The sequence below is a fragment of the Onychomys torridus genome, unplaced genomic scaffold, assembly GCF_903995425.1.
Source record: "Onychomys torridus unplaced genomic scaffold, mOncTor1.1, whole genome shotgun sequence".
Classification (NCBI taxonomy): Eukaryota; Metazoa; Chordata; class Mammalia; order Rodentia; family Cricetidae; genus Onychomys; species Onychomys torridus.
The window spans coordinates 37,501-101,334 of NW_023413658.1; the positions used below are offsets into that span (position 1 = coordinate 37,501).

The following is a 63,834-nucleotide window of genomic DNA, read 5'->3' on the forward strand; positions in this document are numbered from 1 at the left end:
GGGTGAGGCCACAGCTCCACTCATCTACTTAGATATGCATATCTGTTGCCTTCCAGTTAAGCATTACCTTCTTGTTAGAGTTGGGGAAAACCTTCATTGCTGATTTGAATTCTGTCCTTTTCAGGTTTCTGAGGGGGGGGGAACAAAACAACTTTTTTTGTTTGTATCATATTTTAACTTATTTTTTTGAGACAGTGCCTATCTGTGCTCTTGAAAAATTTTCCTACTGCATAGCCCAGGGCTTCTTTCTGAGCACTGCCATAAAAGTAGTGAGCTACTCCAAATTATTTTAAATATGCTGTAGCTGCTGTGATTACATAGCACAAACAGGGAGACAAACACAAAAATGCTGCTTTCTCAAAGATCAAAGGGGACTTCTCTGGTGGGGAATGGGGGGTGGGGTGCTTTATATAGATGGGTGTTGAGTCTCTTGTGTAAGGAATGCTGGATACACTGTGCATTTTTAAAAAATTGTAGTTGGTTGTGAGACACTGTGTGGTTGCTGGGAATTGAACTCAAGGAAGACCTCTGGAAAAGCAGCCAGTGTTCTCAAGCTACCTACCCAGCAACTTACTGGATCTCTGAGTTAAAAAAAAAAGTGTCCTGAAAGGCATGGATTTCCTGGAGCCTGGGGCTTACCCTTCCCCTCATAAATCAGTTCCCCAGCACTGCTGTCTGTTGTTTGTTTCATCCCAAGTGAATTATATTTGTGTGTGTTGTGTGTGTCTGTCTGTTTGTCTGTCTAGATACAGGAGTACAATAAGTTCCTAAGTTGAGTTCTGTCATCATGAAAGAAAAAGCTGGGGGTGGGGGGGCTGGAGAGATGGCTCAGAGGTTATGAGCACGGACTGTTCTTCCAGAGGTCCTGAGTACAATTCCCAGCATCCACATGGTGGCACACAACCATCTGTAGTGAGATCTGGCACCCTCTTCCGTATACATAATAAATAAATAATTCTTTAAAAAAAAAGACAGGACACCGAGCGCACATGAAATGAACAGAGAATCATATTTACCCATGGTTTGTAAAAGTCTAATAAAGAAAAGATCCAACCCTCAGTGGTGGGAGTGAGGCTGATCCCCATCTTTCCAGCTCTCTAGGGTCTCTGGACCTTCTCTTTCTTTCTCTCTTTTCTCTCTCTCTGTCTCTCTCTTTCGTTCTTTCTTGTTTTAGTGTGTGTGTGTGTGTGTGTGTGTGTGTGTGTGTGTGTGTGTGTGTGTGTGTGTATGTCTATCTGCACACAGGAGTATAAGTTCCTAAGTTGAGTTCTGTCATCATGAAAGAAGGAGACAGGCACCGAGGGCACATAAAATGAGAAGAGAATCATATTTAGCCATGGTTTGCAAGAATCTTTTATTAGCTCAAATACTGCTGGAATAATCAAGAGAAAGTCCAGTCCTCAGGGGTGGGTGGAAGTGAGGCTGATCTCCATGTTTTCAGCTGCTTAGGGTCTCTGGACCTTCTGTTTGGTTGTGTTTTGTTTTGTTTTATGTATGGTGTCATTGTTTTTCCCGGTCTGTAAATACACATTTCTTGCCTGCTGGTGAGGTGGAGGTGAATGCCTTTCATCCCAGAATTCAGGAAGCAGAGGGGCTTTGTGAACTTCTCTTTTTCTTTCTTTCTTTCTTTCTTTCTTTCTTTCTTTCTTTCTTTCTTTCTTTCTTTCTTTCTTTTTCTTTTAAGTTCTGGACCTCTAGAGGCCTGGAAAACATGGAGAACAAAAAGAAAATAAAAAGACCTTGCAAAGTTTGTCACATGATGGCTTCCATCTTGGTGAGGTCACTGGGAAAAATGGCTGCCATCCTCTTGAATGCTTCCATGTTGGTGAGGTCAACATGCTAATCTAATGGCAGTTCTTCAAAAGTTTAGAACTGTGACCAATCCACCAGCCCCAAGCAGGCATACAGGCTCACATTCACATGCATGAGCATATCCATAGATGCATGAATACATATTGAAATTAAACTAAATGTACAATAAAGTTAACGGGAGAAGAAATTAAAAACAGACAGAGAGAAAAATGTTGCTCCTGGAGTTTTATTTTATTTTTTTGATGTCTTGATTGATTTTTTGAGACAGGGTTTTTCTGTATAACAGTCTTGGCTGTCCTGGAACTCGCTTTGTAGTCCAGGCTAGCCTCAGAGTCACACAGATCCACTTGCATCTGCCCTCAAAGTGCTGGGATTAAAGGTGAGCATAATACTCACCTGGCTATAAATCTTTTTTTTTAATTGAAGAATCAAACAAATCAGAGGGTAGTGACCTGTCATTCCCCACCACACCCTACCCCACCCCAACACACATACCTTGTGTGCACACACAGGCATACCCAGGGACACATAAATACATTTTTGAGATTAAACTAAACGTACAATAAAATAACAGAATAAATAAGAAATTAAACATGCCTTTGATCCCAGCACTCAGGAGGAAGAACCAGGTGGATCTCTGTGAGTGCAAGGTCAGCATGGTCTACAGACTGAGTTCCAGGATAGCCTCCAAAGCTACACAAAGAAACCCTGTCTTGAAAAAAAGCAAAGGAGTTGGGGATTTAGCTCAGTGGTAGTGTGCTTGCCTAGTGAATGCAAGGCCTTGCGATTGGTACTCAGCTCCCAGGAGGAGGGGTGGGGGCATGTACAGGACAGTATGTTCTACGTATTCAGTAATACAATATCAAATAAAACTTAAAAAAATGTGACATGCAGTGGTGGCACACGCCTGTAATCCCAGCACTGGGGAGGCAGAGGCAGTTGGATCTCTGTGAGTTCAAGGCCAGCCTGGTCTTCAAAGCTAGCTCCATGACAGCCTCCAAAGCTGTTTCTACAAAGAGAAACCCTGTCTCGAAAAATATATATATAAAATATAAAAGAGCCCTAGGATGGGTGATGGTATTGGTGTATCCTTTAATGACAGTTTCAGGAGCCAGAGGCAGATGAATCTCTGTTCCAGGCCAGCCTGGTCTACAGAGTGAGTTTTAGGACAGACTCTAAGGCTACACAAAGAAACCCTGCCTCGAAAAACCAAATTTAAATGAATAAATGAATGAATAAATAAGTAAATGAGTAAAATAAAAAAAGAAGAGGCCTGAATGGCATGGAGTTTCCTGGAGCCCTGGGCTAACCCCTTCCCTTATAAATCTGATCCCCAGCACTGCTGTCTGTTGCTTGTTCCTGTGATCCCAACTGAATTAGATGTCTGTGTGTGTGTGTGTGTGTGTGTGTGTGTGTGTGTTGCTGTTGTTGTTGTTGTTGTTGCTTCCCTGTCTTGTAAATATACATTTCTTGCCTGCTGGTGAGGTGGAGGTAAATGCCTTTAATCCAAGCACTCAGGAGGCAGAGGGGCTTTATGACTTTTTTCTTTTCTTTTCTTTTCTTTTCTTTTCTTTTCTTTTCTTTTCTTTTCTTTTCTTTCTTTCTTTCTTTCTTTCTCTCTCTCTCTCTCTCTCTCTCTCTCTCTCTCTCTCTCTCTCTCTCTCTCTCTCTCTCTCTCTCTCTCTCTCTCTCTTTCTTTCTTTTTCTTTTAAGTACTGGCCATCTAGAGGCTAGGAATCACAGAACAAAAAGGACCTTGCAAAGGTCACGTGGTAGCTTTCATCTTGGTGAGGTCACCGGCCAAGATGGCTGCCATCCTCGTGAAAGCATCTATGTTGGTGAGGTCAACAACCATGCTGTAGGCTGAGGGCAGTTTCTGAAAAGTTTAGAACTGTGCCCCTTCCCCCACACACATAGAAATGCACACATGGGTTCAGTGCATGTGCACACACAGGCACATCCAGAGACACGTAAACAAATTTTGAAATTAAGCTCAATGTACAATAAAGTAAGAGAAGAAGAAATTAAAAACAGATGGAGAGAAAAACGTTCCCAGAGTTACAGAGATAAAAGGAAGCTTGGTGTGGTTGGGGCATGCCTTGAATCCCATCATTCAGGAGAAAGAGGCAGTTCGACATCTGTGAAATGGAGGCAGGCCTGATCCATATAGTGATTTGCCAGGCTATGTATGTAGAAAAGCCCCTGTCCCTGTCGTTGAATAGAAAATAAAGAAAACTTGGAGGAATCAAACAAACAAAGGAAGGCAGTGCTGGGGCCCTGGCTCATGGGGGAGAAGGCAGCCCTGGCCTAGGTGCCCAAAGCCCTGGGCTCCATCCTCTGAACTGCAGAAATTTACCACGCTGGTCCATGTCTGTAACCCTAGCACCTAGGCGCTGTAAGTAAGCAGATGGGCTGGGGAGAGGCTGCTTCTATGCTGCTCTCCGGAGTAGTCCTTGGCTGGCCATTTTCAGCTTGCTGAGGGAAGGAACTCCATTCTCATGTGTCTTTAGCCTATTCGATTTTACTTCCCTTTTTCATTTGGTTTTATTTTATCTGGTAGCCAGGCAGCCGTATGGGTTGTTTTCCAGTTCCAGGGGTCCTGATCCCCTCATACGGACACACATATATCCATGCAGGCAAAACCAGCAATGCTCATGAAAATAAAATAATCTAAAAGAAACATGAACATAATTGACACTCAAGAGCAGGAAAGAGGAGGACAGGCCCCCAGCCCTTAAGCATTTGAAAATGAACCCCATGTTGGGCATGAGGAAAAAAATCCAGTCTGGAAGCCTCATAACATCCCCAGCCCTGCTTGCTTGCTTGCTTGCTTTTGTTCGTTTTTTTGTTTGTTTGTTTGTTTGTTTTGTTGGTTAGTTTTTCAAGACAGGGTCTGTTTGTGTCATCCTGGCTGTCCTGGAGCTAGCTCTGTAGACCAGGCTGGCTTTCAAATCACAGAGATCAAGCTTTCCTCCAAATCAGAGTATCAGCCTGCCTCTGTCTCCCAAGTGCTAGGATTTAAATCCAACAGCACCACTGCGCAATTAAGTTTTGCTTTTCTTTCTTCCTCTCTGCTTACCTCCCTGCCTCCCTGCCTCCCTGCCTCTCTCCTTCCTTCACACCGAGTTTGGATGCCACCATCCCCTAGTTGTGCCATCCACATACTCCAAGGAGTAATGGATCCATCAGTCAGTCACACTCTTTCACGTGAAACACTCTCTGTTCTGGAGAGTGATTCGCCTGTTTACATAGCTTCCTATCACACTTTCACTTTCATACCCTGAATACCTTGGAGTTGCCTGGAGCCCAGGGCCTACCTCTTCCCTCATTTATATCTATTTATTTAATTTTAACCTTTTTTTCTAGTTGTTGCTGTTTTTTGAGAGACAGGATATATCTGTGTCATGCTGCCTCTCCTAGAACTCTCTCTCTCTCACTCTGTGTGTGTGTGTGTGTGTGTGTGTGTGTGTGTGTGTGTGTGTATGTATGTCTATCTGCACACAGGAGTATAAGTTCCTAAGCTGAGTTCTGTCATCATGAAAGAAGGAGACAGGACACCAAGGACACATAAAATGAGCAGAGAATCATATTTAGCCATGGTTTGCAAGAGTCTAAAAAAGAAAAATTCCAAGCCTCAGTGGGGAGAGACAGGCTGATCCGCATCTCTCCTTATGGAAAGGGTTCTAAATACTTTTAGAATAACTTGCTTTTTAAAAAATGGAACAGTTGTTTCTCAAATAACAGTTGTGTTTATTTTTAAACACAGAAGTAACACTGTGACCCATGTTATTGTGTTAGGATTCTAGTATCTCGTTTTGTAGTATTCCTAGTATTTATGTCATTTTAATAAATTTTTTCTAATTTCTCTTTTTCACTTTTATTCAAAATAGGTTTTCCTCACACAATATATTCTGTTTATGTTTTTCCCTTTATCTACTACTCTCAATTCCTTCCTACCTCTCCTCCCTTCCAAATATACTCCCTCTATGTTGGTCAGTAGAAAACAGTCTTTGGAGCGCCTCTGGCCCAAGCCCTGGGGGAAACGGAGACAAGGAGATGACATCACACTGGCGCCCTGGCCCTGTGCCAGCAGCATACCAGCAGCAGAGCTGAGTGCTGCCCTCCTCCTGCTGCTAGAGGAGGCAACACTGCCAATAGCCTAAGGGCCGCATATGGGAGAGTAGCAGGGCTGAAGTGGGCTACCCAGGCACCGAGAGGTGGGAGGAGCCAGAAGAGGACCAGACATGCTCTGCCTGGAATGCCCGTGGCCCGGGAGCACGGAGAATACGAGCCGTGTTGTGCAGCTGTCCATCTCCTGGCTTGGAGCCCCCAGAGCTGCCTGCATCACCGCCAGCCCCCAGCTGTGGGCGCCCTGCCGCTGGCTGCGCTAGGGACCCAAGGCAGCAGACCACAAGGGGTAGTGGTGGCTCAGGAGTAGCCTGGCCGCCAACTGGGGTGTGGCGCAGCCTGCAGCTTCAGGCTCTGGTGCCCCTGTGTGGGTTGTCGGCGCGAGGCCCCACCATGGCTGGCAAGGACAGTGGCAACCCAAAGAAGGTGAGACTGTGGTGGGACTCCACCCTGCACGCCAGGAAGCTGCAGAGCAACCTGCACCAGCCCATGCTCAGCTGTCTGGTTGCCTGAGGAGGAGATTTGCCTGAGGAGGAGATTCACTCTAGTCCCCCGACGCCCCCAGCTGGTGCTGCCGGCCAGCTTCAGGGACATTGAGGTGCTGAACCTGGGGAACAATGGCCTGGAAGATGTGCCTGAAGGTCTCGGGTTGGCTCTGGGCAGCCTTCACATCTTGGTCTTGCCCAGGAACCGCTTTGTCCAGCTGCACCCTGTAGAGGCAGAGCTAGGCCATCACCTTACAGAGCTGGGTGAGCCACAACCTGCTGACAGTCCTGGGTGCAGAGGTGGTGAGCGCCCTAAGGGAGCTGTGCAAGCTCAACTTGAGCCACAACCAGCTGCCCAGCACTGCCTGCCTAGTTGGGTGCCCTGGGACACCTGGAGGAGCTGGATGTCAGCTGTAACCAGCTAGAGCATCTGCCAGATCCCTTCTCCTGCCTCAATGGCCTTCGCACCCTCGATGTGGACAACAACCAACTCACAGCCTTTCCCAGGCAGCTGCTGCAGCTGGCTGCCCTGGAGGAGCTGGAAGTATCCAGCAACCGGCTGGGAGGCCTACCTGAGGATATCAGTGCCCTGAGTGCACTCAACATTCTCTGGCTTAGTGGGAGCAAGCTCAGCACTCTGCCCAGCGGCTTCTGTGAGCTGGCCAGTTTGGAGAGCCTCATGTTAGATAACAATGGGCTACAGGCTCTGCCCCCCCACCCTCTGAGTTCAGCCGCCTGCAAAGGCTCAAAATGCTCAACCTCTCTTCCAAACTCTTTGAGGAGTTTCCTGATGCACTGCTGCCCCTGGCTGGTCTGGAGGAGCTCTACCTTAATTGGAACCAGCTCACCTCAGTGTCTCTCTGATTGCCTGCCTGGGCCAGCTTCTCACCCTGTGGTTGGATAATAACTGCATCTGCTGCTTGCCAGACTCCATTGTGGAGCTGATGGGCCTGGAGGAGCTGGTCCTTCAGGGCAACCAGATCGCTGTTCTGCCCAACAACTTGGGCCAGCTTGGGAAGGCTTGTGGAAAATCAAGGACAACACACTGATTCAGCCCCCTTACCAAGTCTGCATGAAGGGGATCCCCTACATCACAGCCTACCAGAAGGAATTGCCTCATTCCCAGCCAGCTGTGCAGCCCTGCCTCAAGCTGCTCCTGATGGGCAAGACCCTGCTCCGACACTGCCTCACTGAGGACAAAGTGGAAGGAGACCAAGGAGGAGGGGACAAGGAGAAGAACTACTTGCTTTTCCCTCCCCTTGGGAGCAAGGGCATTGAGGTGACAAGCTGGACTGTGGATGCTTCCCGGGGCCTGTGGTTCATTGTGTATGACTTGGCTGGTGATGAAAGCTATGAGGTGATCTTGTCGCGCCTGCCTCGACCTGCAAGGATGACGCAACACCGGAGCTCTTCTTTAAGCAGTTTATTCAGGACCTTGTTACAAGCGATGTCTTTGCCTGGGAGAGCTTCTCCCAGCCCTTAAGTAGGCATGGGCTGCCAACCCTGAGCAGCCACATGGGCCCTGTCCATTGGTCCATGCAAACGCAAACAATACTCAATTCCAGCCACAACCAAATAAGGATTTGTTTACCACTTCAAGCACTCGCCGTTGGGAGGGCGGAGAGCAGAATCCAGTGCCATCTTCAAGGTGCGGCTGCACCCAGCTCTCTACAGTTTCCCCTTTTTGTTTTGCAAAGCTACAGTAAAGAGTAGAGGTCTGACCTCTGTCAAAACTGGACATGTACTAGTGTCTGTCCAGGAGTCATCCACCCAGAGGACACCTGTACTTTTTACAGAGGAGGGAGTTGGGGCATCAACCCACATGCTATCAGACATGCTCTTCTCAAAATTATATTTACCAATCTTGAGTGCAGTGCACAAGCTTCACATCTTGTGCTTAATACTCTTTAAGGTTCAACAACCAGGCTTGGGGAGACTGCCCTGCCTCATTGGCTGTAAAGGCTTGGATGATCATGGCTGCATGCGACGCTGTGAAAACCTTATGCGACAGATACACCACAGGCATACCAAGGAGATGAGCTCCAATAAACCTGCTAGGGCTCCTAGTCCTGCCCACTCCTTCAGATGATTCATGGCTGCAGAAATCCAGGATGAAAGTCCCTCTGCAAGTCCAGGATCCACTCGGGTGGAATTAACAGCAACAATGGCTAAGCAAAGCTCATCCACCATAGCATCAAATTGTCTGCTCCAATTACCTGTAAGGTATCTAGAAAGCTGTTTAGACATATTTGCAGCATATGTAAAATTTTGATAGGCCACACTGGTGATGCATAATCCTGGATATCGCCATTGACACCCCAATTGAGCTACTTGCCACAAAGTATCAACTTGTTCATGTACTAAATCTATTCTTTGGTTCACTATCATCAGGCCTCCTTTTAACTGGCCATTTATGCCTCTTTGCAGCTCCAGGGCTGTAGCTACATTACCGGGAAGATTATTCAAGGTTTGTGCAGTCTGCACTGTATGGGTCATTGCTACAGCAGCAGTGGCAGCGCCGGTGGTGGCAAGGGCTATAGCTCCAATAATAGCCGCCATAATGCCAAAATCTCTTTTATTTCTAAATATGCTCATGGCTGTGCATGCCTCTACAGGTACTGGAATCCACCTAGGTATACTCACCACCATGGCTTGATAAAGTAAAGAAGCATTCCAGCATTGTGCATAAAAGCATGTCTTATTATCACAATTTTCTAAGCTACCATTACTAACAATAAACATGAAAGGATCATGTACACAAATGGGAGTAGGCTTATATGATACATTTTGCCATGGTATTACTCCCTCATCCTCACATCCAGCATTGGTAGTGGACACACCCCTTGTTGGGTTAGCAGGGGAGGTAGTTACACGATAATACTCTTGACAAGGTTTGTAGGAATCCCAGGATGCAAAAGGTTTTGAAGTAGACCACTTAAATTCACTTACACCTTGTTGTCCTACCCCTATCATGACCATGGGCTCCAGATTCATACAACTGCCATTAATCCCACAGAGGAGCTAATTGTCAAACTGATTGGCTGGGCTATACAAGAATGGATCCTGGTTAGTATAATTGCATCCCGCAGTAGTTTGATTGGCAAAAGTACTAATGGTTGGTGAAAAGGTAAAGAACTTTCCGGCATTGGCCCAAACAGACCCTTGGCTCTGGCATCCTGTCCATGGCCAGGCTCCACCCCAATTATTTCCCCAACAATAAGGGGCCCACTTGGGCTGCATAGGTGGTGCTTCATTTGAGTGATTCATAGGCCACCATCCCCGGACCCAGGATGCACTAGTATTTAAACAAGGGCCACTAGTAGAGTCGGGGAGGTCAAACAAAGCAGCAGTTTGATTATATAATGGGATGCATTTTGGCTCTTCAGATCTATTATACAACAGTTGAAAACATAAGGACTCTGATAACTGGAATGATCTATTTTCCCCAATGGGTGCTATCTCCTTTTCCAAGGGAAGGTAGAGTAAATCTAAGGTATAAATAACCGTGGGAACAAGCGAGAGTCATGTTGCACTGGTATTGGTCTTGGAAGTGCAGAAAGGATTCCCCATCTCTGCTCCAACGTTCCCATCGATATCAGGCTGAGGACCGTCAGCATGGCCCTGAGCTTTTTGCACTAGATGCTCAGGTACCCAAATTGGATCCCATCGATCCCGTGGGAAAACACAAACAGAACCTCGTGCCCATGTCAGCACAGGATCAGGACCATGCCAGATACCCGTCAAGGTATCCTTCCACTTCACCATTCCCTTTAAGGGGCTGTGCAGACACTTACGCCTGTCTGCAGCTGAGTAATTTGAAGCATCCAAATTAAAAAAATTTAAGGTAAGAAGCACAATAGAAAGTTTATCCTTCAGGGTACGGCCATAGTCTATTCCCCCTTTTTGTTTTTGAAGCAATTCCTTTAGGGAGCGATGAGCGCGCTCCACAATGCCTTGGCCCTGAGGATTATAGGGAAGGCCATGTATCAGCTGTACATTCATTTGGCGACAGAAGGAAGCAAACTTCTGTCCAGTATATGCAGGACCATTGTCAGTTTTTAGTTGTTGAGGTTTACCCCAGGCAGCCCAAGCTTCTAAGCAGTGGGCAATGACATGAGAGGCTTTTTTTCCTGCCATAGGGTTGGCATGTATGATACCTGAACAAGTGTCCACAGAGGCATGGACATATTTGACACGTCCAAACTCAGAAATATGAGTAACATCCATCTGCCATATTTTTAGGGGAGCAAACCATGAGGATTAACCCCCAGACCAGGGGGATGATGGAAAACAACACATTGGGGACCATCCAGAACTACCTTGTGCGCATCAGCAAGTGAGATGGAAAATCATTGCTGTAATGTCCTTGCATTCACATGGTATTCTTTATGGAAAGCACATGCGCGCTGAATTGTAGAGGCCACAAACATGCATTCCCTAGTGCACAAATCCACTTTAGTATTGCCTTCAGCCAAGGGCCCAGGTAATCCTGTATGTGCACGTATGTGTTGTACAAAGAATGGGCTTGTACGTTGCCATATTAACCCTTGCAATTGTTGGAATAAAGAGCCTACTGAGCTGGAAGGGTTGGTCAGCCCTGCACAATCAAGGCTTTTTAGAGCATTAACAACATAACTTGAATCTGAGAGTAAATTAAATGGAAAGGAGCAGGCCTTAAAGACTTCAATGACAATTAAGAGTTCCACCTGCTGAGGCACTCCAGGGGAGAATTGACGCTTAACAGGCTCATCTGAATTTATCATGTAAGCACCACAACCAGTTTTGGAACCATCTGTAATAATAACACTGGCCCCAGCAATAGGCTGTGAAGCAGTTATTTTAGGAAAAATTACTGGGTGCTCTTAAAAAAAAATTTAATAGTGGATGTTTGGGATAATGGCAGTCTACACTTCCTTGATAGGAGCAGCATAATATTGCCCACTCATCCATGGTGGCACATAACACTTTTACTTGATTAGAATTGTATGGTACAATTAATGTCTTAGGGGAAGTCTCAAAATGTAGCAAACACTGATGAATGCCCTGCTGTGGAAGTAATGCTACAGCAGTGGGATAATACTCCATAGACTTTGCGGGAGAAATTCGGGGATGAACCCACAATAAAGGTCCCTTTTGCCATAAAATTCCAGTAGGCTGCAAGAATGTAGGTAAAATGCATAAGCTAATTTCATAAACATCCTGTACTCGTTGGAGAAAAGCCTGATGTAACCTACCCTCTAATTTTCTCAAGACTTCCCTAGCCTTAGGCATTAAATGTCTTGGCAAATCAAGAGCTGAATCTCTATTCAGCATTCCATACAACAGCTTTAACTCAAAATTGGCCATTTGCAATCTGCCCCTAATCCAATTTATATCTCCCAATAATTTCTGAAAATCATTTAATGTACAAAGATGATCCTTTCTTATCTCTAATTTCTGTGGCATGACCTGATGACTACCTATTTTGGACCCCAAATAATTTATAATTTTGCTTTGCTGTACCTTCTCCAGAGCAATACATAATCTCTTTTCCTTCAATACCTCAACGAAAAAGCTATAGGCTGACTATAACAGGCATTCCTCTTTAGCTGCTAAAAGTATATCATCCATATAATGAAGGCACTTTAGTTTTGGGAATTGTTGTCTCAAAAGTTCCAAGGCAGTTGCTACATACAATTGACATATAGTAGGACTGTTGGCCATGCCCTGTGGCAAGACAACCCATTAATAACTTTTATCAGGTTCTTCATGATTTATGGATGGCAGTGTAAAGGCAGACCTCTTGCTATCTTTGCTATGCAATGGTATTGAGAAGAAACAATCCTTAATATCCACCACTATAATTGGCCAATCCTCTGGTAAGGCTGACAATAATGGGAACCCACGTTGGACTGGACCCATAATCTTCATTTGCCCATTTATTGTCCTAAGGTTATGTAGTAACCTCTATTTTTTTTATTTCTTTTTTATAACAAATATGGGAGTATTCCAGGGAGATAGGGAAGGTTTGATGTGTTCCTCTTTTAGCTGTTCTTGTATTAGTTGCTTTGTTGTAAGTAACTTTTTGGAGGAGAGTGGCCATTGAGGAACCCACATTGGTTCCTCTGTTTTTTAAGATATGGGAATACCTTCTTCAGTGGCCCCTAAGAAAAATCCAGTCCTTGTCTGGTTTGTCTTGGTTGTGCTTGTATTGGAGGTTTTTGTTGTTGTTGTTGTTTTTGTTTTTTGTTTTGTTTTGTTTTGTTTGTTTTGTTTTTGTAAAAATTTTCCTAACCCAAAATTAGGATGATAGCCCATATTCTTTATTATACCTTGGGATTTTTTGGAATACTCATTACTTAATTTTAGTCCCATAGACTGCATTAAATCCCTTTCTCAAAGGGAAATTGGGAGTTTTAGGACATATGGCTGTATAACACCAGAATGTCCCTCTTCATCATTTCAATTTAATAAATTTGTGTTGACATTTGGAGCATTAGCGTAACCTAATCCCTATAACGTTTGAGAGGAGACTTGCATTGGCCATCCTCGAGGCCAATCTTTACTAGCAATAATACTCCGATCTGCTTCAGTGTCCAAGAGTCCCTTAATTTTGGTGCCATTAACAGTCAATTGTAAGTTTGGTCTCTGATCCAAATCTAAAGATAAAAATGTTAAGTCTGTTCCTGAGGATCTAAACCCCTTGTTTTTTCCTTTCCCTATCATGTGCTGGGTGAGTTTCATGTAAACTAGGTAACAGGACAAGTTGTGCAATCCTATCTCCTGGGGAAATGGCAGTAATACCTTTTGGTGACTCAACCATGATCTTGACTATTCCAGTATAATCCGAATCAATAATCCCAGGATGGACCCGTAAGCCCCTCAGTGTTGTAGACGATCTACCAATGAGTAATCCTACCATACCACGGTTAAGTGGACCTTTGAAATCCGACTCTACTATCTGCACCCCCATTTGGGGAGTCAATACGAGTCGGGTGGTGGCACGGAGGTACAATCCTGCTGAACCTGCAGTAGCTCGCCACGGTGTTTGGGATTTCTGAAGGTCGGCCACTGCTCCTGGTTTCTGTTCTGTTCCTGACTCTCCACTGCCCCATATATTTGTGGGCCCTGAGGCCCGGGGCCCCGCTGTCCGTTTTTTTGGAAGACCACTATTCTGTATGGGCTGTCCAACAGATGCACATAGCTAACTCGTTAGCCCAATGCTTTCCCCTTTTGCATTTTGGACATATTCCAGGGATAGGGCATTGGCTGTTCCCTGTTCTTTGGTTACTTCCTCCTTGGGGAGCAGTTACATTTCACATGACCCATATTGCCACATCGAAAAGAGGCAACATTGGCTCCATTTTTCTTTTAGTTGAGTTGCAGAACCACAGCCACAAGGCCAGCATTGGTTAAGTGCCCTCCATGCTCCCTACATACCTTAACCAGACCTGTAAACCCTTAGATTTATACGGTGTAATGGCTGTTCTACATTCTTTCGTACATTGCTCATAAACCAGCTGCTTTATTAGAGGTATAGCTGCATCAGGGTCACCAAAGATTCTTCCCGCGGCTTCTACTAAACAAGCCACAAAATCAGAGAATGGTTCCATAGGCCCCTGGATGATCTTTGTGAGGTTGCCATTCACCTCTCCTCTATTGGGAAGTGCTTTTCATGCTCTTGTGGCAATGACGTTTATCTGATCATAAACTTGAACTGGGTACCCATTCTGCTGATTAGCAAATCTGCCTTGCCCTAACAACATGTCTAAGTCCCAAGCTGCCTGTCCTCCTCCTGCGGCTCTGTTTGCAGCTGCCTGCTCACTAGTAAATTCTATTAAAAATGCCTTTCAATCTAAATATTGCCCTAAACTGAGACAGGCCATTGCTAGGTTCATCCAGTCCGCTGGTGTCATAGTGAACCTGTGTAAAGCTTCCAACTGAGCCACTGTGAAGGAGGCTGTGATACCATAGGTTCAGACAGATTCTGCCAATGATTTAATGACCTTAAAATCCAAAGGCTCATGGTACCTGTTACCTTGAGGATTCTGGAACACAGGGAATGCCACCTGTATCTCTGTCATGACTTTCCTCCACACATCAGGGTTAAAGTATGCCCCTGCATTCGATGGCACAGGGAACATGCCAGGATATGATGGAGGAGCGGAAGGAGGGACATGAGACTCAGATTCCTGTTCCTTTTCCTTTTCACCCCAACTCTTCTCTCGGTCTTTACGTCTCTTTCTTATTTTGGTACTTCGTAAAGACTCGCATAATGATTCCATGTCCTCATCCTCAAGGACAGAATCAGAGAGACTGGAGGACTCTAAGTCCTCAAAATCTTCCAAATCTGAAAGCCTAGGTTATAAGCTGTTCTGTCCATTTTGTTTGTGTTTCTCACCTTTACCGGCCCTTTTAGAGGTGGCCTTCTTGGAGGCTGCCTTCTCCGACCTCTTTTCCTGGAGTATCTCTAGAGCTGCCTGTCCATTTTCCACAGCATCATTGCATCTCTGATCTTCCAGGAAACCTCTAACCAATTTCCACACTGGTCTTACCCCATTCTTAAGCGTTCCCTGTTCTGCAGCAAAGTCTAAGTCTTGTCCTAGCTTCTCCCATGACGCCACCGTGAGATTACCAGACACTGTGAACCAGGGAGCAACAATGTCACACTCTTCCAGAAACCTTTCTAAGGTGCTTTTCTTAATCTTTAATTTCTTGGAAAGAAGGAGCTCATTAAGAGCCAGAAAAATTGGGTGCCAAGAGGAAGCACCCATCTTAGTATATCCTTTCTTCCTCAATTTTAGAGGTTTCTCGGAGCCTTTACAAAACAGCCCCAGCCTTCTGGTTTCACTTTATTACTTTGTTTCCTGATTACCCGTCTGCTGTGGTCGCAGCTCTACTATCCCACTCCCACTCTATTTACAGGTGAGAGCAAAACCCCGCTTTTGTCACGGATCCCCAATTTACCTAAGGACTTACCCCCTGAATGCAGAAATTCTGAGACCCACAGAGAGACGAGGAGGTTCCCCATACGGGACACCACTTGTCACACCTGCCTCGACCAGCAAGAATGACACAACACCGGAGCTCTTCTTTAAGCAGTTTATTCAGGACCTTGTTACAAGCGATGTCTCTCCCCAGGCAAGCCTTTCCCAGTCCATAAGTAGGCATGGGCTGCCAACCCTGAGCAGCCACGTGGACTGCACTCTACCAGGCCCCATGCAGCCTACTATGCTGTTTCAGACAAGAAGAAAGGCCCATTTTCCTTCTTTTTTTTTTTGAAAGGCCCATTTTCAATACCTGCTTAACCACAGGCTGCAGATATTCTCTCCCGTGTTGCACATTAGCTGCAGGGAACCCCACCAATTGCAATGCCTCTTTGATAAGCTACTCTCTGGAGCTGATCACTGGGAAATCTTCCCCAACTTACACAGAGTCCTGTCTCCATCCTGGCAGGTGCTGGAGGAAGTCCACTTACAGCCACATCAGGCACAGTGACTGTGGCTGAGCTGGTGGGACTCGGCTTGCCTGGGTCTGCAGGCAGGTCTGACAGAGGCCAGGCTGCAGAGCACCCTTTCCTACCTGCATGAGAGCAGCAAGCTGCCCTACTTTGAGGATAGCCCCGCCCTCAAAGAACATGTCTTCCACAACCTCACCTGCCTCCTTGATAACCTCAATGTCTTTTTCCAGAGAGATGCTTCTTTGCTACTGCATAAACTGCTCATAGGGACCAGTGGAGAGGGCAAAAGGGAGTGGGAAATCTTCCTCACTCCAGCAGTACCCACCCTGGTTCAGGACTCACTCCAGGCCACTCAGCTTCTTCATTTGGTGGAAGGCTTTCTGCTGCATGGTCTCTTGCCTGCCCATGTCATCCAGTTGCTGCTAAAGCCCCATGTCCAGGCCCAGCAGGACTTGCAGCTCCTTCTGGAATTGTTGGAGAAAGTGGGACTCTGTTACTGCCGCAATAAACCCAAAGGCAAGCCATTGAATGGCTCCACAGCTTGGTACAAGTTCCCATGCTATGTGCGGAATGACGTGCCCCATGCAGAGGCCTGGATTAATGGGACCAACCTGGCTGGGCAGTCCTTTGTGGACAAACAGTTGCAGATTGAATATAGTTTTCCCTTTACCTTTCCAACTGGATTGTTTGCACGCTACAGTGTCCAGATCAACAGCCATGTGGTGCCATGTGGTGCACAGGTCGAATGGGAAATTTCAGATCTTTGCGTATAGAGGGAAAGTTCCTGTAGTGGTGAGATACAGACCAGTCAAGGTGGTCCTGCAGCCAGATACCCTGTCCATTGCTAGCCATGGATCGTTACCAAATATATGGACCACATGGCAAGCTATGACCCCTTCCAAGTATCTCCATACTTTCTTGGACAATTAAGTGGAAAGGATGGTGCTCCTTTCCATCTGCTACCATTTTTGCAGTACCCAACCTGTGACTTTAGGAGCACCAAGTTTTAAGGGAAGAATGTTGGTGGAAAGCACAGAAACCAGTGACATCTGTGGCTGTGGAATTTCCATGGAGTCAACAGAGCATGGGAACTGACTGGGACATCTTTTGCCCCTGGTGAGTTTGCCATGTTCCCTAGTGACTTTGGGGCCCAGATTTCAGTTCTGTTCAATGTGAAGGAGGGATTGACTGATGTCCACTGCTGTTCCGTCATGAGTGTAAAATATGTATATATTAACCATTATTTTTATAATATGCAAATACATTTGAATTTATACAGTTTGACCCTTCTAACATTAGTTAACACTGGGTGCAATATTCTTCATGAGAAATGGCCAAAATGGGGCTGTGTCTTCTTTACTGTTAGACCTTTTGTTCTTTCCTCATACCTTAGAGCTAACCTGCCTTCTCAACTGAAAAGGAAATGGAGATCTAACGTCTTCCTGTTAGTCCATGGATGGATTTAGTGTTGGTTTCTAGAACTCTCTGATAATCACTGGGAACATGCAGCCCATTGAGACAGAGACCCTCCTGACCCTCCTATCTTTTCATTACACCCCTTTCATGTTAGTCACCAGACATCATGGTAGAATGTTTAGTTCTCTCTCCCTACACATAACCACTGCTGAGGCAGAGGGAGGCCTTCCCCGGGCCAAATGAGGTGATGAATTGGTGAAAACCTAAGTCTTGGGACAACTTGAGATAATCTGAGGTCAGTTCTCAACCTTGTAGTTATTCTGTTATGCACCTTTTCCTAGAACAGTGGGCATGGTTTAGCAGAACCCCATGTGAACTTCCACATCTGCCCATGGACCTGCAGGTAGGAGCATGCTTTCACAGAACTCCATGCTTCATGGGCTGTTGATTCATTCAGAGCCTCTTGGAAGACATCTGCTGTGAAGATCTAGTAAAACCCTTGTTTTGAAATCTCCAGGAGGTAAACACTTAAAAATCAACCCTGAAAATCCACTCTCCAGTGTCCTCCTAGTTGGAGCCAAACAGCATATGCTAACATAGTAACACATTCTCTGAAGAACATAAAGGATTCTGTTTACCTCTGCCTCCTCCATGTGTTGACAGGAAGCATGTAAAACTAACAGTTCCCCACAAGAAAAGTGCGACAGCTGGTCCTACTCTTTCACTTGTTTATAAAGTATCGACTCTTGGAATGCCACCAAAAATGCAGTCACCAGGAATATTTAAGAGAAATGTAAGCAGGCAGCTGCACCATGACAAATTATCCATCAATTTTTGTAGAATGTTTTCCGTTGACTTCCCTGCCTCCCCCACCCCTCCAGCCTGTTCCACGAATGCGATTTCTTAGAAATCAGAATGGAATTGGAATCCTCTCTTTTTGTATTTTGAATACTTAACTATGACAAGTCCAGTTGGAGATTTCCTTTTACAAAACAGTCACAGGGTGGATCCGAATCTGATCTTTCTTTTGTAACAGTTTTCTTGTATGCGTATGTGTGTGCAAGTATAAACTGAAGGGTTAATGACCTCTTGCTTTTTGGACCACTGAATTGTTTGGGGAATAGGGTTTTTTTGTAGATGTTTTTGTTTTTTGTTGTTAATTGGCACCAGTGTCAATTCTGACACTGTCAATCAAGAAACTTTGACTAGTCTTATAATGTATGTATGACTTTGGTCTTACTCCCCATAGAGCCATGTTAAATAAAAATAAGGATCCTTGGGGAGCACACCCTGCAAATGGTTGCTATTTTCATAAACACAGATGCCCATGTTCTGAATATCTGCTACGTCTTGACAAGTGATGTTTTGTATTGTCATCTGAACCCTAGAGAAACAGTGTAGATGAGGGAGCCTTGGTCGTCATGTGTGTTGTGGTCAGGGTCGACATGCTCAGAGGGTCATGGGCATGTAAAAAGCTCCAGCAAAGGATGAGAATTTGTCTCAGTGTGGAGGGAAGCTTGGAGATGCAAAAGACACTCCGCTCAAGAGGAGTTTCAGTGTCTGTGTAGGAAATTCTGTTTCCTGTTTCAACACCTGGGAAGACTCAGTGGCCAGCAGCTGAGGGGCCGTCCACTAAGCACAAGCAGCATTGTTCTACCCAAGGAGCCCCTTGCCTGTCAGATGCTCTCCAAGTTTGTTATGGTTTCTATTCCTGCAACTATAGTGGTATCCAAACCACTTCCTGGGATTGTAAAAGTGATGCCAGAATAAATGATTTCCCCTTCCAAGGAAAGAAAAAAAAAAGACAGTGCTCATATTTGACATGTGTACTGGAATCTTTTGACTGAATGAAGAGGAAAGGCTTAATGTGATTCCAGTGGAGTTTGTGTTTTCCATGCTGCAGTCGGTGAATTGTAATTGTGGTTTCCAAGTTCATTGTCCTAACTGGGAAGAAATTTTTAAAAAAGCAATAAAAATACAATAAAAAAGAAAACAGTGTTTCTATAGGATAACAATAAAAGTAAATATTTTTATGTATTTAAGTTGACAGAGTCTGCAATTAAAGACTATTCTAAATCAGTCTCACCTGAAAGAAACTAAAACATGGGGCTAGTATCCTTTTTTAAAATAAAAAAGCATTGGGGATTTAGCTCAGTGATAGAGCCCTTGCCTAACAAGTGCAAGGCCTTTGGTTTGGTCCTCAGTTCTGAGAAAAAAGACAAAATAATAAAATAATAACATTTTTTTTATCTCTCAATTATATGCACACATCTGTGCATGTGTATTAGAATGTGCATTTGAGTACAGTTGTCAATAGAAGCCAGAAGAGGCATCAGATTTCCTGGAGTTACTGTTCCAAACTTTTGTGAGCCAATTGATATGGGTGCTGGGAACCAAATTTGGGTCATCTGGAAGAGCAGTCTATGCTCTTAGGCACTGAGCCATCTTTCCAGCCTTTTTTAACCTTTCTGGGATAAATTCTCCACTGTATGAAATGTTTCTATACTAATTCTACAATGCAGAAAATCATCATCAGAAAAAACAAGAAATTCACTTTGCTGCTTTTTTGTTACTAACCCACTCAATAGGAAACACTGGGTTCAAATGGGCAGTTACTTACTGGATATAAACCAAATTTTTGAAACATTTCTGAGTTCATCAGTAAGAATGATTCCTCCATCATGTTTACAGTAGAACCATTGCCAGATAAAACTCCTTTCCCACAGGATTCTTCTCTATTTTATCAGGGCCTGTTACTCCAGAAGAGTGGCTCACTCTCACTTTAGTCATAAAATCCATGTAGCTAATGACAGCGGTCTCACTGATCTACATTGGATATGCAGTCACAACTGTCATGGACTATGTTTGATATCTACATAAACAAAGGTTATGTTTACATTCTGCAAGTTGAAATTCTATATGTGTTTGCTTGTTCAGTGTTTAATGCAACAGATATTTCCAGATTTAACTCTGTTCTATGCTTAGGAGGCTAGGGCTGAGGTCAGTTAATGTGATCAACAGAGATCAGATAAAATGCTGTGTATCAGGGCCATGTTAGTCAATGACCTCTGAAGCACTACACCCCGTGATGTATTTTTATGAGTTTTCTATAGCAAAGCAACTGAGAAGAGAGAATTAGAAACACAAAGGCAAACTTTTGTCTTGTTTCATCACTGTTTTCCAAAAGCAGAAGTGACATCTCAAACAATGGTTCACAGAAAATGATTTCACTCAAGTCCTGTATGCCTTGAAGTGACAATATAATGCAAATCGATGCATAGGATGGTCCCCTCACCTGTTATATATGCAGCTATGTGAGATACCAGTTTTTTTGACCATTGAAACTTGTGTATAACTATGATAAGCACGCCAGAAGAGGGCACCAGATCTCATTTTAGATGTTTGTGTGGCACCATGTGGTTTCTTAGAAGTGAACTCAGGACCTCTGGAAGAACAGTCAGTGCTCTTAACCTCTGATCTATTTCATCAGCCGCCCCCATCTCTTTTTATCAAGATATAATTTGAATTCAAAAACCGTTTCAGGGATAAACAGAGACGATATGACTACTCAAATTTGTACAATAGAATATTACTATGGATTTCTATCTAAATTATGATATATATCCCTAAACCCTAGTGCACTAGAACTAAATGTACTAGATGACTTTCTGTTACTCACTATTTTGAAAATTGAAAGTATATTAGTAGTCTACCAATCTGGCCACTGGGACCTTGGTTATGCCACATCACATCAAACAGCATCATGTCAGGTACACGAATGGCAGACTACAAACCTCATAAGGTTTCCCTTTCCTATCTACACAAACAAAACACCAGTGTAATTAAGTATTGAGTTGTTGTGACATGTACATTCCTATTCAGACCCCCAAACACTGACTCTAATAACTAATGGGTTTTTGTATTTATACCATATAGACATTCAAAATTGTTGCCATGAAGTATTTTTATGAATTATAACTTAATTCACTGCAAATTTCCTTTAAATGTAAGATATCTTTACATTATAACATATTGTTGGCCCCCTTTCTACCACTATACTAACAATCTTTACAGGTAGGCAATTTTTTTTTTGGTCTAATGACTCTGTTTGTCAAAGAATTCACAAGCACGCCAATTAGATATATGAAAGCAGGAGATTCCAAATAATAATTACAGGAACAGTGTAGCCAGCCTCTTCCAGAATTGCACCATTTGCCTACCATCATCAAATCCCACAGTGAAGTTGTGTGTGATGGGAAATTGAAACCCTTTCTCCATTGCTCTCAGTCTCAGATGTTCAGAGTCAGTTAAAGGAGAATATTTGATTACCCACATTTGTCACATATGAGTCAAAAGTGAATACTCGGGGATTTTATAAGACATCACCATTCACTTTATGAAATATGAAGGATGAAAAATATCAGATTTTTCTTATAGACTGCAATTTTCTATATTTTCTAGGAATTGATGGAATGTGATAGATTATTTTATAAACCAGGGAAGATATTTTCCATTAATACTTTTCAGACTGTTGCTTAACCAAACTTAGATCTTAGAACCAGCTTAATGCTTATCATCTTCCTCAAATGGTAGTTGTGTTCTATACCCATCAGCTTACCAATGGACCATGACCTATTTCTTTATCTGCATCAACTCTCCCTCAAAGAAAAATATCTTGTACTCTTACCATGATCGTTTTGATGGATTATTTCAGCTGGATCTGGTCACAATTGATGATGAAGAAAGTATTAGATTCTACTAGAGATAAGAAAAGATGCAAATTAACAGAGCTTCTTTAGCCTTTGTGAATGTGATTCTAAGATTCACATTTGTATGGTTATACAATAAATGTATCATTATCTGGCTATGACATCATCAGCAAAAGTTGTTATCGTATATGGTTACATTAATTCTCTTCTAGCTTTGAAGTTTCTAATTTTGAAAAATGTAAACACACAGAATATCTGTAAACACACAATGTGATGTTAGTACAAATACTAGAAATGTCATCTCTGACCCTGTCTGGGGGACTTTCTCATTTTCACACAACCGTAGTAAAATGTGTGGATTTAAAACTTTTACTCGTACTATGAAGCCTTGCAAATCCCATAACATATGTCCTTTGGAATACTGGGATGGCTGAATTTTAATAGTTTAGTCTCTAATTCTTCCTATAATACACTGAGAAACTGTACATCCAACAACTCTTTGGAATGGTTAAGTGGTCACATTTTTTATATGGCCGTGAGTTATGTGAGTGACAATATGTACACTGTTGAAAAGTGCTGTGGCCACTCCTTCCATGAGATGCTTCTCCAGCAATTTGATACCCCAGCGGAGCAAATGAAGCAAAGATAACAAATTGTGGAACACAACAACTGCTTGTGGAAGGTAAAGTGTCCTGCAACAGCTGCTCCTTACTTTCATCCTTTATAGCCTTGAATGACTGTACAGTGTTCAATGGGAAAAAGTACAAAATGTTCTCCAGAGTACAGGATTACTACATCTTTTCGCTACCTAGGCAGTAAATATAGGTGTGGATATACACTAAACACAAAATAATTAGGCTAGACACAAAGTTTGTGAATTGATAAAAATGATTATTTTTGGTGGGGCAGCTAGGAGAACTCAATGTTATGCCCAATCCCTTAAAAGGTTTGGAAATAAATAATTTCCTCCTGAAATGTTGTCATTATTCTTAGAAGCCCATCAAAACCTTGTCTGCATTACAGGTAGTTTGCACATGTGCTCTGAGTAATTCTTCAAATTACATTATTCTTATAGCCTCACATGTATAGTTAATAAATTAGAAAACACAGAAGCAGGTTTTGAGGGTGTCTCACAAGCATACACTTATGATTATATTTAGTAAATACTAATTTGTGAGTTTCTCCCATTACAAGCAGGTTTTTTATACCTATAACTCCTTTTTTCATTATTAATAATTTTTTAATTCATTTTACATACATTCCAACCACAGATACCCTTCTCTTCCCTCCTCTTGCCCCCTCCAACCTTTCCCCCTCAACCCACCCACATCACCTCCTCCGAAATGGTAGGGACCCCCTGGGAAGTCAGCAAAGCCTGATAAATTCATTAGAGGCAGGTCCAAGCCCCTCCCCCTGCATCAAGGCTGCATTAGGTGTCCTACCATAGGTAGTGGGCTCCAAAAAGCCAGCTCATGCACCAGGGATGGATCCTTATCCTACTGACAGGGTCTTATGCAGACCAAGTTACACAACTGTCTGGCTTATGCAGAGGGCCTAGTCCAGTCCCATGGAGGCTCCACAGCTGTGGAGTTTCCACTATCTTTGTTTGGTTGTCTCTGTAGGTTTCCCCATCATGATCTTGACCCTCCTTGCTCATAGAATCCCTCTTCCCTCTCTCCATATGGACTCCTGGAACTCTGCCTGGTGCTTGGCTGTGGATCTCAGCATCTGCTTCCATTAGTGTAGCTGCATTTTTTTAACCATCAACACATTTTCAATTTTAGGGAGATAATAAAAATGGTCATTTCTCATATCAATTCTCTTTTGTAAATTGTGCATTCCTTTTCATAAATGTTGTTTCTCTTTCAGGTGTAGCAAATCCTGAATGACATACAGTTTACTAACCCCATTGAATATCCTCTGAATATAGATCATAAATAAAATATAGATGCAGAATATCAGATATTCCATAGTTTTAATTTTACACAAAACCCTTTGCTGAGGGCTGGAGAGATGGCTCAGGGGTTAAGAACACTGGCTTCTCTTCCAGAAGTCCTGAGTTCAATTCCCAGCACCTATATGCTGGCTCACAACCATCTTTAATGAGATCTGGCGGCCTCTTCTGGCCTGCAGGGATACATGTAAACAAAACACTGTATTCCTAATAAATAAATCTTTTAAAACAACCAACCAAACAAAAAACCCTTTGCTGAAAGTGAAAATAGAACAATTTCTCCATATTTTCAGCAGTTTGCACAGCTGTATTTATCTGAAGACTTGCTAGAGAGACCCACAGGGAATATCCAGGACAGTTGTACCCAAAAGTAATGATTTACATAGACATATAAAACCAAAATCTAATGGTGCAGTGTGTTTCTCATGAGGCCTTGTAAAGTTAAATATGTTGCTTTTAAATTCTTTAAGTATCTCCAATTGTTCCTAAGATTTTTCTATTTAGCAAGCAAGGTGTTATTCTTTTTAGAAATATTTATGTATGTAACTTGCCAATGTATTCAATGGAAAATGACCGTTTGATACAATTGTAATTGTAGAAAAGTATCAGTGGCAAACGTGCTAAATAGAATAGTATTGAAAACAGCATTGATCAACTTTCTTGCAAATACAGATGTCATTCTCTTCAGACCCTGAAGTGTTGGCATTGTGTCCTGAAGTCCTGGTTTCAGGAAATCTCCTCAGGAGGGAGGGAAAGTCTGAATGCTGCTTTCATTGCCCCCATACTCCAGAGAATGAGACTTCTCATGGAACGTGTGAGTGGAAGTCTCAGAAGACAGTCCTCCCACTGATTACCCTGCTTCACATGGTCTCAGGTTCAAGGGGCTGGTAGAGAAATTAAGCTATTAAATATTTTATGTCTTGATTTATTCATGAAATCCGGGTGAGCAATACTTTTATCTCTGGAAATGAAGTATCATCATCCCTAAACTCTATTTTATTTACCCATAAGAACACTAATCTGGAACCCATAATATGTACTTGGAGGACCTAGCGCAGACCCATGCAGGCCCTGTCTGTGCTGCTTCCGTCTCTAAGAGTCCATAAAAGCTGTACTCATGTTTATTTAGAGGGCCTTGTTTCCTTGGTGTCCATTAATCCCTCAGGCTCATAAACTATTTTCCAACTCCTCTTCCATGGTATTCTGAAGTCTGAGGGCATGGATTTCATGGAGACATCCCATTTTTAGGGCTCAGAGTTCCAAGTGCTCTCACTCTGTGCACTGTCTGTCTGTGGGTCTTTGTATTTGTTCCTATCTGCTGCAGGAGAAAACTTCTCTGATCATTACTGACCAAGGAATTATTATATGAGTACATCAAAATTTCATGAGGAGTCATTTTTTCAATATGTTTCTTTCTTATTTTTCTTTTAGACCAGTATTACTTCGTTTCCAATAAGTTCCTAGGCTATTGGTTGGTGGAGGGAAGTTTATGATCACTACATACAAGTAAAGAGAAGAGTGTTGTTGTGCCTTTTTGTGGCCAAAGGTAGTCATGTGATTGTCCTGCATAAATGAAAATGTGAATACTAGATGTTGGAGTGCCACCTTGTGGAAGTGAGAATCTAGTGCACCTGAGTAGTGTCTTCTCTCATAGTTTTTGGTCTGCAATCACGTTTTCTCTCTCTCTCTCAAAAAAAAAAACCCAACCTTAGTAATAACGGAAAGTTATGCTTTTTCTTCAGTGAGATCCATGATCACCCCTCTACCTGGCAAAAGTCCAAAGGTCTTTCAGACCAATGAAAATGCTAGGGAATCCAGGTTACTGAATGTCATTGGATAATCCAGGCCAGTGTCTTCTGTCTAGTGCAATGGGACACTCTTCTCCCAATAACCAGGTAAAATTCATATTCTAGAAGCCGTGTCAGGTGTGCTAGAAATCTAGTCATTATCCTGAATCCCACAAACAAATGGTATGTTTTATAATGCGCTAATAGGAACTTGATTGTTTGTGGTTGTAGGACACCAAGAAGAAACTGCCTTCCGTTGTGGTTCCCACTGTTAGCTTGCAAACTCCAGGAGGATGGCAGAGGTAGGCAGATATCAAGGAGTGGAATATCTCGGTCCACATAAATATGCTAAATACACACGAAAGAAAACCTGTTCCAAAATATGATTTTCTGGTTATTGGAAACCAAGTCGAACTTGCCATTGCAGATATACTGTGTGTCCCTTCTGCACACAGAGTGTAAGATCAAACTTTATCATGCCAAGAGAACATTCATGACAAACTCAGAAACCCGAGCAACCAGGCAGATAATAACAGAAGTGATTAAAACGTGATTTTAGAAATGTAGCCATGTGCTGAGCAGTGTGCTTTCCTTCCTTCCTTCCTTCCTTCCTTCCTTCCTTCCTTCCTTCCTTCCTTCCTTCCTTCCTTCCTTCCTTCCTTCCTTCCTTCTTCTTAAGATTTGCTTATTTATTATGGATTCAGATCATGAGAGGACCCTCCAGAGAGCCAGAGTGCTTAAGAGGCATGAGCGAGCTAGCCAGCGGGTGAGCCATTTGTGTTGTTTCCTTGACGGTTGTCGGGCGACACCTAGCGGTGGCTGTTTTCTGCAGTGCTCCTGGTCCCAGGTTGCTGACAAGGAAGGCTATTTGCCTGCTGTGAGCCATGCAGAGTGAGGATAGTCCTGGCAGGCAGGCACGTGCGGAGGTGGTGTCGTGTTTGGGAACCATCTCTGTGTAGGAGGTTGCACCAGAGGACTTACGAAAGTAGTGTTGTGGGGGTGGGGGATCTTGAGCAGGTTGACCAGAAGGATCAAGTCCTTCATGAACCATGGATAGTTTTTGGGTCCACACAGGCCTTTTTCTGCACTAGCCTTGGTCCCCAGAAGCGGGACTCGGTGCCACTAGGCCAAGAGCAGGCCGCTGTCCAGTCCTCCCTGCCAGCCCTGCCCGGGCCCTGTGGTGTCTCTTAGCTTCCCACACCCTTTCTGCAGGAGCCCTGCCTAGGTCCCTGGTGCCGAGTCTTCGAATCAAGAAGCCAAGAGCAGGCGGCTGTCCCGCCCTCCCCTCCCTCATTGCAGGGCGCTGTGGTGTCTTGTAGCTTCCATCTCCCTATCTGCAGGAGCACTGCCAGTGTCCTCAGCGGCAGGTCTCAGCGTCTGGTGTCCCGTACTCCCCACCTGTCCTGCCCGTGCCCCGTGATGTCTCTTAGCTCCCCACACCCTTTCTGCAGGAACCCTGTCTGGGTCCCCGGCATCAGGTCTCGGCATCCCAAGGAAGAGAGAAGGAGGCAGTCCAGTCCTCCCCACTGGCTCTGCTCTGTCCCCGTGGTGTCTCGGAGCTTCCCACCCCCTTTCTGAAGGAGCCCAGCCTAGGGCCCTGGCTGCAGGTCTCTGCATCCCAAAGCCAAGAGCAGGTGGCTGTCCCGCCCTCCCCGCTGGCACTGCAGGGCCCCCTTGTGTCTCTTAGCTTCCCACCCCCTTTCTGCAGGAGCCCTGCCTGGGTCCCCAGCGGCGGACCCAGAGTCAAGAAGCCGAGAGCAGTAGGCTGTCCCGGGCTACCTGCCGGCCCTGCCCGTGCCCTGAGGTGCCTGGGAGCTTCCTCCACTACCCTTTCTGCAGGAGACCTGCCTGGGTTCACCACGGCGGGCCTCAGCCTCCCGACTTTCCTGCCCAATGGTCCCAGTTTGCTTTGTAGAGTTTTTTTTTTCCTTTGCTTGCCTTTCTCCATGTCCTCTCATATCCCGGGCGCCTGATCTTGAGGTCCTTGGACAGTGCGGTTTGTGCAGGCGCTTCCAAATTTTTCCCCCACTGCCTTTTCTTTCCAAGAGCAGGGGTCGACTAGGACTCCCTTTGGTGCCCGTGCCCCTTACTTCTCAGACCCTGCTCTGGGGTCTGAGTTCCAGGACATGGGTTGACCAGATGTCCCTACTGGACTTGGATTTTTTTTTTTTTATCTAGGTTGACAACTTGGCCTTTTCAATTTTGTTACCGTACTTGGGAGGCTCTATTAAGATATAATTGTGTAGTGATTGTTTATTTTATTTTATCTCATTTTATGATTTTTTTAAAAGGAGGTCAACCAGTTGGATTTTCCTATCATTTTATATATTATAGTATGTTTATATTATTCCTACGCAGTATCTTTTAATTTAATTATCTATTATTTTACTATTAATTATCATGAATAATTTATTATTTTTATTATTTTTAAAATTTTTTATACAGGTTTTCTCTGTCCTGGAACACCATCTGTAGCCCAGGCTGGCTTCGAACTCACAGAGATCCGCCTGCCTCTGCCTCCCGAGTGGTGGAATTAAAAGCCTGTATCACCACCGCCCAGCATGGACCAGATTTGTGTGTGTGTGTGGAGCTGAGAATCGAACCCAGGGCCTTGTGCTTCCTAGGCAAGCGCTCTACCACTGAGCTAAATCCCCAACCACCCGATTTTTTTTATCTTATCTTATGTTAGCTAGCCCTGTCCTGGAAACATAACAAGCAAAGAACAGGCTGGCCTCCAACTCACTCACTCACTCACTCACTCACTCACTCACTCACTCGTTCTGGGATTGAAGGTGAGTGTCAACACACCCAGCTGCAAAGCAGCTTCTGACTTGCTATTTTGATGTATCTATCTATCTATTGTTCAGTGCTGGCTGGCTGGCTGGCTGGCTGGCTTGCTTGCTGGCTGGACGGGCAGGGGGATGGGCACGCACGTGCAAGCACACACCCACACCCACCCACCCACACCCACACACACACACACACACAGACACGACAGATGGGGTGGTGGGTGGGAGAGCGGAGCATTGTGGTGAGGAGGGCACTGGCTGTCCCTAAGATTTTGAAGTGTTTGAATAAAATAATTCATTTCATTTATTTTCTTCTGTTCTGTATCCAGGCTGAATCCACCCACCTCTGGGACTAACTACACAACAGCGGGTCTGGATTGACTGCAACTGTTCTCCTTCCCCAAGTCACAAATTACACATACAAAAGAAGAAATTTAGAAAGACATTTCTTCCCCTACAACCCTACAACCCTTGCCCATTTGCCCTCTTCCATGGCATACTCAAACAAACAAACAAACAAACAAATAAATAAATAAATTTTAACCCTAACCTGGTTGTTTGTTGACTTTTCATTTCATTGGTCCCTCAAATCCCCACATGTTAGTGGGCATGTTTTAGAACTCACTGTCCTGTACACTTTCAGAAAGAGTGTTAACAGGAAGAGAATCATTCCTGAATAACAGATGTCCAAGCAAGTAACATCTCAGATGATTTCTTTTGGAAGCTTGGAGGAATTTTGTTCCTCTTTGTTGACCCTCCTCTTTCCAGATCAGACACTGTTTGGTTAGAGTCCACTTTCCCACAAACAAAAATGGCACACCCACAGATTTCCTGGGATCTGGTTGAGCTAGGAGGTGGAGGGTGCAGGCGGTGTGTAGGTGGGGGGTGGAGACAGTCTCTCTGAGAGTGGTTATGAAACACCTACCACCAGTTTGTTTTTTCATCTCCGGGTAATGCTTGGCCAGGCAGCAGAAATGAAGCGCTTTGATGAGAAGTGGTGGCACATGCCTGTAATCACATCATTCAGCAGGCAGTGGCAGGTAGATCTTTGTGAGTTCGAGGCAAGCCTGGTGTATAGAGATAGTCCTGGACAGGCTCCAAAGCTACAGAGAAACCCTGTCTTGAAAAAAAACAGAAGAAAAAAAAGGAAGGAAGGGAGGGAGGGAGGAAGAAAGGAAGGAAAGAAGGAAGGAAGGAACAAAGGAAGGAAGGAAGGAAGGAAGGAAGGAAGGAAGGAAGGAAAGAAGAAATGAAGTGCTTTAAAATCCCATAACCATATTAGCTGGAGCCACCTTTTCCTAACCTCGATATGTTGCCTTGGTTCAGCCACAGCAGCCTGGGGAAGGGGCTGCTGCGGCATCTCGAAGAAATGAAGTGTCTGACCACCAGATGAGTTACTTTCATATGAGTGTACCTACTGATACATGTCAAAAGTGAGCATATTTTTCCATATTCACAAACAAATAAGTTTTTTCTCCCATCCTCCAACGTTAACCTCCACCTAAAACAAGTATGTCAGGTATGTTTCTTTCCCAAATTTTGCATCAAGACAAAACAATGATTATCATTTTATGAGCTTAGCCAAATATCGAGCTGGCATCTCCAGACAAGACATTGAGATGCATTGGCTAGCTGTCCATCCCCATCGTCTCCCCCCTCCCCAAGGAATGATCATATATGTCTGATGCATGACTGACAAAATGGAAGCATGAAAACTGCCAAGAGGATCATCACTAGTGCAGAGAGGTCCCAGGGGTGTTCCACACTCAACTGCTGTCCAGGAGTGAGACTGTCCCCATGAGTGTTTCCTTCCTCTGTGTACCCGTTGGACAAGCACTGGTCCAATATGAGGCCAAATGTTCCCCAACACTATATATTTTGAATATTCCTCACCTGGGACATAATTGCACACTAGCTAGCTGGGAGTGGGTTGCATATGCATGCAGAAAAGGAACACTTACACTCACAGGGTTCAGCGCTGGTGGTTTAGTTTGTTTGTTTTTACTTTTTGGTTCATTGGAGGAGTTTGGTTCCTTCTTTCCTTCCTTTTTTCTCTCGTTCATTCCTTTGTTCCTTTCATTCTTTCTCTTTCTTTCTTTCTTTCCTTCTTTCTTGCTTGCTTGCTTGCTTGCTTGCTTGCTTTCCCTGCATGTAGGCTTATGCAGTGCACAGATGACATAAGACCCCCTTGCTTGTGATCAAATAGCTGGAGGAGTGGCTGGAATCATAACATTTTACAGTCACAAAGTTCAGCTGTGTTCTTTTTTTGTTTTGTCTTGGTTTTGGTTTTTTTGAGACAGGGTTTCCCTGTGTAGCTTTGTGCCTTTCCTGGAACCCACTTGGTAGCCCTGGCTGGCCTAGAACTCACAGAGATACAGAGATCTGCCTGCCTCTGCCTCCCGAGTCCTGGTATTAGAGGCCTGTGCCACCACCGCCCTGCATTATTATTTTTTTTATTATTATTTTTTTTATTATTATTATTATTACTATTATTATTATTTTGTTTTTGATTTTTTTTCTGGAGCTGAGGACAGAACCCAGGGCCTTGTTCTTGCTAGGCAAGCACTCTACCACTGAGCTAAATCCAGAACCCCTTTGGGTTTTTGTTTTATTTTATTTTACTTTATTTGATTTTTTTTAGGATAGCCCAAGGTGTATGGGTGGAGACAGTGTCCACTACAGATGGGAATTGTTTTTTTCATAGATGATCTCTTCCTTCCTTCCTTCTTTCCTTCCTTCCTTCCTTCCTTCCTTCCTTCCTTCCTTCCGTCCTTCCTTCCTTTTTAAAAAATTTCATATAACGACTTCTAATCATGGTTTGCTTTCTCATAACTACTTCCAGGTTCTCTCTACCCACCCAGTCAAATCCACCTGAGGTCTGAGGTGTGTGTGGTTCATATACTCAGTACTGAGACTCAGATGCAGAGAAAAAAACCTCCTTCTCCAGTGGTTATGAGTTGGAATTTAAACAAAAGTTATGAAACTAAAGCGAAACAAGGTCCCAGTGGCCATATTGGTAGACTACTCATATACTTTCAAAGTTCAAAACAGTGAGCAACAGAAAATCATCTAGTACATTTAGTTGTAGTGCACTAGGGTTTAGGGATACATATCCTAATTTAGATATGAATCAGTAGTAATATTCTATTGTACAAATTTGTGTAGTTATATCGTCTCTTTTTATCCCTGAAACGATTTTTGAATGCAAATTATATCTTGATAAAAAGAGATGGGGGGCGGCTGGTGAGATGGCTCATAGGTTAAGAGCACTGACTGTTCTTCCAGAGGTCCTGAGTTCACTTCTCAGCAACCACATGGTGGCTCACAAACATCTTTAATGAGAGGTGGTGCCCTTTTCTGGCATGCTTATCATAGTTATACACATGTTATAATGGTTAAGAAATGTGGTATCTCTCATAGCTGCAAATATAACAGGTGAAGGGACCATCCTATGCATTGATTTGCATTATATTGTCACTTCAAGGCAAACAGGACTTGAGTGAAATCATTTTCTGCATGCCATTGTTTGAGATGTCTCTTCTGCTTTTGGAAAACAGTGATGGAACAAGAGCAAAGTTTGCCTTTGTGTTTCTAATTCTTTCTTCTCAGTTTCTTCCCTATAGAAAACTGATAAAAATACATCACAGGGTGTAGTGCTGCAGAGGTCATTGACTAACATGGCCCTGACATAAGCTTCAGCCTTGGCGGTTGTGGCTGCAGCCTGTTATGTTTCCAACATGTAGATCTCATAACATATGGGCAGTCAGTCACTCAGTAAATACACAGCAATTTACTTGATCTCTGTTGATCACATTAACTGACCTCAGCCCTAGCCTCCTAGGCATAGAACAGAGTTAAAGCTGGAAATATCTGTTGCATTAAACACTGAACAAGCAAACACATATATAGAATTTCAACTTTCAGAATGCAAACATAACCTTTGTCTATGTAGATATCAAACATAGTCACTGACAGTTGTGATTGCATATCCAATGTAGATCAGTGAGACAGCTGTCATTAGCTACATGGATTTTATGACTAAAGTGAGAGTGAGCCACTCTTCTGGAGTAACAGGCCCTGATAAAATAGAGAAGAATCCTGTGGGAAAGAAATTTTCTCTGGCAATGGTTCTACTGTAAACATGATGGAGGAATCATTCTTATTGATGAACTCAGAAATGTTTAAAATATTTGGTTTATATCCAGTAAATAACTGCCCATTTGGAGCCCAATGTTTCCTATTGAGTGGGTTAGTAACAAAAAAGCAGCAAAGTGAATTTCTTGTTTTTCCTGATGATGATTTTCTGCATTGTAGAATTAGTATAGAAACATTTCATACAGTGGAGAATTTATCCCAGAAAGGTTAAAAGAGGCTGGAAAGATGGCTCAGTGCCTAAGAGCATAGACTGCTCTTCCAGATGACCCAAATTTGGTTCCCAGCACCCACATCAATTGGCTCACAAATGCTTGGAACTGTAACTCCAGGAAATCTGATGGCTCATCTGGCTTCAATGGACAACTGTACTTAAATGCACATTCTAATACACATGCACAGATGTGTGCATATAATTGAGAGATGAAAAACTCTTTGTATTTTATGTTATTATTTTGTCTTTTTTTCAGGACTGAGGACTGAACCCAGGGCCTTGCACCTGCTAGGCAAGTGCTATACCACTGAGCTAAATACCCAACCCCTTTTTTATTTTAAAAAAGGATACTAGCCCCATGTTTTAGTTTATTTCAGGTGAGACTCTGATTTAGAATAGTCTTTCATTGAAGACTTTGTCCTCTTAAATACATAAAAATATTTTATTTTATTGTTATCCTATAGAAAGTCTGTTTTCTTTTTTTTTAAAATCTTTCATTGTATTTTTATTGATTTTTCTTAAATTTATGCCCAGTCAGGACAACAAACTGGGAAACCACAATTACAATTCACAGACTGCAGCATGGAAAACACACACTTCATTGGAATCACGTCAAGCCTTTCCTCTTTATCTTTATTCATTCAAAAGAGTCCAGTACACATGTCAAATATGAGCACTGTCTTTTTTTTTTCTTTCCTTGGAAGGGGAAAACATTTATTCTGGCATCACTTTTACAGTACTAGGAAGTGGTTTGGATACCACTATAGTTGCAGGAATAGAAAACATAACAAACTTGGAGAGCATCTGACAGGCAAGAGGCTCCTTGTGTAGAATGATCCTGCTTGTGTTTAGTGGATGGCCCCTCAGCTGCTGGCCACTGAGTCTTCCCAGGTGTTGAAACAGGAAACAGAATTTCCTACACAGACACTGAAACTCCTCTTGAGCAGAGTGTCTTTTGCATCTCCAAGCTTCCCTCCACACTGAGACAAATTATCATCCTTTACTGGAGCTTTTTTCATGCCCATGACCCTCTGAGCATGTCGACCCTGACCACAACACATGTGATGATCAAGGCTCCCTCATCTACACTGCTTCTCTAGGGTTCAGATGACAATACAAAACATCACTTGTCAAGACGTACCAGATATTCAGAACATGGGCATCTGTGTTTATGAAAATAGCAACCATTTGCAGGGTGTGCTCCCCAAGGAGCGTTACTTTTATTTAGCATGGTTCTCTGGGGAGTAAGGCCAAAGTCGTACACAACATTGTAGGACTGGTCAAAGTTTCTTGATTGACAGTGTCAGAATTGACTGGTGCCAACTAACAACAAAAAGCAAAAAACCCAACAACAACAACAACAACAAAAAACCCTATGGCCCAAACAATTCAGTGGTCCAAAAAGCAACAAGACATTAACCCTTTGGTTTATACTTGCACACACATACACACACATGAAAACTATGACAAAAGAAAGATCAGATTCTAATTAATCCTGTGACTGTATTCTGAAACGAAATCTCCAACTGGACTTGTCATAGCTAAGTATTCAAAACACAAAAAGAGAGGATTCCCACTCAATTCTGATTTCTAAGAAATCACGTTTGTGGAATGGGCTGGAGGTATAGAGGAGGAAGGGAAGTCAATGGAAAGGATTCTACATAAATTGATGGGTAATTTCTCATGGTGCAGCTTCCTGCTTACATTTCTCTTAAAGATTCATGCTGACTGAATGTGCAGTGGCATTCCAAGAGTCCATACTTTATAAACAAGTGAAAGAGTAGGACTCACTTTTCTTGTGGGAAACTGTTAGTTTTACATGCTTCCTTGACAGGAAGCACAGGGAGGAGGTTTAGGTAAACTGAATCCTTTACGTTCTTCAGAGAATGTGTTACTATGACAGCATATGCTGTTTGGCCCCAACTAGGAGGACATTAGAGAGTGATTTTCAGGGTTTGTTTACCTCCTGGAGATTTCAAAACAAGGTTTTTACTAGATCTTGGCAGCAGATGTCTTCCAAGTGGCTCTGAATGAATCAACAGCCCATGAAGCATGGAGTTCTGTGAAAGCATGCTCCTACCTGCAGGTCTGTGGGCAGATGTGGAAGTTCACATGGGGTTCTGTTAAACCATGCCCACTGTTCTAGGAAAAGGTACATAACAGAATAACTGTAAGGTTGAGAACTGACCTCAGATTATCTCAAGTTGTCCCAAGACTCAGGTTTTCACCAATTCATCACCTCATTTGGCCCCAAGTAAGGCCTCCCTCTGCCTCAGCAGTGGTGATGTGTAGGGAGAGAGAACTAAACATTCTACCATCATGTCCAATGACTACCATGTAGGGGGTGTAATGAAAAGATAGGAGCGTCTCTGTCTCAATGGGCTGCATGTTCCCAGTGATTATCAGAGAGTCCATTCATGGACTAACATGGAGAGGTTAGAGCTCAGTTTACTTTTTAGCTGAGAAGGCAGGTTAGTTGAAAGGGACAATGAAAGAACAAAAGGTCTAACACTAAAAGTAGACACAGCCCCATCATTGCACAGTTCTCATGCAGAATATTGCACCCAGTGTTAACTAATGCTAGAAGTGTCAAACGGTATAAATTTAAATGTATTTGCAAATTATAAAAATAAAGATTAACAGGTACATATTTTATTTATTATTATTATTATTATTATTATTATTATTATTATATTTGTTTTTTAATTTTACACATCAGCCAATGGTTCACCTTTCCTCCCCCCTCACACTCCCACCCCAACCTTCCCTCCATTCCCTACCCTCCATTCCCATCTCCTCCTGGGCCAAGACTCCCCTGGGGATTCCTTTAAACCTGGTGGATTCAGTACAGGCAGGTCCAGTCCCCTCCTTCCGGCTGAGCAAAGTGTCCCTGTGTAAGCCCAAGGTTCCAAACAGCCAGCTCATGCACTAAGGACAGGTCCTGGTCCCACAGCCTGATGCCTCCCAAACAATTCAAGCTATTCAGTTGTCTCACTTACCCAGAGGGCCTGATCCAACTGGCGGCTCTACAGCCTTTGGTTCATAATTCATGTGCTTCCATTCATTTGGCTATTTGTCCCTGTGCTTTTTTCCAATCTTGGGCTCAACAATTCACACCCTTACAGTCCCTCCTATTTCTTGACAATTGGACACCTGGAGCTCAACCTGGGGCCTGACTGAGGATCTCTGCATCTACTTCCATCAGTTATTGGATGAGAGTTCCAGCTCAACTGGTAGGGTATTTGGCCATCTGATCACCAGACTAGGTCAGATCATGCTTTCTCTCGACCACTGCCAGCAGTCTACAGAGGATGTATCATTGTGGATTTAAGGGGACCTCTGCAGCACTATGCCTATTCCTGTTCTCAAGTATTCTTCATTTATCATGGTCTGTTATTCCTTGTTCTCCCATTCTGTTCTTGATCCAGCTAGGATCTCTTGCTCCCCTAAGCTTTCCTTCCCTCAAACCTTGCCCTTCATTACTCCCACTGTCGTCCAGGTTGTTCATGTAGATCTCATCCATTTCTCTGTCATTGGGTGATCCCTGGGTCTTTCCTAGGGTCCCGATTTCTAGGTCGCCTCCCTGGAGTTGTGTAGCACTCTACTCATCTTTGTTTCACATCTAGTATCTTCCTGTGAGTGAGTACATACCATTTTTGTCCTTCTGAGTCTGGGTTACCTCACTCAGGATGATTTTTTCTAGATCCATCCATTTGCCTGCAAACCTCATGATATCATTGTTTTTCTCTGCTGAGTAGTACTCCATTGTGTATATGTACCATATTTTCTTTATCCATTCTTCAGTTGAAGGGCATCTAGGTTGTTTCCAGGTTCTGGCTATTATAAACAATGCTGATATGAACATAGCTGAGCAAATGCCTTTGTGGTATGATTGAGCATACCTTGGGTATATGCCCAAGAGTGCTACAGCTGGGTCTTGGGGGAGATGGATTCCCAATTTTCTAAGGAAGCGCCACATTGATTTCCAAAGTTGCTATAGAAGCTTGCATTCTCACCAGCAGTGGGAGATAGTTCCCCTTGGTCGACATCCTCTCCAGCTCAAGCTGTCTTCTGTGTTTTTGATCTTAGCCACTCTGACAGGTGTAAGGTGGTATCTCAGAGTCGTTTTGATTTGCATTTCCCAGATAATTAGGGATGTTGAGCAATTCCTTAAATGTCTTTCAGCCATTTGAACCTCCTCCGTGGAGAATTCTCTGTTTAGTTCTATAGCCCATTTCTTAATTGGACTATTGGGCATTTTGATGTCTAATTTCTTGAGTTCTTTATATATTCTGGATATCATCCCTCTGTCAGATGTGGGGTTGGTGAAGAACTTTTCCCATTCTGTAGGCTGTTGCTGTGTCTTATTGACCATGTCTTTTGTTATACAAAAGCTTCTCAGTTTCAACAAGACCCATTGATTGATTGTTTCTCTCAGTGTCTGTGCTACTGCTGTTATATTTTGTAAGTTATCTCCAGTGCCAATGCATTCGATAGTAGTTCCTACTTTCTCTTCTATGAGGTTGAGAGTAACTGGATTTATGTTGAGGTCTTTGATCCACTTGGACTTAAGTTTTTTGCACGGTGACAGATATGGATCTATTTGCAGCCTTTTACACATTGACATCCAGTTATGCCAGCACCATTTGTTAAAGATGCTTTCTTTTTTCTATTGTACATTTTTGGCTTCCTTGTCAAAAATTATATGTTTGTAGGTGTGCGGGTTAATGTCAGGGTCTTCAATTCGATTCCATTGGTCCACATGTAGGTTTTAATTCCAGTACCAAGCTTTTTTTATTATGGTTGTAATACAGTAGAGCTTAAGGTCTGGGATCGTGATGCCTCCAGAGGTTGTTTTATTGTACAGGATTCTTTTGACTATCCTGGGTTTTTTGTGTTTCCATACGAAGCTGAGTATGATTCTTTCCAGATCTGTGAAGAATTGTGTTGGTAATTTGATGGGGATTGCGTTGAATCTGTAGATTGCTATTGGTAAGATTGCCATTTTTACTATGTTAATCCTGCCTATCCATGAGCATGGGAGGTCTTTCCATTTTCTGATATCTTCAATTTCTTTTTTCAGGGACTTAAAGTTCTTGTCATATAGGTCCTTCACATGCTTAGTTAGAGTAACCCCAAGGTATTTTTATATCCTTTGTGACTATTGTAAATGGTGATGTATCTCTGATTTCCTTCTCAGCCTGTTGGTCTATTGTATATAGGAGGGCTACTGATTTTTTGAGTTGATCTTGTATCCTGCTATGTTGCTGAACGTTTTTATTAGCTGTATCAGTTCCTTGGTTGAATTTTTGGGGTCACTCATGTATACTATCATGTCATCTGCAAATAGGGGAAGCTTGACTTCTTCCTTTCCAATTTGTATCCCCTCAATCTCCTTATGTTGTCTTATAGCTCTGGCTAGAACTTCAAGTACTATATTGAATAAGTATAGGGAGAGGGGACAGCCTTGCTTTGTTCCTGATTTTAGTGGTATTGCTTTGAGTTTCTCTTCATTTAATTTGATGTTGGCTGGTGGCTTGCTGTATATTACCTTTATTATGTTTAGGTATGTTCCCTGTATTCCTGATTGCTCCAAGACCTTTATCATGAAGGGGTGTTAGGTTTTTTTCAAAGGCCTTTTCTGCATCTAGTGAGATGATCATGTGTTTTGGTTTTTTTTAGTTTGTTTTATATGGTATATTACATTGACGGACTTTCGTATGTTGAACCACCCTTGCATCCCTGGGATGAAGCTTACTTGATCATGGTGGGTAATTGTTTTGATGTGTTCTTGGAGTCTGTTTGACAGTATTTTATTGAGTATTTTTTGCATCAATGTTCATGAGGGAGATCGGTCTGCAGTTTTCTTTCTTTGTTGCATCTTTGTTTGGTTTAGGAATCAGGGTAATTGTAGCCTAATAGAAGGAGTTTGGTAATATTCCTTCTGCTTCTATTGTGTGGAACAATTTAAAGAGTATTGGTATTAAGTCTTCTTTGAAGATCTGGTAGAATTCTGCAGTGAAACCATCTGGTCCTGGGGTTTTTTTGCTTGGGAGACTTTTAATGACTGATTCTATTTCCTTAGGGGTTATTGGACTATTTAAATGGTTTATCTGGTCTTGATTTAACTTAAGTATGTTGTACCTATCCAGAAAATTATCCATTTCTTTTAGATTTTCCAGTTTTGTGGAGTAGAGGTTTTTGAAGTATGACCTGATTATTCTCTGGATTTCCTCATTGTCTGTTGTTATGTGCCCCTTTTCATTTCTGATTTTGTTAATTTGGATGCTCTCTGTCTTTGGTTAGTTTGGATAAGGGCTTGTCTATCTTGTTGATCTTCTCAAAGAACCAACTCTTTGTTTCATTAATCCTTTGTATTATTCTCTTTATTTCTATTTTATTGATTTCAGCTCTCAATTTGATAATTTCCTAGCGTCTGTTCCTCCTGGGAGACTTTGCTTCTTCCTGTTCAAGGGCTTTCAGGTGTGTTGTCAAGTCACTACCATGAGATTTCTCTAGCTTCTTTATGTGCACATTTATTGCTATGACTTTCCCTCTTAGCACAGCTTTCATAGTGACCCATAAGTTTGGGTATGCGGTGTATTCATTTTCATTGATCTATAGGAAGTCTTTAATTTCTTTCTTTATTTCTTCCTTAACCCATTGGTGATTCAGTTGAGCATTATTCACTTTCCATGAGATTGTAGGATTTCTATTGTTTTTTTTGTTGTTGTTGTTGTTGAAATCTAATTTTAAACCATGGTGGTCTGATAGAACACAGGAGGTTATTCCAATTGTTTTGTATCTGTTGAGATTTGCTTTGTGGCCAAGTATGTGGTCGATTTTGAAAAGGTTCCATGGGGTGCTGAGAAGAAGGTATATTCTTTTTTGTTTGGGTGGAATGTTCTGTAGATATAGATTAAGCCCATTTGAACAATAACATCAGTTAAGACCATTATGTCTCTGTGAAGTTTCAATTTGGCCGATCTTTCCAGAAGTGAAAGTGGGCTGTTGAAGTCTCCCACTATTAATGTGTGGGGTTTTATATGTGATTTAAGCTTTAGTAATGTTTCTTTTACATATGTGGGTGCCCTTGTGTTTGGAGCATAAATGTTCAGAATTGAGACTTCATCTTGGTGGATCTTTCCTGCAATGAATATGTAATGTCCTTCATCATCTCTTTTGATTGATTTTAGTTTGAAGTCTATTTTGCTGGATATTAGGATGGCTACACCAGCTTGCTTCTTAAGACCATTTGATTGGAAAGTCTTTTCCCAGCTTTTTATTCTTAGGAAGTGTCTGTCTTTGAATTTGAGGTGTGTTTCTTGTATGCAGCAGAAAGATGGGTCCTGTTTTCATATTGGTTCTGTTAGTCTGTGTCTTTTTATAGGTGAATCAAGACCATTGATATTAAGGGATATTAATGACCAGTGATTGTTCATTCCTGTTATTGTTTTTATTTTTTGGTGGTAGTGTATGTGCACTTCTCTTCTTTGGGGTTTACTGCTGTGGTTTTATCTATTACCTGTATTTTCATGGGTGCATGTGCCTTCCTTAGGTTAGAACTTTACTTCAAGTGCTTTCTGTAGGGCTGGGTTTGTGGATAAATATTCTTTAAGTATGGTTTTGTCTTAGAAGGTCTTGTTCACTCCATTTATGATGACTGAAAGTTTTGCTGGGTATATTAGTCTTGGCTGGCATCCATGGTCTCTTAGTGTCTGCATTATATCTGTCCAGGTCCTTGTGGCTTTCAAAGTCTCCATTGAGAAATTAGGTGTTATTCTGATGAGTTTGCCTTTATAAGTCATTGGCCTTTTTCCTCTGCTGCACTTAATATTCTTTCTTTATTCTGTACATTTAGTTGTTTGATTATTATGTGGCATGGGGACTTTTTTGTGGGGTCTAGTCTGTTTGGTGTTCTATTGGCTTCTTGTATCTTCATAGGCATTTCGTTCTTTAAGGTGGGGATGTTTTCTTCTATGATCTTGTTAAATATATTTTCTGTGCCTTTGAGTTGGTATTCTTCTCCTTCCTCTATTCCTATTATTTGTAGGTTTCGTCTTTTCATGGTGTCCTAACTTTCTTGGTCATTTTGGGAAATGTCTTTGTTGGTTGTAGTGTTTTCTTTGACTGATGAATCTATTTCTTCTACCATATCTTCAACACCAGAGATCCTCTCTTCCATCTCTTGCATTCTGTTGGTTATACTTGCATCTGAAGTTCCTGTTTGTTTACTCAGATTTTCTATTTCCAGTATTCCTTCTGCTTGTGTCTTCTTCATTTTTTCTATTTCTTCTTCAAGTCTTGGACTGTTTCTCTTGCTTTTTCATGATTTTCTGTCAGGGTCTTTTTGTTTTCTTCTGCTTTAATTGTCCTTTCCTCTAGTTTTTTTTATAGCATTCTACCAATTTTTTGTTTGTCTGTTCCTCCACTTTATTTTTTGGATTTCTTCTATATAAGGCTCTAGCCTCTTCATGATGTTACTTATAAGGTTATTTTCTTCTACTTCTTCCATTCAGTGATGTTCAGGTCTAGCTGTTGGAAGTTTCTGGTGATGCTGTATTGCTCTTTATTTTGTTATATGTACTTCTGGCTTGGCATCTGCCCATCTTCTTGTGGGTTCGTTCTTGGTCTTTTCAGTGTACTTGGTCCAGACAGAGCTGACAGATTCAGGGAGCCCCTCTCTGGTCCAGATGGGAGCTCTGGTCCAGATGAGAGTGCTGTCTGGATAGGAGCTGTGGGGCTGGACTCTGAGTCTCAGTCCCTGGGGCCTCCTTATCCTGTCCAGATGGGAGCTCCTCTTATCCAGATGGGAGTTCCAAGACAGGATGGAGGCTCTGGTCCAGATGGGAGTTCTGGGGCAGATGGGAGCTGCAGGCTCTCTGGTCCAGATGGGAGTTCCAGGGCAGGATGGAATGCTTGACACTGGTCTCTAAGTCTCCGGAAGTGGCTGGGGTCTCCAGCAGATGGGTGTGGAGGCAAGGCATTGAGGTTGTAGTGTCCACCAGAGGGTTTCTCTCTGGTCCAGATGTGAGTTCTGGGGTGGATGGAAGCTGGGGGCTGGTCTCTGAGTCTCAGGAAGTAGCTGGGGTATTGGGCAAATGGGTGTGAGGGCAGGGTGTGGAGACTCCAGGGTCTGCCTGCTGTCTTGGAAAAGGGGAGCCTTCCCATAGGGCCTACTGATTGGCCGGAAATTGTGGCCAAGTTGGGCAGGTCCTCCCAGGATCGTGCCCAGAGGTGGGACCCAGGGGCTGTTGCCTCTCTGACTATAACCCCTGGCACTCACCTCTGGTCCAGAAGGAAGTTCCTGGGCAGATGGGAGCTGGGGGCTGGTCTCAGTCTCAGGAAGTGGCTGGGGTCTCAGGCAAATGGGTGTGGGGGCAGGGTGTGAAGACTGCAGGGTCTGCCTGCAGTCTTGGAAAAGGGGAGCCTTCCCACAGGGTCCGCCAACATATACAAATTTTACATACCTGATGGAACAGCAGTGAACAGCCGTCAATCCCTCCTTCACATTGAACAGAACTGAAATCTGAATGTGCTAGACACTGCCACCTGGAATCGAACTATGGCTTACATGTTCATGGAAAACAAAATCCCTGAGAAGCCATTCGACATTTTTTTTTAACTTTTCTTCAAGTAGATGTCTCCTTGAAGGATCACATTTCTGAGGTTCAGGTTGTGAAACATTTGCTCCAATATTACTCCCATCTTCCCAGCCCCTTCCAACTGCCTCTAAGGGTCCTCTGCAAGCACCAGGTGCATGGTCTCACCCTGGGCCCCAAAGGCACTAGGGAACACGGCAAACTCACCAGGGGCAAAAGATGTCCCAGTCAATTCCCATGCTCTGTTGACTCCATGGAAATTCCACAGCCATGGATGTCACTGGTTTTTGTGCTTTTCACCAACATTCTTCCCTTAAAACTTGGTGCTCCTAAAGTCACAGGTTGGGTACTGTAAAAATGGTAGAAGATGGAAAGGAGCACCATCCTTTCCACTTAATTGTCCAAGAAAGTATGGAGATACTTGGAATAGGGCTGATCACAGTCAGTGTAGGTGAGTAAACCAAGGCCACATTCACTTGCTCACTGACATTCTTGGGGCAGATAATCTCTGCCACCCCTTCTGGCCTGGTCAGGCTCAGCAACTCCCCAGGGAAAGCGTGTAGATTGGGGGACCCTCTCTTAAGGCACTTAAAACAGAGGATGTGCATGGTGTAGTGCAGTCCAGGCCATTCCTGAAGCAGGACGTTCAGTTCCTCTGCCGAAGAGGTGATAGCTTGCCATGTGGTCCATATATTTGGTAATGATGCATGGCTAGCAATGGACAGGGTATCTGGCTGCAGGACCCCCTTGGCGGGTCTGTATCTCACCACTACAGGAACTTTCCCTCTTTAGGCAAAGGTCTGAAATTTCCCATCTGAACTGTGCACCACATGGCTGTTGATCTGGACACTGTAGCGTGCAAACAATCCAGGTGGAAAGGTAAAGGGAATACTATATTCAATCTGCAACTGTTCATCCACAAAGGACTGCCCAGCCAGGTTGGTCCCATTAATCCAGGCCTCTGCATGGGGCACGTCATTCGGCACATAGCATGGGAACTTGTACCAAGCCGTGGAGCCATTCAATGGATTGCCTTTGGGTTTATTGAGGCAGTAACAGAGTCCCATCTTCTCCAACAGTTCGGGAAGGAGCTGCAAGGCCTGCTGAGTCTGGACATGGGGCTTAAGTGGCAACTAGATGACATGGGCTGCAAGAGCACATGCAGCAGAAAGCCTTCCACCAAATGATGAAGCTGAGTGGCCTAGAGTGGGTCCTGACCCGGGCTGGGTACTGCTGGAGTGAGGAAGATTTCCCACTCCCCTTTGCCCTCTCCACTGGTCCCTATGAGCAGTTTATGCAGCAGCAAAGAATCATCTCTCTGGAAAAAGACATTGAGGTTATCAAGTAGGCAGGTGAGGTTGTGGAAGACATGTTCCTTGAGGGCAGGGCTATCCTCAAAGTAGGGCAGCTTGCTGCTCTCATGCAGGTAGGAAAGGGTGCTCTGCAGCCTGGCCTCTGTCAGACCTGCCTGCAGACCCAGGCAAGCAGAGTCCCACCAGCTCAGCCACAGTCGCTGTGCCTGACGTGGCTGTAAGTGGACTTCCTCCAGCACCTGCCAGGATGGAGACAGGACTCTGTGTAAGTTGGGGAAGATTTCCCAGTGATCAGCTCCAGAGAGTAGCTTGTCGAGGAGGCGTTGCAATTGGTGGGGGTCCCTGCAGCTAATGTGCAACACGGGGGAGAATATCTGCAGCCTGTGGTTAAGCAGGTATTGAAAATGGGCCTTTCAAAAAAAAGAAGGAAAATGGGCCTTTCTTCTTGTCTGAAACAGCATAGTAGGCTGCATGGGGGCTGGTAGAGTGCAGCTTGAAGTCCTGAGCCAGGGCCTCATCCACCACCTTGGCTAGGTGGTTTAGGCGCTCTGCATCGTGCTTCTCCTGTAGAGAGTTCTGGCTGTGCATGTGTGCCTACAATGTACACCACAGTGAGAGGCACCCGGGCCCCCACCCAATACAAGAAGGCGCCCATAGTAGTAGGAAAACAGCGAGCTTTGTAGGTGGCCAAGTTGACCACCAGCATATATGGGGCTCCTGGGGAGAGGAAGAAGGGCTAGATCACCTCATAGCTTTCATCACTAGCTAAGTCATACACAATGAACCGCAGGCCCCAGGAAGCATCCACAGTCCAGCTGGACACCTCGATGCCCTTGCTCCCAAGGGGAGGGAAAAGCAAGTAGTTCTTCTCATTGTCCCCTCCTCCTTGGTCTCCTTCCACTTTGTCTTTAGTGAGGCAGTGTCAGCAGGGTCTTGCTTGCAGCCTTGTGGCCCATCAGGAGCAGCTTGAGGCAGGGCTGCACAGCTGACTGGGAATGAGGCAATTCCTTCTGGTAGGCTGTGATGTAGGGGATCCCCTTCATGCAGACTTGGTAAGGGGGCTGAATCAATGGGTTGTCCTTGATTTTCCACAAGCCTTCCTGGGAAAGCTGGCCAAAGTTGTCAGGCAGAACAGCCACAATGGAGTCTGACAAGCAGCGTATGTGTTTATTATCCAACCACACAGTGAGAAGCTGGCCCACCCTGGCAATAAGATGGCACTGAGGTGAGCTGGTTCCAACTAATGTAGAGCATAAGCAAAGGCTAGTAGGCAGCATGTGTGTGCTGGTTTCTCCCGGCTCTTGAATGTCAATATGATGTGACTAGGTAAATTCTTGCCTTGACTTCCCTCAAATAGACTTTAATCTGGAACTGTGAGCTAAAAATCAACTCTTCCTTCCCTAAGTTGCTTTTAGTCAGAGTATTATATCACATCAACAGAGATGAAACCAGGCAAGCCAAGATGCTGAACCCAGTGATAATATCTAGGAAATTGGAATCCTGCTTGGATGCCTGGTGGTCTAGAACAATTAGTATGCTTAGCTCATATTGTTGTTCCTACCAGTCTCCAGAAACTTCTCTATTTGGGTAAGGGTGGTACAGTCCAACTGGTACAGCACATGAGGACAGAAGGACAAAGCCAAGTGCACAGTGAAGACTAGCTACATCTGGGAAACACTGTGTCCCACCATGTCATAGAAGCCTGTACCTCTGCTGTGCCATTATCATTGATGCCATATTTATCTCTGGTTTCCTTGATCTTCTCAGACACCCCTTTAATCAATGTTTTTATTTTCTGAAAAGATTATAGAACACAGATAAACTGTTTGATTCTCAATGCTTTGGACAGCACAATCATCCTGTAACCTTCAACAGTGGACACAGTGTACCAACTCTTAGCTACTGCTAAATACATAGCATCAAGGGTATTGTAATGTGGGTATTGTTTCTCTTACACAGAGCTTGTAAAGAACCTTCTACTGTAGGGAAACTGACTCTCTGCTCAAGATGTGATTAGCTCTCATTGCCCAACCTTTTCCCATGAGTTATCTTGGGCTCTTATCTCAGCCACATGGCTATAGAAAGCAGCTCAGCATAGCTCTGGGGACTTTACGAGGCATATAGTTCCACACTCAGAGTATGCATGTCTCTGTTCTATGGTTATAGCTTCTCAGAGTGTCTTGTGCTAGTCAAATCTTTTTTTTTTCTTCCTTTTTTGTTTTTTGTTTTTTGTTTTTTGTTTTTTTTGAGACAGGGTTTCTCTATGTAGCAGCTCTGATTGTCCTGGAAATTGCTTTGTAGACCAGGCTGGCCTAGAACTCACAGAGATCCACCTACCTCTGCCTCCCAGTGCTGGGACTTAAGTTTTACACCACCATGCCTAGCTCAACTCTTTTTTTATATTGAGAAGGTATGAGACATGGAGGGTAACACTGCAGTTCAGACTTCTTTCTAGATAGAAATGATTTCACTTAAGAAAGAGCTTTATTAAAGTAAGAACCTAAGTCTCAGAAAGGGCTGAAGAAATGGCTCAGCAGTTAAGAGCACTGGTTACACTTCCAGAGGAGCCAGGTTCAATTCCCAGCACCCACAATGTTAAAGTAAACCAAGGAAACCCTCAAGGCACACCATGATGAAGGCCCCCAGGAAGAATGGGAAGATGACACAATGAGTTTCTGATCCATGATGGAAAGACGCTGCAATCTGAGACACATGGTGGTCACTAATGACAGATGTGCCGAATGGCTGCAGAATGAATACAGGGCTGCACATGGCCTGGTGACAGGGCTCACACAGATGAGTTCTCTAGGTTTTTTCTCCCAAAAGGAAGTCACGACATCCATTCATTATGCTGGCTAGTGAGATACTGCCCGGGATACAACAAAAACCACACTAAGACTATGGCTTATAAAATGCAGTGGAAGACACTTAACAGACCTCATTCTCAGCACAGAGGGCAGAGCCTACCTGTAAGAAGCTGTCTTGGCAGCAGAGAAACTAGTTCTTCTTCATGATGGTCTCAGTGGGCAAGGTGAGCTCGTTCTTACTGAGAGCAGGTTCTCTCTGACATGGAAACACTGCCTGAGTACAGAAAGGACATGGCGTTACATATGCCTCATGAGGGAGGAGTAAGAGTACTAGGCAGAGGAATTCACCAGACATGAAACTACTCAGTGAGTTTTTAGCAACCTTTGGCTCTCCTTGCTAACAAACTCTAGCCTCAACTTTTCATCAGAAAATGAAAACGAGATAAACTGATACTCTGCCTTTTGTTTGTTTGTCTGAAACAGTCTCAGGTAGCTCAAGCTGGCCTCAAGCTCATTGTGTAGTAGAAGTTGGCTTTTAACTCCTTATCCTCTTCCCTCTCAAGTGACAGGATTACAGGCGTGCACTAGTATGCCCAGTCAGGAATTCCCCACCTCATGTAAAGAGTTCCACTCTAATTCATGAGTATGGATCTATTACTTCCCAACTCAACTCCAGCCCAGAATTGTATTAAAAATGTACATTGCTGTAGCCAGGTCTCAGGGTCCACCCTGAAATCTCAAAGTTCAAAGTTTGCCTGACTGCAGAACATATTCAAGGCCAGTTTGAGCAGCTGAGCAGGACCTTGCCTAAATATAAAAAGTAAGAGAGTAACAAAGGATCAAGGTGTTGGTCACAGTAGAGCCCTTGCCCAGCATACTCTAGGCCTAGGCCTCAACTTTAGCACTACAAAACCCAACCAGCTGACACTGACTAAACATCTCCAGAGGGGAAGTTTGTTCACATTCTTCAAGCTCATGAGGTTTGCTCAAAGTTTTAGTGGTTTCTGACCCATTCTCAACTGGTGGCTTCCAACTACTAGAAACAACTGAAAAAAAAAAAAAACACCTCAGTAGAAGCACTTTCTGCTGCCAGAAGAGCTGTGTCAAAAGGCACTAAACTGAAATCCAGATGAATCTTGTCCAATTGCTATTCAAAAAGAGTGGTTACAAATCATATTCCTGGCTACAGTATATGAAATGAGTCTTCTGTCCAATATCCATTCTTTATAAAACTTGTCTCTAGTCCACTCCACTAGAAGAGAGGGGCCAGAGCTTCTTCCATTGACATCTGATAGGCTCACAAATGACAAAAAGAAAAACAGACTAACTAATAGTAGCAAGGTACTAATCTAGTACTGAGGCACAGTTGATTAAGTGGGAAGTATGGTACTGCAAACAGTACCAACATCTATGACAAAGCCCCCCAGAAGACTGTACCCTTCAACAAAGTACTGCGTCTCACTTTGGTGCTGTCCAGAACCCTTTTAAACTCTAGAGGCTCATCTTTGCCCTCCATGGTGGCAAGATCTAAGCCATCTCCTCCATAGATGAACTGGATCATCATCATGTCACTGTCTGATCATACTGGGAGCAGAGGTCTTCCCAGGATTTGACTAGCCTTCTCTACAGGAAGAGAAGGAGGCTTAGCTGCCTGGGGAAGACTGCTTCATAGCACACAATCAGACTTGGCATTCAAAATTTCAAACTTATAGATCACTTATTTGTTTGTTTTCGTGGTGCTAGAAATTAACTCATGGCCTTGTGTGTGCTAGGTAAGCACTCCATTACCAAGCTACATCCCCAAGCCTAGGCTACAGGTACTTTAATTACATCAATAGCACTGTATTAGAAATCCTTTAAGAGTCCCTCCCTTGTCTGAGAATAGCAGAGTCACAAATGGCTCACTAGCCTCTGCAGTGAGAGGCAGCTTATGCTCTAACCTCCAGTCTTACCTGTGTAGATTCTCCCTGAAAAAAAAAACTCATCAGCCCCAAGAACTCTTCACACTGCTTTCCTGGGCTACTTAGAATTCCCACCCATCTCCCTATGGTGCAAACTAGTTTTTATACATATTCAAGCCAGAGTCTATGCAGACATCAGTACAGAGAATCAAATGCAAACCCTTCTTTTGGACAGAGGGTGAGGAAGTGGGGCAACAGATTATCAACCAAGAAAAACAACTAAGCTTGGGAAAACCTTCCCCCACCAGCCAGCAGTGTGACAGTGGCCTAGAAAATGAGAGAAACCTTAGAAAACAAGGTTTTCTTGCCCTTGCCAGAACCCACTCCTTCTAGGTCAACATGGTCCTCTAGAAATTCATATTGTACATGTAAGTCACACCATGAGTGGAAAAAGCACTCACAGTTCCTTGGATTTCTGATAAAAGTGGCACATCTCAAAACCAAAGAGCAATTCCCAGCAGAAGACTACAGCATCAGGGGATAACAAACAAGGCCCTGCACTCGATCTCCAGCAATAGAAACACAGAGATTTTCTGGCAACACATAGAGCATGTTGTATCAGGGAGTGGAAATGATCATGGGGTCTGGAAATAAATCCTCTGCTGCAACCTAGAGGGAGACACAGAGGGTCAATTTTTAAAGCCATTTGTAAGTGCATCAAAGAACTCTCTAGCTCAGCCATGCCACCCTGAAGCTATAAATTCTGGGAGTCGTGGAATGGATGGATAATGAGACCTAAACAGAGGTAAGGTGAGTGTTGGAAACCTCTCAGTAACTAGCAGGCATTTATTACTCCAATGCCCCAGTCATGTTAGGAAACAGCTTAGGGAGGGTGAATGATAAGTTCTAGGCTACAAGCTCATCATTCCCATCTAGGGGACTTAGCCACCTGGGACTCTGGCCTGGTCTATACTTTCCAGAGTACACAGGATAATCTGAGCTGGATTACTATTTTATTTCTTTAGTTCCATAGCAACATGTCTAAATTTCCCCTTCAATACCAAGATGGATGTAAATCACAGCTCTTATACAAACACATACACATGCACAGAGGCATGCAAGCATGCATGCACAAATGCAGGCACATAAGAAGGCACTCAGGAACGCATGCATGAATGTAGTCATGATCACAAGAATGCACACATGCATGCATGCACCCATGCAAACATACAGGCACACACTGAGCATTTGCAGCTCACGTTCACAGTGCTGTTTCTCTGTGGCTAATGACAGTTGCTCAAGTTATCTGCTGGTATCCTGTTCTATAGGTCTTTACAGCAATGTCTACTAGACCCTACTAACCAGTCATTGTGTGGAAGAAAAACTCAGTAGGCATTAAGCTGGAGTAAAAGCTATTGGTCACAAAGCCTTTGGCTGCAAGGAGCTAAAGAGAGATAGGAAAAAAGAAAATCAAACAAGGTTCAAGGTGCAAAATTCTAAAATCCATCCACATAGCCGGATGGTGGTGGTGCACACCTTTAATCCCTGCACTCGGGGGGCAGAGCCAGGCGGATCTTTGTGAGTTCACGGCCAGCCTGGGCTATAGAGTGAGATCCAGGAAAGGTGCAAAGCTACACAGAGAAAGCAAAAAAAATCCATCCTCATAAGAAAATATCCCTTGGAGGCTACACGTATACCCAGCCAGTGACTCAAGAACTGGCAGGCACCCTATGCCCTTGCCTATAGGAGAAATAATTTGGACACATCATCTTTGCTAGAGTGCCAGTGCAGGTAAATATCTCAGAAGAGGAAAATGTGAGTTGGAGCTGCTATCCCAGAAGTGTCAAGGACTTCAGAGGGTACCTAATCCATTCCCTGGGAAGCCATTGTCTTCAAGACATCCTCATTGCGAGCCAGTTCCTCCCACCTCCAAACCAAGACTACCTGTAGTAGTGGGTACCTGTTCTACCTACTTATGACCTTGAAGTGCCAGCCCCCAGGGTGTGGCCTCGGGGCTACACTTAAGACCTGAGACTCACAACCGCAGGTCTCTTCTCTCCCTCATGGGCTTGGATAGTGGAGGAGCTTGAGACAGGACCTCTGCCTTCCAGAACCCTGAGATGGGCTTTGCAGATCACTAACCTTCAATCTGACATTTATAAAAAATTCAAGAACATTTCATCGGGATGTCAGATTTCCAATTAATGAAGTTTCCTGAGCCCAGACAATCAGAGAACCCAAGCTGCTCAAAGTCCTTTCTTCTGTGAGGTTCTGGAAGAGTGTGAATAGCAAATTATAATAAAATCCTACAAAAAATTCAAATTGTTCATGAAGCAGAGTGTCTATGGCTTTGTGTATTGCTGTCTATGTGACAGCACATGGACATCCAGTTGTGTGTGCACGGGCCCCTGTAAATGCACAATGCGCATGTGAAGGAGAACCGCTCCCATTGCTTGTACAGTCTGTCTCTACCTGTTCTCATCAAGCATGCTCATTCTTGCATGAGCAAAGAATGTGACAAGATGACTCCAGGAACACCCTGACCTGTGAGCACAGTCACAATGCACAATTTAAGATCCTGAGCCCTCTAGAGAGCGTGGTGCTATTGAGGCCTCAATTAATTCTAGGTGGGTACAGTGGAAAGTTCCACTTACCTCTCTGCCTAAAACTCAGTAAGACTGAAAGGGGATTCGTACACTCCTGCAAGCCAAGCACTCAGGATGCTGTGGCAGGAGTGTGAGTTGGGAACTATGGGATACATAGAGCCTGTCTAAAAAAAAACCAAACAAAAAACCTCACTGAAAGAATTCTTCCTCTTCCCACCTCTTTTTAGCCATAGTATTACTAAAGTTTCCCAACTTGGTTTTGAATCCTTCTTAGAAAAGTGTTTATATGATCTGAAGAGAAAACAAAACACTGGTTTTGAACTCTCTGTCTTTCTGCCTCATCCTCCAGGTGGTTGAAATTATAGCTGTGTGCCATCACACCCAGCTTAGAAGACTTAATGTTTCAAGAGCCTATCTTCCATACTATAGGGAGGTAAAGGTTCAAGACACAGGCCATGGAGAAGGAAGAAGAAAGCCAGGTATGGTAACATGTACTTGTGAATCCCAGGACTCAAGGCTGAGGTCAGAAGTCATTGAATTTGTGGCCAGCCAGAGCTACAGAGTAACACTGTCATGAAACTGAGGAGACATGGGAGTGGAGGCTACGCTTTCCTCTTTTGCCATGGCAGATCACAGAGTGTATTGAAGAAGTGTTTCTTCCAGATGACTGCTTTATTCTTGTCAAGCTCTTCCTGGAACGAATCTGACTTCTGAGACTGGAAGTGAGTCAGAGAGTTAATATGTAGAGGATGTGATCCTGTGGGTCCTGAGACAAATGTTGACAAACTAGGGGAACATTCATCAGACAGAGAAGTAGTATAAAGGTTTTGGCTAGTCTTTATTGTTGGTCTACCCATTAACTATCACATCCTTCTAAATTGACCCTGATACAGATAAAACATGGACATCATAAGAAACTATTTGACTTGGTGTGGATATGATGTACATTTGTCAGCTTATCATCACAGTGTGTTAGGTTTTTTATCTTCTGTCCATCTTTATGTACTATGGAAGGTGCCTGGGCCAGCACTGCTTTAATCACCTGTGTGTCCTCAGCACAGTGCTTGGGTGGTTTGTAATATTCCGAATTGAGAGGCTAGCCAGACCTCTCCTACTGGTACTTGGGCAGTTATATAACAGTTGACTTATAACCATGTATCTGAGGATCAGTTGAGGTGAGTAAGGATTGCAGACTGATGACTGCCACTTTCCCATTGCACTCTAAGATCTAAGCTAGTTTTAGCCCTGAAAAAAATTTCTGAAAGGAATTCTCAAGTGCCACAGTCTTGTGGTTCCCACATGACAGTCAAGTGCATTTTATGACTCTGGTAACAGAGGTGATTTATAAGCATTAATGTAGCTTGGTAGTAGAGTAATTGCATGTACAAGGTCTTGGGTTTTATCTGGGGACCAGATAAAAAGAAAAAATGAAGAATCTGGTTACATCAGAGAGTGTAGGACAAAAACAGCAATCTTTTCAGGCCTTCTGTCCTCTATTCCTCAGACAGTCCAGAAGTTTCTCCATTGGATCTGTTTGCTGCCATTGGTTGGGCATGAATTTTCAGTGAAGAAAATGTTCATTATTTCAGGGAAAAGTATCTGCTATCTATGAATCGACACAGATATTGAACATAAATAGTAGTATATCAAAATTTTATGGCTTTTTTTTGAGTTGGCTGAGCAATAAAGAGTACTAACTTTTCCTCTAGGAGGCAAAAGTTCTGTTCCAATACCCACATAGAATAGCTCACAACCTTCTGTAATTCCAGTTCCAGGGGATCTGAACCTGTCTTCATTGTATACCTCCACACAGGGGACCTACATTCACAGACAGACACATATATATATGAATCAAAATAAAAATAAATTTTGTGGTAGAGGAGGTGGCACAAGCATGATTACCAAGATTTCTTCAAGACCCATCATGAGCAGGCTGAGGCAGGCTGATCTCTGAGTTCAAGGACACCATGGTCTACACAGTGGATTATAGGACAGCCAGGGCTACATGGAGACATCTTGTTGTTGGAGAAAAAAAGGATCATGACATCAAAGATGAAAGCCTTTGACACTGAGGTCTACAGGTTTCTGATGGTAATGTCCTCTGGCACTTTTCAGGTGACTGCTGAGACAGTATGGTACTTCATCTGACATCCAAGCTCCTAGTGAAGACTGGAGTTATGGCCTCAGACCCTGATGCTTTTTGCTAGGGCAGCATCCCTCAGGGAAAGGCAGAGTTTATCATAGACACAGTACTGTGCAAGCAACATTGGCTATTACTCAATATTTCTGATGGTCATACCCACTTTCATTTGATCTCTATATGAACCTAAGGAAAGGCAAGAGCAAGGTACTGAGATTAGAAAGATCACTTCACCTTCCTCTCAATCTCCCTAAAATACAAGACTGGAAGGGAGAATGGTAAGTTCTTTTCATTAGAAAGAATTGGTAGGTGAGGCCTTGAAGGGAAGGCATGTTTCTGTTTTATTTGTTGAACACGGTCTCATGTCTCCCAAGCTGTCCTCACACTGGCTTCATAGGTTCACCTTGAGCTTAGATCATCCTGTTTCTACTTCACAAATGCTAAGATCATAAGTGGGGCCACCAAGGCCAGTGAGGACAGCACTAGTCATTGAATCCAGGACTTGCTACATGCTAGGCAGTCACTCTGCCAACTGAGGTATGTCTACAGCTGTCTTTATTTTCTCTCTATCCTGCTTTGGTGACTTTTCTGCAGAGTGGAGAGCACCACACTCAGCCTGAGGGCTTTTTCTGTCGGTGGATCCACTATTTCAGTTTCTTCTGCCAATAGATCATCACACTTTTACCAGCACCCTGATGACTGATTTCTCAATCTGCTAAGGAATCCTGGGGCAATTTTCTAAAGCTAAATACATGGCTCCCATTACTGTATCCTTAAGACAAATCCCACACTATAATCAGCACTGCAGGTTCCCCATGAATGTGCTCTCAAACACTTATACTTGAGGAAGGTGATCTTTTCTAGTCAACATTCATCCTGACATGGTATTTCAGTATTATTTAATTGCTTGTATTGATGAATAGAGGGATCTTGAGAAAATAATGTGACATTCCTGGGCAGTGTTTCAAAAGTATAGCTAAGTTCTCAATATGGGAAGTACTATGGGGCTTCCAATCAAGTTAAGAGAACTCTGGCTTTGAGAGGAGGAGGTGCTGAATGGCTTCCTCTATGTTCCAAAAGAGGCTACTGGAAAGGGAACCTGGGCTTCTGGTGAGTTCAATGAAACCTGATTAGCAGGGAGGATAAGGCTATTTGCCATGACATTAGCAGAGTTCTGCAAAGAGACCAAGCTATGGAGCTGTCATATACATGCAGAGGGCCTAGGTCATTCCTATGGAGGCTCCATAACTGTTGGTCCAGAGTCCAATAGCTCTGACAAGATTAGGACAGCTGTTACAATGTCTCTGGACATTTCACTGTATCCTGGCTAGCTCTTGGCATCCTCAGTGATGTCACCAGTGTTGCAGTGGCACGACTTGCCCTTAGGGTATTCCTTCAGTGCCCTAGAGGGTACTTCATTAGACATGTTGTCAAGACTAAGGAATCTATTTGGGAGAGAGAATGGAGAATGTCCAGGGACCAAAGAGAGGCAGAAGGAAACGAGCCTTCAGTCTCAAAGTAAAACAGGAAAAAATAAATGATTCTGGAGGAGGCACAGGGAGTGCTGGGCAGGAGATGGGGAGCTTTCTGGAGGAGGTGGGCTTGTGCTGGTGCAGAGAAGCTGGAGCATCCTGAGATGCAAATGGATTTCCCTGCTTACTATGATTCCTGAAAGTCAAGGATTCCAGAACATTAGTTTGTCCATCCTCTAAGCCAGGTGCTGTCAAGGCTAAGGCTGTTGTGCTGGGAGCTCCTAGCTTTTACCTTTACTGGTATCTGGGGGTGTAATATGGGGACAGAAGGAGACCAGCAGAAGGCATGTGTCCCCAGCTGATGGCAGGCATCAGTGCACTTCACACCCAGTACTTTCCTTTAGGTACAGTGTCTGGCACTAATCACTTGGAGAGATAAGTGCTTCTAGCTAAGACAATATGTCCTCAGGCTGTATAGCAGAACTCCTCTGACCACCTCTCCCTGACAGTGGCACCCTTAGAGTTCTGATCAGCAGTTAAGGATGGCAGGCAGTTCTCTAGTATAGCCAAACAACTGTCAGAGTCATGGAAACAGGAAAGAGATTGGCTTCTTCATGCCAGCTTCTACGTTGTAGGCTGTCAGTGGGGGTAACTTGGTGAGTCTTTTGACCATGTTCGGACCATGCATGACTTTTCAATCCACAGCCACGGGCCTAGAGTGACCAGGCAGGAGAACTGGGATCCCCACAACACCTCAGTACTTGTGCACTGTGCCATTTTTCTCCTGCCTTCTGAAACACAGGCAGGCTTCAGAGCTCTGGACGATATTGCATCCTGTGCTACTGTGAATAAGCCTGAAGATATGGTCTCTGTTCACCTGAAACAAATATAGAGAGGTAGAGGATACCCGACTGCTGCTTACATAGACATGTCTCTACAGAGTGATGGAAGAGCTGAGATCCACAGAGGGGGCATCTCAACCTAACCCGATATATTTGTGTTGTCACTGGGTTCAAGACATGATCTTTCTGTTTGGGGCTCAGGGTGGTCTGTCCATCCTCTATGCCTTGTCACCACTCTGCAATCTCACTTGTGTTCATCTACCCATAGAGGTTGCTAGGGACCCATCATCCCACCCAACCATCCTCACCAAGAAACAGGTGAAGAAAAAAATGAAGAGGTTGACCATGGAGCTGCAGCTGATGACCAACCAAAGAAATTAGCTGTGAGATTGCCTGATTCTTCATCACTGAGGAACTGTGGACAATAAGTATTCATTGTATCAGATTCCATGGTACTGTCATCAATGTCACCCTCACTGCTTTCTTTAAGGTCTTGGGTTACACCGAAACAGCTGACCTGATCTCATCAGAGCTCATGGACTCTGGGCCAACAGTTAGGGAGCCTCCATGGGAATGAGCAAGGCCCTCTGCATGTATGTGACAGCTATGTAGCTTGGTTCCTTTGTGGGGCTCCTAGCAGTGAGATCAAGACCTATCCCTGGAGCTTAGCTGGCTTTTTGGGAACTTGTTCCCCATGCTAGAATTCCTTTCCATGCCTTGATGCAAAACAAGGAGCTTGGTCCTGCCTCAAATTTATGTGCCATGCTTTGCTCAAGCCCATGGGAGGCCCCCATGAAAAAGAAGTCAACTTCCATATCATATCCACTACTCAAGTATAAGTTGGAACCATGTTGATATTTCATTCCATTCAGAATAGCTATCATCATGAAGATATGGAACATATATAATGTGGAAGACTATTCAACCACAAAGAAAAATGAAAACATGAAATCTGAGGTTAAATGGATGGAACCAGAAAAGATCATATTGAGTGAAGTAACCCAGGCCCAGAAAGACAGACACAGCCTGTTCTCTCAATGGAGGCTCCTACCTCCAACTCTTCAAATGTGAGTACATAACTTGAAGTAACTACAGAAACCAGGAGTGGGGAAGTAGGGAGGGAGTAGAGAGGAAAATAGCAGGGAAAATGGGGAAAATGGGGAATTATAACTAGGGAGGGAGGTGGAGGTAAATACAGAAGGGGGAAAATGATAAAATAGTAGTATAGATGTCTGAAAAAGTCAAAGAACATGCTATTAACTATCTACCTAAAAATAACTATAATACATGTAGTTTAAATGAAATTTTACAATCTGAGCTGATAATGCTCCCTCTAACAGCCAGACCACCAAAAAATAAAAAATGACAAAAACCCCAGCACCAGGCATGAAAAGTCCTGTTTTGAATTGTTGGTCAGGATTGTCCAAGAGACTCCCAAAACATCACAGGTTATTCCTCTTGCCCTTGGTTGTCCTCCAGATGTGGAAGGTAAATCCCTATTGCTGAAGACAGCATGCACATCAGATGCAGGGCCCAGAGGCCCCTGAGCTAGAACTAACCCGAATGCCTCCTCACTGAGGACTAGCTTTCATGGTAGCAGAAGGCAACATGCAAACTTCCAAATGAAAGAAACAACCGATAGTCCTACCTAGTTATGATACCCATGATCCAGAATGTCATGATAGCCTTAAGGGTGCAATAGTGTCATGCATACCTTGGCAATAAACAACAGCTCTCTAATTGGACTCAAGACCTGATCAACAAGAGGGATATCATGACTGGGACTAGAAACCTATCCAACTACACAGGTGTCATAATGGATCTTGGAGAAGAACCCTAACCACCACTTCATTGGACCAGCATAATAATCCCTAATGACATTTAAAAAATTTTTCCTTACATCAAAAGATAAGTGTAATCCTTACCTCCCATCAAGGAAATGTCTTTTTTGCAGCAAAGTGACACCATTATAGAAAAAAATATAACCAGTCAAAATGAAGAACTGTCAATTCCAATCCCTCTAACACATAACTCCTGCACCTAGGGCTCAGACATCCTTGCTGAGGGATGGGTGGATAGATTGTAAGAGCTAGAGGAACAGGAATTTGGCTATGAGATTTTCTCTCAAGGAATATCAAAAGCTATGCTCATCAACATGACTACCTGAACAGGAGCTAAACAAGGATACCCAACAGACATGCTGATGTGGATGAGGGGAAGCTCAGGGAGCTTCAACCCTACACAAAGAGCTATAGGCAACTAAGGAAACCTGTAAGCAGGGAAAAACAGTCTTCCTCAGGGAAGAGCATACCACTGGCTTTCCAACACCCTGAAAACATGCGCACAAATAACATCCTACAGACTGAGCAGGTTGTATTTATGTCTGTGTACACACACACACACACACACACACACACACACACACACACACAGAGTGACAACAATCAAAAGTGAAGCCATGAATTTGAATGAGAACAAGGAAGGATGGGGGGTGGGTTTGAAGGGAGGAAAGAGGAAGAAATTATGTAAGTACATCACAGTCTCCAAAAACAAAATAAGAAATTAAAAAAATAAAACAAACAAGCAACATACTAGTGAGAACATGGGTGGGTGCAGGCAACATATACACACTGTCATGGCATGCTAATTAGTGCAGCATTATAGAAATCAGTGTGGAGGTCTACAAAACCTAAAAACAGCACTATCACAGGATCTAGGTAACAAGGATATACATGTACATATACATATACATAAACATACACATACAAAGGAAATTAAGTCAACATACAATAGAGACATTGCACACCAATGATTATTGTGTCACTATTCAATGAAGCCCACATTATAGAATCAACCTAGGTATAAACAACATGGGTTTTTAAAATGTGAGTTTTATTCAACCATGGAAAATAATAAAGTTATGTTTTTTGGAAAAAACATCATGGAATTGAGATGTGGTAAGTGAAATAAACCAAGTTCAGTAAGATATATAATGCATAATTTGTCTCATCTATAGAATCTGTATTTTGTGTGGTGTATATGTACAGTGAAAGTATGCGTATTCATAAGAGTGTGAGGACACAGGAAAGCATTGACCATCCCCTATTGCTCTCCCCCTTATTCTATTCCAACACAGTCTCTCAGGGAGCCTGAAGCTCAGTTTCAGCTAGGCTGTCTAGCAAGTGAGCTCAGGATTCACCTTTCTCCTTCCCCCAATGCTGGGGCTACAGGCATGCAGGACCACAGCAGCTTTTACATGATTGTATGTATTTGAAATCAGAAGTTCATGCATCATCAAAGGTGGGCGTGGCCACATTCTGCTTATACTTCCTACCATACAGTTGATCTGATTTGTGTATGCTGTTTCTGGATATTGTAGAAGGTTGCTTTATTTGGCTTTTTGTTTGTTTCTGTTTTTTGTTTGTTTGCTTTCTTACTTGCTTCTTTTAAACAAGGTGTGGGCTATTATTCCCCGAGTCTAATGCTTTAATTTAGTTGAAGTTTCCATGCAACACTAAATTGTCTAATTAAAAACAGCTCTTAAGTGGACTGGTACACTTATCATTTAAAACGGACTTTTTTGATGTTACCATTTGTTGAAATAGCATAAAATCCTCAACTACCTCCAAATTTCCAAATGTCAAGAATTCTCTGTGGGAAACACCTGTGACCACAAAGCTTTTTAGATTTGGGGTATTTCTGTATTTTTTTTAACATTTACAAAAAAACAAAAAAAGAGCTGGTCATGGTAATGTATGCCTGTGATCCCAGCACTTGGGAAACTGAGGCAGAAGGATGAAAAACTGCAAGTTCCAGGCCAGCCTGTATCTCAAAAAAGTCATGTTGAAGATCTCATACAACTGTAAGTGAAGAAAGCTTCCACTTAGGCCCGGCATTCATCAGTCAGCCCTCCCACCCTCAGAGCCCCAGGGAGATGCCCTACAACATTTGCACTGGGTCTCTGTTGATGGCAATCCATTCCATGATGCCACATGAGGAATCTTTCATCCTTGGCATCATGTGAGTGGCTCAGAAAGTTCCAGGTTTTGGAGAACTTAGGAGTTTGTTTGCATTTGGAAATGATCTACTGCTGTGGCAGGGCCCTTGCCAAGCATGTGGGGGCCCCAGGTTGTTCCCAACACTGAAAACAAAAGCCCAGACAAAAACAGTAACAAACTCCTGTCAAGTTTCCTTCAAAGTCCACAGGGACTTGGCTCCACCTTCAGGACCCAGCATGGCCTCTTTGACCTGTAAGAAGGGATATAAGCAGGAGAACAGCAGTACCACATGCCCTGCCCTTGTGTATACCTTTGGTGACAGTCACCACCCAACCCACTGGAAATCTATCCACATGGTGGCTTGGTGGCACTAATGTCACCAAGCAAATCATGGGTCCTAGGGTCAACATGGATAGGTAGTGTGGAAAGCATGTCTCCCATGGACAGCAGTGGCTGTCCCTGGGCTGACTCTGTCCTCACACTCCAATGCTTCCAGTGAGTGTGGATCCCAGGGAGCAGCCCAACCAAATGCCAGCCACTTTATCAAGTTGTAAGTCTTCATTGTGCCAGTGTTAGACTATTATGAAGTAGTGTGTAGGTGCCCCTCATGCCTTCTCTAGCTTGTGTGTGTAGTTTTACACGTGGGTTATGCCTATGTGCATCTCTGAATCCTGTATTTTCACCCCCACCCTGCCTGATATCTCTTTGAAATACTGCAATGTCTTTGATGCTGGAACAACTCCTGACCCCCCTTTGTGAAGTGTGATAGGCCTTCCCCTGGTCATGTAAAGAATACTGTTTTTCTTCACTCAGTGTTTTGCATTATTTAAGACAGAATCACATCCAAAGGCAACCCCCACAATGAGCATATACTCACTTATTTCTTCAACATAGAAGAGAGCAGAGAGTATTCAGGGTTAGTTCACTGTGGACATTTCCTCCTAATCATAGAGCCAATTCCAGGGAGGGGAGGATCTTTGGATATATCCTCTTGCATGCTGTGACCTTTAAATCAATTCCAGTATGTCTTACAAAGACAAATTCATATTATTGTTGAGTTTGTCTCTATACCAATGAAAAAAAGAATGGGCATAGGGCTTCCCCTTTCACCAGCATACTGACAGTATAGTGTCCAAGCCTAAGCTTTGGCTCTTAAGATTATTTTTGGATTCACTTCCTTCCTAAGTGAGTATGTAGAGGCTCTGCCATTCCTGCATTGGAGGCACTACAGGTACCCAGCAGCAGCCATGCTCACTGAATCCACACAAAAGTGTGTCTGTGAGAAACATGACCTCCTCCTGACCATAGCTACTTCTGCATTCTGCACAGACTGCCCAACAGTATGCAAACAAATATAAATTGTACTTCTTTTCCAACCTGTAAGTTAGAAGACCAAATCTGAATGGATGCAATGAGAAGGAAATCCTTGATTCCTCATGCAAATGAGGAATTGCTTACCTGTAGCTCTGAGAGTCTGACTTGAGGCTGGAACCTACCTCATAGTCCATCTGAAAAATAAAAGGATTAGCTAGGTTAAGTTCATAGTGCTGAAATTTTTGTCTATGAATGTAGCTTCTCCTCTTTCTATTAAAAATACATAGACAGTTATTGCAGATGTGTTGCTACATGCCTTTAATGCCAACATGTGTGATGCACAGGCAGGTGAATCTTTGTGAGTTTAAACCAGCCTGGTCTACATATTGAGTTGCCTAGTCAGTCTGAGCTACCTAGTGAGACTCTGTCTCAAAAAAACAAAACAAAAAAAGTTACCCACAAAAGGGAACATTGTGGTTTGAGCTTTTAATGACAGCTCCTGGAGGCAAAGGCAGTTGGATACTTGTGAATTTGAGGCCAGCATGGTTTACATAGGTAATGAGTTCCAGGACTACATGGAGGATCCTGGTCTCAAACACAACAACATAGTTACCAGAAAAGGATAAACGTATAAACCCACACATTAGAATAGTTTGTGAGGGTATCAGTAAAAATATAATTCTCAACATATTTAAAAACTTCAATTTTATGTGTATTAATATTTTGCCTGCATGTCTGTCTATACAGTACATGCTTGCAGTACCAATAGAGGTCAGAAGATGGGATAATATCCCCCTGGAATTGAAGTTAGAGAGGGCTGTGAGCTACCTTGTGGAATGAAAGCTCGGTCCTCTTAAAGGGCAATCATACAGTGAACATTTTACTAGTATATCCAACAAGGTGTCCAAATGTTGCATCTTTTGTACTTTGGATGACAAGTGCCAAATATCCTAAGCTCAGTGTTTATTACTCTGTCCATTCAGCAGATGTTATCATTTCTAATGGCAACAGAGCAGTCATTAACCATCTGATGATTTAGTATGTACACATCACATCAGATATCAATGGTTCCTATCTATGTGGAAAGGTGCTGATGTTTATATAACAATGTCAATACCAGGCTAAACTTATTTATTTTGAATATATTGTATTATTCTGTTGGTGAAATTATTAAGGCCACTCCACATAGTTAAAAGGGAGGTTTATTTTGTGGGGTAACTTACAAGTGAAGGGATAGGTAACAAGGTCTGGGAAAGGTGAAGCACAGCCTGGTAGTGTTCTCTGGAGAACTCTGCTTGGTCTACCTGCAGCGTCCAGCGTCCAGGAACCAAGAGAGCAGGCATGTCTGGATCTTGGGTCTTCAGGGACCTCTCTTGGCCCCACCAAGTAGGCATGACAATTACCGAAGCCTCAATGGGGGCTGGAACTTCCAGATCAAAGCTGGAATGGCTACCCACTACATTATTCCAATTTTATATGCATATTTTTATTTAAGTTATCTGAAATTATTCTGTTCCTGTAAGGGTGTGCCACGTGCAGCCAGAGATGGCGGCCGCAAGCATCAAGCCGGAAGAATTTACACAGACTTAATGATAAACATTCAAAAAATCCATACACTCCTTTTTAAAGCAAGAGAAGGACTTGGTCAATAACTCCATTGAGATGTCTGTAAATGATGTAAATGCTCTGAAAGCTTAGATCTGCTTTGTATTAGATTTTATTTAGAAAATTAAAGTGCAAATAACATAAATAGCTGTAGGTCTTTGGGCATATCACTTAATAAAATTAAAACAAAGAAATGATGGCTGTTTTATCACATTTTCCAATGCTTTAACAAAACCTCTCAAGGAGTACACTACAGAGAGGAAACTTTAAGCAAAAACTTCACTAAAAAGTAGACACTTAGAATAAGAATCTTTTGGAGCCAAAGAGGTTGGAAGTTATATTTTGGGGACAGAGGTTTCTTTGGCCAGGCAAATGTTCAAGCAGAGATAACACGTTTATTCAACTCACACTCTAATTTTTTTAAGAGGCAGTGGACAGGGACAGAGCATGGTTCCTCTCTGCCAGCTTTTGGTGTCCTGGGATGGTAACAGGAAAGATGGCTTGTTTAATCTGCATGTCATCTTCAGCAACAGCAAATCTCTAGAGTGACCAGGCAGATAACCTGAGCATCTCCACACCACCTGAGTGTTTGTGACCTCACCTAATATTCTCCTCACTTCTGAGGCAAGACTTGAGGGCTCTGAAGCCAAAGTGTATCCTGTGCAGCTGTGAATAAGTTTGAGGAGGCTGTCCCCAAGGTCAGCTGAAGCATATGAAGGAAGGAGAAAAAACCCAGCCTGACCACTTAGAAATCCCCTTCCCTGTAGAGAGATGTGAGAGTTGAAATCTGCAAAGAGGTAAGTCTCAAACCTAAACTCTGAGAACCAGCTAGGCAGAATCTCATCTGTCAGTTCCCTTCCTGAACACAATCCAAGTGCCAAGGGTGGGGTGAGATGAAGTGCTGTGGAGGGCAGGTGCTGTCCCTTGTCAGCTGGATCTCAGGGTGTTTTGGAAAACATTAAAACTACTCAAGTATGGGAGATCAGTGGGATAAGTGGCCAGAAGACACAGGAGGGTTTTTATGTATATTTGGCTGGAGTGGATAACTCTATCTCCTGGGCTTGGGACTTTGCTCATGGAACTGTGAAGTCCTACTTCTTTGTTGGAAAAGCCCAGCTGTCTGAAGTTGCAAGAACACAACTGGCTCCAGGCCTCTTTCTTCTTTGTTGGAATTTGCAGGCAATCTTAAATACCTTGCCTTAAATGCCTTCTAGATCCACTGCCTCAACTCTGCTTCATGTGCATAAGGCATGTTCCCTTATTCATTCATTCATTCATTCATTCAATCAATCACTCATTTTCTCTCTCTCCCTGTCTCATCTCTCATCTCTCCTTTCTCTCTCTTCTTT

General features: G+C 43.4%; 1 non-coding gene and 2 pseudogenes across 1 annotated transcript; 1 reads left to right on the forward strand and 2 right to left on the reverse strand.

Annotated features, from left to right (window-relative positions):
• The first annotated feature begins 6,333 nt into the window (after positions 1-6,333).
• Positions 6,334-27,645, forward strand: LOC118576391 (annotated as a pseudogene).
• Positions 27,646-28,311: 666 nt separating this feature from the next.
• Positions 28,312-28,387, reverse strand: Trnap-agg. The gene has a single exon. It is a non-coding gene; the product is annotated as a tRNA-Pro (tRNA).
• A 14,411-nt stretch (positions 28,388-42,798) lies between these two features.
• LOC118576392 lies at positions 42,799-45,054 on the reverse strand (annotated as a pseudogene).
• Between the last annotated feature and the right edge of the window lie 18,780 nt (positions 45,055-63,834).